Raw genomic sequence first — 72089 nt, 5'->3', positions numbered from 1 at the left:
GGGGGGGAGACGTCTGCCCTTCCCCACTGTGCCCATAGCTCTCTCTCTTCTCTGCGCTGTTCCCCTCCTGCTGGCTGCACGGGCACGCAGCCAGGGGGGGGGGGCAGCGGGCGGCCAGGCTCGGGCAGATGCCCAGTTTTGCCATATGTGCGGACGCCCATGATCCATATCCCTCTCAGTTTAGGTTACCTTTAAAGGAGTCAAAAGATTTTCAGTTTCAAAGGGTTAAGGGAACCCTGCTGTTTTGCTACAGGTTTACTGAATATTTACAAAGAACCAACTTAAAAACAGTTCGTAACACAGGAAAATTTGAAAGCTTAAACATGCGAGTGATATTAGAAAAAGAGAGTTGAAAAGAGATATTTGGTGTTGCTGTGGCTCAAATCTGACCAAATGCAAATAGTGGTTGACCAAGCATTATAAGTTCTGGTTTGGCTCATACCCATAACAAAATGTTGTCTAACAATTCAACTCTGTTTTAAAAGTCAGTGGTTTAGTTATTTATGAAAACCACCAACGTTCACCTCTTCAATTCTGCTTAGAAATATCTACTGGATATTAAATGAGTTAACGATCTACAACATATAAAATTATATTTATAGAAATTAACCACTTAAGTCTATCTGAATGACTATAGTCATCCAGGTAGACAGCACTGTGGGCTATCTGGATGTGCATTTCTCGTCCAGTGTTATAAAAGTGGGGCTGCACGACCTCTATTTTTACCCAGCAGCTCTTCCGTAGCGGTGATTGGGGAACGGAATCGTGGGTTCCCTGAACCAATCGCAGTGCCTGGAGTGAATGGACTCGACTCCGATCAGGGGCCATGTCCATTGATAAAGACACAACATAAGTAAAAAAAAAAAAATGAAATACTTCCTGGAAAATTGCATACACCAAGCATTTTTAATAATAAAAATAATACAATGGGCCTGATTCACAAAGCGGTGATAACTCAGTTATTACGCCTAAAAGACTTTAGGTGTGATAACCTTTGCACTAGCAGAGTTATCACCGCTTTGTGCTGCTGATCGCACGAAGCTCCCGCGCACAAAGTTTTGCGCTGGCAAACGCGCAGGCACGCGCGCAAAGTCCCATAGGGCTTAATGAACGCTGCGCGATTGCGGGCGCAAAACTTTTTCTTTTAGAGATCACACCTAAACTAAGTTTAGGCGTGATAAAGGGCTTTTCACAGGCGTGCAAAGTGTTTGCACCGCTTTGTAAATCAGGCCCAATGAATCCTCTCCAAAGACCCCTTTCCCCATTACCAAACAATCACATCACATTTAAAAAAAAAAATAATAGTTGCCCCAGGGACTAATTTTGTCATGAGGGTATATTACTGGTATTTTAGTCCATAAGGCCTTGCAATTGACCGGACACAAAAAAAACAAAAACCCAAAACAGAAAAATACACCTTTATTTCCAAATATTTTACTGCCACAATACATTTTACACGTAACATACTTTAACCACTTGCCGACCAGGGGATTTTACACTGATCGGTGCTGCGTGGGCTCTACAGCCCGCAGCACCGATCAGGAGTGCAGCAGGGCGATCAGACTACCCCCCTTTTTTCCCCACTAGGGGGATGTCCTGCTGGGGGGGTCTGATCGCCGCCGGCTGCAGTTGCTTAGCGGGGGGGGCTCTTCAAAGCCCCCCTCCGCAGCGCTTTCCGCCCTCTCGCCAGCTCCCTCCCTCTCCCTTCCCCTGTGTGCTGCGCAGGACGGATTTCCGCCCTGCGCATTGAAGGATAGGCTTCAGCCTATCATATGCCGGCGATCCCCGGCCAATCAGAGGCCGAGGATCGCCGATCTGCCTTACGACGCTGCTGCGCAGCAGCGCCGTATGATGTAAACAGCGGGGATTTCTTCCCCGCCTGTTTACATTTTGCCGGCGAGCCGCCATCGGCGGCTCTCCGGCTGTTCACGGAGACACCCTCCGTGAACTGACATGGAAAGGCCGCTCGATCGAGCGGCCGTTTCCATGGTAACCCGCAGACGACCAGTTTACGCCAATCGGCGTTAGCTGGTCGTCAAGAGGTTAAATGATGTTAAAGCTGGGACAAATGGAAAAATAAAATGGGTGGGTTTCTTTATAGTAGCATTGCTTATTTTAAAACTATAGAGAATGTAATTGGAGAAAGTGTATTTTTTTCTTCTCGATTTGCCTATAAAATGCATACGTATATGTAAGCAGTTGGTGACTTAGGCACAGGGCGAAGCAGAATGACGGTTCTACTTCCTGGTGGTATTAAATACTATTCCCCCTCTGAGTTGAAGCAACTCAGAGGGAGATGTAATTCGGGGTCTGGGGATTGCCGGATCCCCAAATTACTCTTGCGCTTTGAGGGCGCTTGTCGCTGAGCATCGTAGTTACCTGCTTCACTTCATAGAGTAAGAAGCAGGACGACTTGTGATCAGGCCAGCTCAGCTATAGCGCAGGACAGCCAGATGCATTGCTGAATTCGTAGTCAGACAAGAGCTTAGTAGATTATCTGGTTCAAGAAAGGGTTCCCATTCATCACCTATATGAGAAAGTCAGAGAGGAACGATAAAGAGGTACAACAACTAATTTTGCCATTAATATAGGTCATTAGAGATGGCTCGAACCTCCGATTTTCGGTTCGCGAACCTCGAATGCGAACTTTCCGCAAAAAGTTTGGTTTGCGCAAACTTTTCAAACCACAATAGATTTCAATGGGGAGGCCAACTTTGAAAACTAGAAACATTTATGCTGGCCACAAAAGTGATGGAAAATATGTTTCAAGGGGTCTAACATCTGAGTTTTTGCATGGCGGAGTGGGATCCACGCCAAAAGTCCCAGGGGAAAATCTGGATATGACGCACAGCAGCGTTTTAAGGGCAAAAATCACATTGCATGCTAAATTAGAGGTCTGAAGTGCTTTAAACATCTTGCATGTCTATACATCACTCAGGTAGTGTAATTAGTGTACTGCTTCACACTGACAGACCAAACTCACTGTGTAACGCACTGCAAACAGCTGTTTGTGTAGTGACAGCCATGCTGGACTGGTGCGCACCATGGTGAGATTGCTCTTCCTCAGTGATATCAGGTAATGTCTGACTGCCTTATCAACTTTCAATGGTTCTTTCTCTACCATTGTTAAAGCTTACATCTATTTTTTAAAATTACTTTTTCTGCTGGCTGTTCAGTACCTTTAATGAGAATCTGTTATGGAGGGCAAGTCTACCATTCATTCAACTGTGTGACTGATAAACAAGTTTCCATATTACTTTCTCAGTACCATGGTGACCACGGGTAATGGCCAGGGAATCAGAGTTCGATTCCGGTCCAGAGTGGGAGCTTGAGAAACGGCTACCACCACCACACATCCAAGGAATGCAGCAGGCACACTGTGGTCAAAGGAGCAGGACCGGCTACCACCACACATCCAAGGAAGGCAGCAGGCATGGCATGCAAGTCCCGACTCAGGGAGGTAGTGACGAAAAATAACAATACAGAAGGACTTTCGAGGCCCTGCTGTATATGAGACGAATCAACTTTAAATCCTTTAACGAGAATCTGTTATGGAGGGCAAGTCTGCCATCCATTTAAGTGAAAGGTATGCACTGACTGCCAGGTATAATACAATGTGCAGTCACAGATGGAGTGAAAGGTATGTAGTGACTGCAAACAGCTGTTTGTGTAGTAACGGCCGTGCTGGACTTGTGCGCACCATGACGAGAAGGCAGGTGATGGCGGCTTTCAAGCCCATATGGTCGCCAGGCTGAGGTAGCTCAATTACAGAACAGTGACTGTCCAGCTGATCAAATTTGGTGTGTGCACAATGAAGCAACAACCTTATTATCTTGAGTGTGCCCCCCTGAGAGACACTCATATAGCCGTCGGTTATTGCTTCATTGTGATACGCAAGCCCCTTCACCGCGGCAAGGTAACAATCACGAAGGGTGATTGACACATGTACATGCCTTTTGTTTTGTTGTTGCAGCTGCAGTGCAGCCAGAAAAATTAGGCAGGCATGTACACGCAACAGAAAAATTATTATAGCGGCCGCTGCTAAAAATTCAGTAATCTGCCTGGAGTCCTGGACCCTGTTGGTGGTGATCGAGAAGGCAGTCAAGCGGCCTGCAGGCAGAGATGCTGTGTGGGGAGTGACTTAGTCTTGGGGAAGGCAGAGATGCTGTGTGTGGGGACTGACTTAGTCTTCAGGCAGGCCTGACCATGCTTTGCAGACCATGTGGTCAGATGGACCCTTGGCCCAACGCTGTGTGCCAGAGATGACACCACTTGTCTTTCAACATCATGGTACAGTTTGGGTATCACCTTTTTTAAGAAATAATTGCGGCCTGGTATCTTCCACTGCGGTGTGTGGCTTTGCTTTTGTGTGCTGATTTTCCTCAGGTGGTCATCCCATTGCAGTTTGTGCTTTGTCATCATGTGCCTTCATAAGGAAGTTGTCCCTACGCGAGTCTTTCCACGGCTCATTTTTTGGTGGCAGAGAGTACAGATAGTATTGCAGAGGCGTAGCTAGGGCTTTCAGCGCCCGGGGACAAAAACAGTTTATGCGCCCCCCCCCCTCACCCATGGTGGCAAACAGCAAAAAGGGGCGTGGCCCCGCATCCGAATGTGAGCGTGGTCATCGGTGCTGCTTTGCAAATACAAAATAATATAGTAGAAAATTACACTATGACTATGGTAGGATTAGAGTGTGAGCTCCTCTGAGGACAGTCTGTGACATGGCTATGTACTCTGTAAAGTGCTGCAGAAGACGTCAGTGCTATATAAATACATAATAATATGGTAGGACATTAGACTATGACTATGGTGGGATTAGATTGTGAGCTCCTCTGAGGACAGTCAGTGACATGACTATGTACTCTGTAAAGTGCTGCAGAAGACGTCAGTGCTATATAAATACATAATAATATGGTAGGACATTAGACTATGACTATGGTGGGATTAGATTGTGAGCTCCTCTGAGGACAGTCAGTGACATGACTATGTACTCTGTAAAGTGCTGCAGAAGACGTCAGTGCTATAGATACAGAGAGATGACAGAGAACATTTATAATCACGCTCTTGTCCTGTCGGACTCAAAGCGTCAGAGCTGCAGCCACTGGGACGCGTTCTATAGGTCTCCTACTTAACAGGTGCAGGCTTACTGAACAGGAGGAGCGAAGATTTATTTGAACCCAGGTCTCCTATGTTAGAGGCAGAGTCCCAAGTACTGTATCCAGCCACTTGACAGGGCTTTTCCCCTTCCCTATCGCCCCCCCCCCCCCCCCCCCAAAAAAAAAAATACTGTGATAATGGCTTGCTGAATGTGCAATAAAATGCTAAAAGCTTTAAGCCTGAAGAGTCAGTCAAAGAAAGGGAATGTATGTACAGTATGTGTATATGATATACATACATTCTGTGATTCCTTCCCTGACCCCTGTCCCCGACCCTGCAGGCTTCTTCAAGCATTTAGCAATTTATCACACAAGTACAGTATTTTATGGACCATGAGACCCTCCCAGCTACAGTAATTCCCCCCCCCCCCAATAACAGAATAACAGTAACCCTCCCAGCTACAGTAATCCCCCCCATAACAGTAACCCTCCCAGCTACAGTAACCCCCCATAACAGTAACCCTCCCAGCTACAGTAACCCCCCATAACAGTAACCCTCCCAGCTACAGTAACCCACCATAACAGTAACCCTCCCAGCTACAGTAACCCACCATAACAGTAACCGTCCCAGCTACAGTAACCCCCCATAACAGTAACCCTCCCAGCTACAGTACCCCCCCCCCCCCCCATAACAGCAACCCTCCCAGCTACAGTAACCCCCCATAACAGTAACCCTCCCAGCTACAGTACCCCCCCCCCCCATAACAGTAACCCTCCCAGCTACAGTAACCCCCCCCCCCCCCACAACAGTAACCCTCCCAGCTACAGTAATCATCCCCCCCCCCATAACCCTCCCAATAACAGTAATTTGCCCCCCCCCCAATAACAGTAATCCCCTCCAATAACAGTAACCCTCCCAATAACAGTAATCCCCTGCCCCCACCACCAGTAACACACCTGCTCCACCATAAACACAGAGTAATATACAGTGCAAATATCCTAACTCCTTACCAGCAGTGAAGGAGTTAATGAAGAAAGCCTGGGCTGAAGTAAGAGGTGAATCTCTGCGGAGTCATGAGGAGGAAACAGAACACCAGAGCAGCACGGCTTCCACAAAGGAATGCCTGGCATGTGTACAGAGAGAGTCCCTGTCCTGTTCTGGCTGCAGTGGCATTCCTATTCAAGCCACCCGCGCTAGGCAGCATGTGACAGCAGCATCACCATGATTGCTACTGGGGAAGAGAGAAGAGGCAGCATAGAGGCGGAAGAGGAAAGAGAGAGACTCTTGGGGAGAGATGGGAGTCGGCTCTCCACCAATCAGGCACCTGTATGCTCGTGCCAGTCCGATCTTCAGCACTCCAGCCCCAGCGTGATCCATTCCAGCCAGACCTCCAGCACTGACTCAAACTTCCTGGGGCTCCAGTGACCTCATCCTGCATCCTGCGTGCACAGACAGCACTAATGACGTGCGCTGGCACCGCACGCAGACTCTCAGGCAGAGAGAAGATTTAAAAAAACAAAACAATGCGGCAGGGCGCCCTTAGGGAGGCAGCGCCCGGGGGCACATGTCCTACCCCGCCCCCACCAAGCTACGCCCCTGGAGTTCTGGTATGGCCACAAAGACTCCAAGGGGGAAGATGGACATGAAGCAGTTGTTATTGCATATAGAAGAAGAGGCTGCAAGTAGAAAAAGTGGGTTGCAAATGGGGAGGAAAATATGGAAGAGGAGAGCTGCTACTAGTGATGGTGTATGAACTTGGCATACCAAATTGAGAACACCCAAATACTGCCTGAAGACCACACTTTAGAAACAAACAAGTAGACAGGGTCAGGGGGAGTTCACTACCTGCACTTCACGGCTCGTTTCAAATGACTCCGATGCTTCTTCCTTTCAAAGATGGAAGAAGGAAGCATCAAAATCAGGTGAAACATGTCATGAAGTGCAGGTGGTGAACTTCCCCTGACCCGGTCTGTTAGTTCAGTAATGAATTGGAAGTTTGGTATTCAGGAAGTATTTGGATGTTCCAAATTCATTAACCACTTCCCGACCGCCTAACGCACAGAGGCGGCCGGGAAGTGGACCCCACAAGGACCAGCTCATGCCCAAAGGCGGCGGTCCTTGTAGGGGCATGGGCGGAGCGATCGCGTCATCCGTGACGCGATCCTCCGCCTCCGCCTGGTGCCGCTCACCCGCCGCAACATCCCGCCGGCCATACGGAAGCGCCGGCGGGATGTTAAGTCCGCGATCGCCGCATACAAAGTGTATAATACACTTTGTAATGTTTACAAAGTGTATAATACACTTTGTAATGTTTACAAAGTGTATTATACAGGCTGCCTCCTGCCCTGGTGGTCCCAGTTAGTGTTGGGCGAACAGTGTTCGCCACTGTTCGGGTTCTGCAGAACATCACCCTGTTCGGGTGATGTTCGAGTTCGGCCGAACACCTGACGGTGCTCGGCCAAACCGTTCGGCCATATGGCCGAACTAAGAGCGCATGGCCGAACGTTCCCCGAACGTTCGGCTAGCGCTGTGATTGGCCGAACGGGTCACGTGGTTCGGACCCGAACGCGCTCTGATTGGCCGAACTGTCACGTGGTTCGGGTAAATAAATACCCGAACCACGTCATATCTCCGCCATTTGTCTGTGGGTTTAGCTTTGGGTAGGCAGGCAGGGTAGTTCGCGCTCCAGCCACGCTAGCCAGGGTCCCCCCCAGTCATTGTGTGTCGCTGCTGGGAATAGTAGTACACCGCTCGCTCAGCATTCTGTTTACTGCCACTCTGTGTACCTCGCTCAGCCACACTATATAGCATTCTGTTTACTGCCACTCTGTGTCTGCTGGGAATAGTAGTACACCGCTTGCACAGCCACACTATATAGCATTCTGTTTACTGCCACTCTGTGTACCTCGCTCAGCCACACTATATAGCATTCTGTTTACTGCCACTCTGTGTCTGCTGGGAATAGTGGTACACCGCTCGCTCAGCCACACTATATAGCATTCTGTTCACTGTTCTGTGTCTGCTTGGAATAGTGGTACACCGCTCGTTCAGCCACACTATATAGCATTCTGTGTACTGTTCTGTGTCTGCTGGGAACAGTAGTACACCGCTCGTTCAGCCACACTATATAGCATTCTGTGTACTGTTCTGTGTCTGCTGGGAACAGTAGTACACCGCTCGCTCAGCCACACTATATAGCATTCTGTTCACTGTTCTGTGTCTGCTGGGAATAGTGGTACACCGCTCGCTCAGCCACACTATATAGCATTCTGTTCACTGTTCTGTGTCTGCTGGGAATAGTGGTACACCGCTCGCTCAGCCACACTATATAGCATTCTGTTCACTGTTCTGTGTCTGCTGGGAATAGTGGTACACCGCTCGCTCAGCCACACTATATAGCATTCTGTTCACTGTTCTGTGTCTGCTGGGAATAGTGGTACACCGCTCGCTCAGCCACACTATATAGCATTCTGTTTACTGTTCTGTGTCTGCTGGGAATAGTGGTACACCGCTCGCTCAGCCACACTATATAGCATTCTGTTCACTGTTCTGTGTCTGCTGGGAATAGTGGTACACCGCTCGCTCAGCCACACTATATAGCATTCTGTTCACTGTTCTGTGTCTGCTGGGAACAGTAGTACACCGCTCGTTCAGCCACACTATATAGCATTCTGTGTACTGTTCTGTGTCTGCTGGGAACAGTAGTACACCGCTCGTTCAGCCACACTATATAGCATTCTGTGTACTGTTCTGTGTCTGCTGGGAACAGTAGTACACCGCTCGTTCAGCCACACTATATAGCATTCTGTTCACTGTTCTGTGTCTGCTGGGAATAGTGGTACACCGCTCGCTCAGCCACACTATATAGCATTCTGTTCACTGTTCTGTGTCTGCTGGGAATAGTGGTACACCGCTCACCCGTCACTGTATAGCATTGTGCTCTGTGTCGCTGCTGGGAATAGTGGTACTGTATAGCATTTCTGTACTGCCACTGTACTGCTGCCAGTCAGCGTGTACTGTAAGGATAAGTGAAATGAGGAAGAAATCCGGTGAAAGAGGGAGGGGCAAGGGAAGAGGTGTTTCCCCTGACGGTTCACGTACAGGCCACAGGGGAGCACCCAAGAAAACCCACTCAATACCACCCATGTTGTCCAGGACAACAACCCTCACAAATCCAAAAGAACAGGACCAGATAATTACTTGGATGACCTCTCAAGCGTCCAGCAGTGGGTTAAGCAGCACCAGCACATCACGCACGAGGTCCGAGTCCTCAGCCAGTTACAAGGAGCCAGTGGGCACAAAGCTGACACAACCGGCAGCGACACCACGCACACAACTGCCAGATAACCAGTCCGATGAATTACCTCAGGACACAATGGGGTATTCGCAGGAGCTATTCCCAGCCCAACAAACTTCCACCTTTCAAAGGTCAATGGAGGAACAGCCAGAAATGTTGTGCCTGGATTCACAACCGTTAACTGTGGGAAATGTACCGCGCACTGAAATACGAGGCGAGTCCGAAGAGGACTCGGAAACCCAAATCCCAGAGCAATTTGGGCAGGAGGGGTTGCAATTGCAGGAGGTCGGCCGACAAGATCTGGAAGACGACGTTGGAGTGTGCTGCGCAGAGGTTGTTGTGGGGAGCTCTACTCCACGGCGGTGGCCCACAATGACATATGACGAGTTTGAGGAGATGGAAGAGGAGGGTATGGACAATGTGGACAGAGACCCAGATTTTGTTTGTGAACGAGAACATCGCCGTCGTAGCAGCAGCACAGATGAGTCTGTTGAAGAACACACTGCTGCACGAGTTCGCCTTGTGCCACAAGGTAGGCGGCGCGCAATTTCAGGCACCACAAGCGTGGAAGTTCAAGTGAGAGGCAAAAGAGGAGCAAACAGAAATCGCCAGCAAGGAGGCAGGTGCTCCAAAGTCTGGGCTTTCTTTGAAGACTGCACTGAGGATGTTACCATGGCGATTTGCAAGGTGTGCAAGACCCGCCTGAGCAGGGGGAAAAATATTAACAACCTCTCCACCACCAGCATGAGCCGTCACATGCTATCCAAACATCCCACTCTTTGGGCAAACGCGTCAGGACAGGGTACCAGAAACAACACTGCCTCCCTTGGGTTCACCAGACCCGCCTCAGCAGCAGCAGTAGCCCAGCCATTGCGTGGTTCACAACATTCACAAACATCAGACGACGCTGACACTGTCACTTTCCGGAGTAGTGCTCTTGAGGTCTCCCAGTGTTCATCAAACACAACAACCAACAGCCCTTCCGTGTGCAGCGCTACGGTTCAGTTGTCTGTGTCGGAGATGTTTGAGCGCAAGAGGAAATTGCCAGCAAATGACCCCCGGGCCGTGGCAGTAACAGCCAGCATAGCCAAGCTTCTGGCCTGCGAAATGCTGCCATATCGATTGGTGGAGACAAACAGCTTCAAGGGCATGATGTCAGTGGCCATCCCACGTTACGTGGTTCCCAGCCGCTACCACTTTGCACGCTCTGCAGTGCCTGAGTTGCATGAGCACGTGGTCAGCAAAATAACCCGAAGCTTGAAGAATGCCGTTGCCTGCAAGGTTCACCTCACCACTGACACCTGGACGAGTGCGTTCGGCCAGGGTCGATACATCTCCCTTACCGCGCACTGGGGTGAACCTTGTGGAGCCTGGCAGCGATTCCTCACCTGCTACGGCACGGGTGTTGCCCACGCCACAAACAGCTGCACCGCCGTCCCTCCCACTGGATAACAGCAGCACCTACCTCTCTGACTCCTTCTCCTCCAACGCATCTCAAAGCTGTACCTCATCCGGAAACGCTAACCCAGCAGCAGTAGGATCGTGGAAGCAGTGCAGCACAGCTGTTGGCATGCGTCAGCAAGCGTTGCTGAAGCTAATCTGCCTTGGGGATAAGCAGCACACAGGGGAGGAAATTTGGAGGGGAATAAAGGAACAGACGGATTTGTGGCTGGCACCGCTGGACCTGAAACCGGGCATGGTTGTGTGTGATAATGGGAGTAATCTCATTCGCGCTTTAAGGTTGGCTAAGCTGACACACATCCCTTGCCTGGCGCACGTGATGAACCTAGTAGTTCAGCGGTTCCTGAGGACATACCCAGGCGTGCCCGATCTGCTGTTGAAGGTGCGTCGAGTGTCCAAACATTGTAGAAATTCCAGTACTGCTTCGGGGGCACTCGCCAAGATGCAGGAGCGCTTCAATCTCCCCCACCATCGCTTGCTGTGTGATGTCCCTACGCGCTGGAATTCTACGCTGCACATGCTAGCCCGCTTTTGCGAGCAGAAGAGTGCAGTGGTCCAGTACATGACGGCGCAGTACCGAGGCGCATCCGGCCAGCTGCCAAGCTTCTGTGGATCCGATTGGGCCAACATGTTGGACCTCTGCCAAGTCCTCCAAAATTTTGAGCAATCCACGTTGCTTGTGAGCAGTGACAACTCTTCAGTCAGCATTACCATACCACTGCTGTGTTTACTGAAGAGGTCGATGTTAAAAATCAAGGAAACAGCTGTCATGATGCAACTGGGGGAATCTGAAGGAGAAAACGATCAGCGTGATGGTACCAACATCAGGCCATCCGCCTCAGGGAACGCTGGCCCCAGCAGCTATGACGAAGAAGAGGAGGAGGAACAGCTGGAGTTGGAGCAGGAATTTCATGCCACCACTGACGAGGGCCAGAGCGGTGCACGTTGGACTTCCACAATTCAACGCGAATGGTCAGCAGAAGCAGACCAGGAGGAAGGTGACGACTATGATGCATCACAACAACTATCACAACGCTCACAAGAGGATGATGAGGATTCTGGTAGGACTCTGGCACACATGGCTCAATTCATGCTAGACTGCATTGAACGTGACCCACGCATTGTGCGCATTCTGGACAACACCAATTACTGGGTTTATACCCTTCTGGATCCACGGTACAAACACAATGTTCCAAAACTGCTTGAAGAAAGAGTCAGACAGGTCAAAATGGAAGAATACCAGCAGGCCCTTGTGGAGACTTTAGAGAGGAGATTGACATCCTCCCCCTCCTCTAGCCAGTTGTACGCAGACAGACTGACTTCCGCAAACCCAGGACGACCAGGAGGGCAGCAAACAACGCAAGCCGCAGCTAGTACCCAAAAGGGAATGGTATCGGCAGTGTCCTTGGAGTGGGAAAATTTTCTGACACCCATGCAGCCGCAGCCCACTGAACAGCAAGCGTGCAGATCCACCTCCAACACCGATCGCCTGGAGAAGATGGTCAAGGACTACATGTCAGATGGCGTAGCTGTGTCGAACCATCCATCTGCACCCTTCAACTATTGGGTATCGAAGCTAGACACCTGGCACGAACTGGCAATGTACGCAATAGAGGTGCTGGCTTGCCCGGCAGCCAGCGTTATGTCGGAACGCTGTTTCAGTGCTGCCGGAGGCATCGTCACAGATCGGCGTATCCGCCTCTCTACAGACAATGCAGACCGTCTGACTCAAATTAAAATGAATCAATCCTGGATTGGAAATGACTACGCAACACTCCAGGACCCCAACCAAGTAACATGACCAATGAACATCTGGGATGGTGTTGCGTTTCCGGGCCCTGTTTATTGAACCTCTCATCTGTATTACATTTATGACTGCATGGCGGCAAAAAGCATTGCTGCTATATCCGCACGCTTTTTGTCCACATGCAAGGCCTGGGTTGTTGTGTCTCACAAAGCGTGGCCTTCTCCTCCTGCGCCTGCTCCTGTTCCATCACGTCTGCTGCTGCTGGGTTAGCGTTGCCGCGTGGTCCCTGTTTATTGAACCACTTATCTTTATTACATTTATGACTGCATGGCGGTACAAAGCATGCTATCCGCACGCTTCTTGCCCTCATGCAAGGCCTGGGTTGTTGTGTCTCACAAAGCGTGGCCTTCTCCTCCTGCGCCTCCTCCTGTTCCATCACGTCTGCTGCTGCTGGGTTAGCGTTGCCGCGTGGTCCCTGTTTATTGAACCACTTATCTTTATTACATTTATGACTGCATGGCCGTACAAAGCCTGCTATCCGCACGCTTCTTGCCCTCATGCAAGGCCTGGGTTGTTGTGTCTCACAAAGCGTGGCCTTCTCCTCCTGCGCCTGCTCCTGTTCCATCACGTCTGCTGCTGCTGGGTTAGCGTTGCCGCGTGGTCCCTGTTTATTGAACCACTTATCTTTATTACATTTATGACTGCATGGCGGTACAAAGCCTGCTATCCGCACGCTTCTTGCCCTCATGCAAGGCCTGGGTTGTTGTGTCTCACAAAGCGTGGCCTTCTCCTCCTGCGCCTGCTCCTGTTCCATCACGTCTGCTGCTGCTGGGTTAGCGTTGCCGCGTGGTCCCTGTTTATTGAACCACTTATCTTTATTACATTTATGACTGCATGGCGGTACAAAGCCTGCTATCCGCACGCTTCTTGCCCTCATGCAAGGCCGGGGTTGTTGTGTCTCACAAAGCGTGGCCTTCTTCTCCTCCTGCGCCACCCTCCTCCTGTTCCATCACGTGTGCTGCTGCTGGGTTAGCGTTACCGGTCCCTTTTCCTGGAACCTCTTATATGTATTACATTTATGACTGCATGCCGACAAAAAACATGTTACCTGTGCAAAGAAAACAGACATTTCCCGCATTTAAAAGACAGTTTTCCCTTTGAAACTTTAAAATCGATTTTCTCAAAAACTATAAGCTCTTTTTGCTAATTTTTTTTTCCTCTTGTACCCACTCCCAAGGTGCACATACCCTGCAAATTTGGGGTATGTAGCATGTAAGGAGGCTTTACAAACCACAAAAGTTTGGGTCCCCATTGACTTCCATTATGTTCGGAGTTCGGGTCGAACACCCGAACATCGCGGCCATGTTCGGCCTGTTCGGCCCGAACCCGAACATCTAGATGTTCGCCCAACACTAGTCCCAGTGTCCGAGGGACCACCAGGGCAGGCTGCAGCCACCCTAGTCTGCACCCAAGCACACTGATTTCCCCCCTCCCCGCCCCAGATCGCCCACAGCACCCAACAGGACCCCCCCTGCCCACCCCCAGACCCCTGTTTGCACCCAATCACCCCCCTAATCACCCATCAATCACTCCCTGTCACTATCTGTCAACGCCTCAGATTCTCCCCAGACCCCCCCCCCCCCCCCCAGACCCCCCCCTTCCCCTGTGTACTGTATGCATCTATCCCCCTGATCACCTGTTAATCACCCGTCAATCACCCGTCAATCACCCATCAATCACCCCCTGTCACTGTCACCCATCAATCAGCCCCTAACCTGCCCCTTGCGGGCAATCTGATCACCCACCCAAACCAATAAATCGCCCGCAGATCCAACATCAGATCACCACCCAAGCGCAGTGTTTACATCTATTCTCTACCCTAAACACCCACTAATTACCCATCAATCACCGCCTATCACCATCTGTCACTGTTACCCATCAGATTAGACCCTAATCTGCCCCTTGCGCGCACCCAATCACCCGCCCACACGCTCAGATTGCACTCAGACCCCCCCCTTATCAATTTGCCAGCGCATTACTTACATCTGTTCTTCCCTGTAATAACCCACTGATCACCTGTCAATCACCTGTCAATCACCCCCTGTCACTGCCACCCATCAATCACCCCCTGTCACTGCCACCCATCAATCAGCCTCTAACCTGCCCCTTGCGGGCAATCTGATCACCCACCCACACCAATAGATCGCCCGCAGATCCGACGTCCGATCACCTCCCAAGTGCAGTGTTTACATCTATTCTCTACCCTAAACACCCACTAATTACCCATCAATCACCCCCTATCACCACCTGTCACTGTTACCCATCAGATCAGACCCTAATCTGCCTCTTGCGGGCACCCAATCACCCGCCTACACGCTCAGATTGCCCTTAGACCCCCCCTTATCAATTCGCCAGTGCAATATTTACATCTGTTCTCCCCTGTAATAACCCACAAATTACCTGTCAATCACCTGTCAATCACCTATCAATCACCCATCAATCACCCCCTGTCACTGCCACCCATCAATCACCCCATCACTGCCACCCATCAATCAGCCCCTAACCTGCCCCTTGCGGGCAATCTGATCACCCACCCACACCAATAGATCGCCCGCAGATCCGACGTCCGATCACCTCCCAAGTGCAGTGTTTACATATATTCTCTACCCTAAACACCCACTAATTACCCATCAATCACCCCCTATCACCACCTGTCACTGTTACTCATCAGATCAGACCCTAATCTGCCTCTTGCGGGCACCCAATCACCCGCCTACACGCTCAGATTGCCCTTAGACCCCCCCTTATCAATTCGCCAGTGCAATATTTACATCTGTTCTCCCCTGTAATAACCCACTAATTACCTGTCAATCACCTATCAATCACCCATCAATCACCCCCTGTCACTGCCACCCATCAATCACCCCCTGTCACTGCCACCCATCAATCAGCCCCTAACCTGCCCCTTGCGGGTAATCTGATCACCCACCCACACCAATAGATCGCCCGCAGATCCGACTACCGATCACCTCCCAAGTGCAGTGTTTACATCTGTTCTCCACCCTAAACACATACTAATTACCTATCAATCACCCATCAATCACCCCCTATCACCACCTGTCACCGTTACCCATCAGATCAGACCCTAATCTGCCCCTTGCGGGCACCCAATCACCCGCCTACACGCTCAGATTGCCCTCAGACCCCCCCTTATCAATTCGCCAGTGCAATATTTACATCGGTGCTTCCCTGTAATAACCCACTGATCACCTGTCAATCACCTGTCAATCACCCATCAATCACCCCCTGTCACTGCCACCCATCAATCACCCCCTGTCACTGCCACCCATCAATCAGCCCCTAACCTGCCCCTTGCGGGCAATCTGATCACCCACCCACACCAATAGATCGCCCGCAGATCCGACGTCCGATCACCTCCCAAGTGCAGTGTTTACATCTGTTCTCCACCCTAAACACCCACTAATTACCTATCAATCACCCCCTGTCACTAATTACTTATACACACTGCACCACAGTTCCAAAAGAAACGTAAAGTCAAATGTTCACCAATCCCTGGGATCGCTGCAGAGAGTCCAATTAGGGGTATAAATTTGTATAGTTACTGCTGCGCTCTCCAGACCTGCAAAGAAATCAGACTCCTCACAGGGTAATACTATTCAGTATTCAGTGCGGAGCTAACGTCTGACGTCGTTGCGTGCACCAGGAAGCGAAAGGACCGGCTGGTCGTGAGCATCTAGCGCGGACGAGGATTAGACCCTGCGGCTGAGAGGGGGACCAGGAGCGGAACACCGCGGAAGCCCTCCCTCGAGTGCATAGACCCAGCGGATGGGCAGTGGCAAGAATCTTTGTATATGCCGATTACACTCCGGGACGCGTAAGTGCAATTTTTATATGCGCCCAGAGGCTGATTGTACAGGATCACGCTATGTACCTTTTTATGTTTTTCTATTGAGATTACTTCATTGGATTAAAAGAAGATTCGTTTTTAAACAACAGTTCGTGGTTCTGATTGGCAACTAACCCTAAGTGTTTTATCCACCTGCAAGCGGAGGTGGGCAGCATCTGGTGAGCCTTTAGGCATATACCTCTTTGGGGATTCACATTGAGTAAACACGGAGTGAGATTGCTGGCACAGAGGTTTTTTTCCTATGCACTGGTCTTCTGCTGAAGTAGTCACTAGGATTGGAACTTTTTACATTGTCTGAATAGTATTACCCTATGTGGAGTCTGATTTCTTTGCAGGTCTGGAGAGCGCAGCAGTAACTATACAAATGTACACCCCCTGTCACTGCTACCTATCAGATTAGACCCCTATCTGCCCCTAGGGCACTCAATCACCCGCCCACACCCTCAGAATGCCCTCAGACCCCAGTCCTGATCACCTCGCCAGTGCATTGCTTGCATCTATTCCCCCCTCTAATCACACCTTGAGACACCCATCAATCACCTCCTGTCACCCCCTAGCACACCTACCCATCAGATCAGGCCCTAATTTGCCCCGTGTGGGCTCCTGATCACTCGGCCAAACCCTCAGATCCCCCTCAGACCCCCTTCCGATCACCTCCCCAGTGCATTGATTGCATCTATTTTTCCCTCTAACCACCCCCTGAGACACCCATCAATCACCTCCTGTCACCCCCCTAGCACTCCTATCCATCAGATCAGGCCCAATACAACCTGTCATCTAAAAGGCCACCCTGCTTATGACCGGTTCCACAAAATTCGCCCCCTCATAGACCACCTGTCATCAAAATTTGCAGATGCTTATACCCCTGAACAGTCATTTTGAGACATTTGGTTTCCAGACTACTCACAGTTTTGGGCCCGTAAAATGCCAGGGCGGTATAGGAACCCCACAAGTGACCCCATTTTAGAAAAAAAGACACCCCAAGGTATTCTGTTAGGTGTATGACGAGTTCATAGAAGATTTTATTTTTTGTCAAAAGTTAGCGGAAATTGATTTTTATTGTTTTTTTTTTCACAAAGTGTCATTTTTCACTAACTTGTGACAAAAAATAAAATCTTCTATGAACTCGCCATACACCAAACGGAATACCTTGGGGTGTCTTCTTTCTAAAATGGGGTCACTTGTGGGGTTCCTATACTGCCCTGGCATTTTAGGGGCCCTAAACCGCGAGGAGTAGTCTAGAAAACAAATGCCTCAAAATGACCTGTGAATAGGACGTTGGGCCCCTTAGCGCACCTAGGCTGCAAAAAAGTGTCACATGTGGTACCGCCGTACTCATTCTCTCTGTAAATGGACAATTGTGTGTAAAAAAACAAACAAAACAATTGTCATTTACAGAGATATTTCTCCCACTCAGCATGGGTATGTGTAAAAATACACCCCAAACACATTATACTACTTCTCCTGAGTACGGTGGTACCACATGTGTGGCACTTTTTTACACCCTAAGTATGCTAAGGGGCCCAAAGTCCAATGAGTACCTTTAGGATTTCACAGGTCATTTTGCGACATTTGGTTTCAAGACTACTCCTCACGGTTTAGGGCCCCTAAAATGCCAGGGCAGTATAGGAACCCCACAAATGACCCCATTCTAGAGAGAAGACACCCAAAGGTATTCCGTTAGGAGTATGGCGAGTTCATAGAAGATTTTATTTTTTGTCACAAGTTAGCGGAAAATGACACTTTGTGAAAAAAAACAATTAAAATCAATTTCTGCTAACTTGTGACAAAAAAATAAAAACTTCTATGAACTCACCATACTCCTAACGGAATACCTTGGGGTGTCTTCTTTCTAAAATGGGGTCATTTGTGGGGTTCCTATACTGCCCTGGCATTTTAGGGGCCCTAAACCGTGAGGAGTAGTCTTGAAACAAAAATGACCTGTGAAATCCTAAAGGTACTCATTGGACTTTGGGCCCCTTAGCGCAGTTAGGGTGCAAAAAAGTGCCACACATGTGGTATTGCCGTACTCAGGAGAAGTAATGTGTTTTGAGGTGTATTTTTACACATACCCATGCTGGGTGGGAGAAATACCTCTGTAAATGATAATCTTTTGATTTTTTTTACACACAATTGTCCATTTACAGAGTTATTTCTCCCACCCAGCATGGGTATGTGTAAAAATGCACCCCAAAACACATTGTACTACTTCTCCCGAGTACGGCGATTCCACATGTGTGGCCCAAAGTCCAATGAGTACCTTTAGGATTTCACAGGTCATTTTGAGAAATTTTGTTTCAAGACTACGCCTCACGGTTTAGGGCCCCTAAAATGCCAGGACAGTATAGGAACCCCACAAATGAATCCATTTTAGAAAGAAGACACCCCAAGGTATTCTGTTAGTAGTACGGTGAGTTCATAGAAGATTTTATTTTTTGTCACAAGTTAGCGGAAATTGATTTTTATTGGTTTTTTTCACAAAGTGTCATTTTCCGCTAACTTGTGACAAAAAATAAAATCTTCTATGAACTCACCGTACTACTAACGGAATACCTTGGGGTGTCTTCTTTCTAAAATGGGGTCATTTGTGGGGTTCCTATACTGTCCTGGCATTTTAGGGGCCCTAAACCGTGAGGAGTAGTCTTGAAAACAAATGTCTGAAAATGACCTGTGAAATCCTAAAGGTACTCATTGGACTTTGGGCCCCTGAGCGCAGTTAGGGTGCAAAAAAGTGCCACACATGTGGTATCGCCGTACTCAGGAGAAGTAGTATAATGTGTTTTGGGGTGTATTTTTACACATACCCATGCTGAGTGGGAGAAAGATCTCTGTAAATGGACAATTGTGTGTAAAAAAAATTAAAAAATTGTCATTTACAGAGATATTTCTCCCACCCAGCATCGGTATGTGTAAAAATACACCCCAAAACCCATTATACTACTTCTACTGAGTACGGCAATACCACATGTGTGGCACTTTTTTGCACCCTTACTGCGCTAAGTGGCCCAAAGTCCAATGAGCACCTTTAGGCTTTACAGGGGTGCTTACAAATTAGCACCCCCAAAATGTGAGGACAGTAAACACACCCCACAAATGACCCCATTTTGGAAAGTAGACACTTCAAGGTATTCAGAGAGGGGCATGGTGAGTCCATGGCAGATTTCATTTTTTTTTTGGTGCAAGTTAGAAGAAATGGAAACTTTTTTTTTTTTTTTTTGTCACAAAGTGTCATTTTCCGCTTACTTGTGACAAAAAATAATATCTTCTATGAACTCACTATGCCTCTCAGTGAATACTTTGGGATGTCTTCTTTCCAAAATGGGGTCATTTGGGGGGTATTTATACTATCCTGGAATTCTAGCCCCTCATGAAACATGACAGGCAGTCAGAAAAGTCATAGATGCTTGAAAACGGGAAAATTCACTTTTTGCACCACAGTTTGTAAACGCTATAACTTTTACCCAAACCAATAAATATAGGCTGAATGGGTTTTTTTTTTATCAAAAACATGTTTGTCCACATTTTTCGCGCTGCATGTATACAGAAATTTTACTTTATTTGAAAAATGTCAGCACAAAAAGTTAAAAAAATCATTTTTTTGCCAAAATTCATGTCTTTTTTGATGAATATAATAAAAAGTAAACATCGCAGGAGCAATCAAATAGCACCAAAAGAAAGCTTTATTAGTGACAAGAAAAGGAGCTAAAATTCATTTAGGTGGTAGGTTGTATGAGCGAGCAATAAACCGTGAAAGCTGCAGTGGTCTGAATGGAAAAAAAGTGGCCGGTCCTTAAGGGGGGTAAAGCCCTAGGTCCTCAAGTGGTTAAAGGACTTACGAGGCGAAACGCCGAAAAAAGTTAATCACTTGCCTCATCTGTTAAGGCACGGAGGACGCCGTGCCGATCCGCCGGGTCCCCCCGCTTATTAGCCCCCCGGGCCGGCTGCCGACACCACGGCCCGGGTCGGGCTCTCTCGCCTCTCCCAAGATGGCAGCATCCTTTGCCCGCGGCTGTGCAGTCCGCATAGCCGCGAGTGCGGCTGCGCAGCTCTAGGGCCAACCCCTCCGTTCCACGCTCCGTTCCACGCCATGAAAAGATTAGCATAACAGGGGGCCACGTTCGAGCCCATCGCCGTCCCACGGACCTGTTCAAAGAAAACATCCTCAAAAAGAAAATAATTTTTGGTTAGAACAATATGTAGCAGAGACATCAAAAATTTACATTGACAATCATCATAATCAGAGCGAGTCTGGAGGATATGTTGTATTACCTCCATCCCCTCTTGATGGGGGATAGAGGTATACAAACTCTCCACGTCCATAGTTACCATCAGTGGATTACTACCCAAAGATGATTGTTCTTTCAACAGATCCAGAAACATTCCTGTATCTCTTACATATGAGATTTTTTCGAAACATTAGATTGAAAAGTTTTTTTGCCCAACTTCCATCTCGGGAAAATCCTGCTCCTACTGAGCTCCCTCATTCTGTTATGCTAATCTTTTCATGGAGGCGTATGAGGAGGCCTTCGTATACACACATCCGCTTTTTCAAAATTATGCGAAGATGTGGATAAGGTATATTGACGACATATTTTTGTTGTGGGGGGGGGGCACGTTCGAGCCTAGATGCCTTCATTTCGGACCTACATTCCAGGTACCCGATAATTAAATTAACATCACACTGTAGCTATGAATGTATAGATTTTCTTGATGTGAGGGTTAGATGGGAGGATGGTGTATTTCAGACTGACCTTTTTAGAAAATCCACAGATAGGAATTCTATTTTGCATTTTGATTCCTTCCATCCTTTATCTTTAAAAAGTGCGATCCCAAAATCCCAGATTTTGAGGGTAGAAAGAATTGTATCAGCATCTACCACCTGTGAGGTACGTGTGGAAGAATTGAGGGATAGATTTAGGAGTAGGGGGTATCCAGAAGGAGTATTAAAAATAAAGAACAAAAGTCAGAAAGATAGGGTAAAGAAAAATGTAACAGGTAGAGTCCCGTTTGTTTCTAGGTTCAATACAGCGTCTAATCACATTAAAAGGATTATACAACAAAGGTGGTCCATCTTAAGAGAAGGCTTACCAAGAGTCCCTGAATTTAGGGACCCCCCCTGTTTTCTTTCAAAAGAGCACCCTCATTGAGGGATAGATTAGTAAGATCTGATATAGGCCCGCCCAAAGATAAGATCATAAGTAGAGGCAGAAGGGGGACTTTCCCATGTAGGGATTGTGTTCAGTGTGGTCATGTTCAGGGAGGGGATTCTGTTCTGCATCCTCTGAGTGGTAAGAGGTTCCCTTTAAAAGGTTTTTTTGATTGCAATTCAAGATATGTAGTTTATTGTATAAAATGTCCCTGTGGATTGTTATATGTGGGCCAGACCACTCAGAGGATAAAGGACAGGATCTCGGCCCATAAGTCTGCAATCAGAGGAAGGAAAATGGATCAGGCGGTGTCTGCACACTTTACAGAAAGATCACATGGGGTATCTACACTGAGATTTCAGGTTCTACAACAGATTCATCGCCCTAGAAGGGGTGGGGATAGAGTTAAATTATTGTTAAAGGCAAAGGCCTGGTGGATTAGGCATCTGGAAACAATGCACCCTAAAGGGTTAAATAGGGAATATGACCTTCTTCCTATTCTATAAATATGAATGTTTTCCTTGGAGGGATGTGTGGTTGATGGAGATGTTACCCCATCAGTGGCCATGTCTGCCAATTTTTTACCAAATAATTTTTATTGTCATATAGAATTTTACTTTTTCCTTTTTTTTGTAATTTTTTAGTAAAAACTTTTTCTTTTTATCCTTAGGTGGAACTGTAGGAGTTTCCTCACACCGGTATGCAGCAGGTTTGGGCAAGTGCGATTCTATTTTTTCCTTCTCCTCCCCATAGTTTGCCTAAATTGACTGTTATACATCTGGTCTGGTATAGATTTCTGTGATTATGTACCCAGATGACAGTATTTTCGAAGTACATATGATACTGTTGTTGTAAGAATTTTTTCCTTCAAAGAGTATCTTTTTTGACCACTAGATGGCGCCAAACGCGGAAGTGGCGCTGGAACGCATTATGTATCCATTGACGCGGCATGCCCGCGCCGATGGTTCAGATGACGTAGGAGGGAAGGACGGAGAGTCGGAGGTTAGGCCTTGGAGCCGGAAGTCCGTGTTGAGCGGTGATATGCGCCGCTCGCATAGGCATGGCGTGTGAGACTGATGTTATATTCTTGCCCATCCAGGTATGTCATACTATGTGTGGGGATAGCTTGCAGTTCCCCATCAGGTCCACCAGTTTGGTGATTGGTAGAGAGGTGAGGGGAGGAGTATAAATAAGGTGCTTTTTGGGATAGTTTGGTATGCTATTCACTTGACAAAGAACGGTGTTCCCGTTCGAAACGGTGTCCGTTGTGTGGGCGGACCTGGCTGCAAGGGGGACATCTCCTACTGCCATGTAGGACCCCTTCCCTCTGCATGCATCTAAGAGCTTACTATACTAGAGCTATAATTACATCTTGAATATCACTGGATGTCTGGAGCTATGTTTTTTCACGGATGTCTGGAGTGAATAAAATCCTGCTTTCTTAAGAAACAGCCGGTGCTGGTCATCTTTCATTGGATTGCACAAAGATACACATGTAATGAGAAAGACATTGCTACACATGGAAGTGGAGCAACAAGAAAGTTGGCCCAGGAGTAGAAAAGTAATGCGGTCTTTGTATCTCTACTCACATGACAGACATTTGCAAAGAAAAATTATTTATAATGACGACATCACGTATTACAGTTGTGCAAGTAATGGCATAATCAACTTTTTTCAGCTTTATGAACAAACACAAAAGGAGTTTGGATCAGCACCCATCAAAATAGAGAGAAACGTGTGCCCAAGCTTGTAGCATTCCACACCACAGGAGCCGTTACTTCAGTAAATCCACTTGGAGCAGGCATGAACGATGAAAACAATCGTCTCTTTATTGATCACATCAGTTTAAAAGCAGCAGTATAACAACAACAGACCGCTGTTTCGAGCCACCATGCTCTTTATCAAGTTGTAAAAACTGCATTACACATAATCACCTACCACCACTCCTTATATACAATATCAGCACCAATCAGTGGTCAGCGTTTAAATATCCAATCACAGTGTACCAACAGTGAGGAGGACCTGATGGGGAACTGTGTAATACACCATGAATCACACCCCTCAGGCAAAAACCACTCCCACTCTTCACATATATTAGGAATAAAGATCCTTTAAAATCTCACCTGATATAAATGAGCAGTTGTCTCATCTCCCTAACATCTCCGTTGTGCATAGGAGAGACCTCAACCCTGCTGTGTAGCCAAAACGGACAAAAAACACTCACGCCGCCACCAGCCAATCAGCTGCCTTAGCTGCCCGCCTATAGTAGGTCTCCGTCTATTCAGACAGCGACCAATCCGCATTGCCCTGCATCTCAGCCAATGAATGATGCGTGCATCATGACACATCCAGACGCTGGCCAATGAGCGGCACATCAGTGCCCAAATTCAACTGGCCAATCGCGGGTCTCTATCTCCGCATAATGGACAAGCGCTCCAGAGGAGGACCACGCCTCCTCAAGACAAGCGCCAATGCGCAGGAAATAGGCGTGCTGGAGCGTCCTATTCGGAAGCTCAAACTCGGAAGCAATGTCCTATCTGCACGTAGGACAGCACCTCCTCTATCGGTTGCCCAAGCAACCATACACAACAATAATAAAGGCTCTCCACATGCACAGTATTGCCCAAGTAATCCGATGTGCTGTTCCGCCAGCATGTTAAATGCTGGTGGAGGTACATCGATGACATTTTCTGTTTGTGGGCGGGACCGCGTTCGACCCTTGATGAGTTTTTGGGTTCCCTCTCTGAATGATGTCCTACAATACGCCTCACTGCACATGTTGATGTGCAGAGTGTCTCCTTTTTGGACACAGTAGTTTACAAAGATGGATCGAAGTTGAATACTGATCTATACATTAAGATCACTGACAGGAACTCGAGTTTCCATCCTACCCAGATTAAAAATACCATTCCGGGAAGTCAATTAAAGAGAGTAGCTAGGATTATACCAGAGGGAGCTAACAGGGAAGCACAGTTAGTGAAAATGAGACAAACGTTTAAGAATAGAGGATACCCTGTTCATACTTTCAATACTACCCACAGGAATAGAAAATCAAGAGATAACTCATTCCGTATTCCCTTTGTCTCCACTTTCAATACATGTAGTACACAGATCACTAGTGTGATTAGGAAACATTGGCACTTACTAAGGGAGGCTTTTCCCAGGGTCCCAGAATTTCGCTATCCCCCTTTGACATCATTCAAGAGAGCCCCCACAATTAGGGACAAATTGGTACATACAAGGGCCATGACATACAAACCCAGAGAAGGGAGAAAGGGTACATATCCTTGCCTTAGCTGCCACCTTTGTAGCTCTATAATTAAGGGGATGTATTTAGACACCCTTCTAAAGGTACACCATTTACCATTAGAGAACATTATGATTGTAACTCCACATATGTCGTTTATTTACTAAAATGCCCCTGTGGACGGGCTTATGTGGGCCAAACGACTAAAGCCCTTAAAGTAAGACTTTCATCACACAAATCAGCTATCAGAACCGAGATAACACACAGGTTGTAGCTAGGCACTTTTCTGAGGCGGGCCATAATGTCTCCCAGTTGAGGGTTCAAATAATTGATGGGGTCCCTATTGGGTGGGGAGGAGGGCGCAATCGAGATAAGGAATTATCCAGACGTGAAGCTTTCTGGATTAAAAAATTGGGAGTTCTGGGTAATGGAGGTCTAAATTTAGACTATGATCTGTCATTCTGCATTTGAAAAACGCTAGTATCCAAGAGGCATGTTTGTCTCTTTCTTGGTTGTATGGTTTTGTATTTTAAATGGTCAGTGTGAAGCGTTTAAATCTCTTCTATCATTGCAGTGTAACATTTATGCAAAATGTAATTTTGATCAGGGGTGTCAATTAATGCTACCTATGATATTTTTCATCTTAGATTACTTGGGCAATACTGTGCATGTGGAGAGCCTTTATTATTGTTGTGTATGGTTGCTTGGGCAACCGATAGAGGAGGTGCTGTCCTACGTGCAGATAGGACATTGCTTCCGAGTTTGAGCTTCCGAATAGGACGCTCCAGCACGCCTATTTCCTGCGCATTGGCGCTTGTCTTGAGGAGGTGTGGTCCTCCTCTGGAGCGCTTGTTCATTATGCGGAGATAGAGACGCGCAATTGGCCAGTTGAATTTGGGCACTGATGTGCCGCTCATTGGCCAGCGTCCGGATGCCTCATGATGCACGCATCATTCATTGGCTGAGACGCAGGACAATGCAGATTGGTCGCTGTCTGAATAGACGGAGACCTACTATAGGCGGGCAGCTAAGGCAGCTGATTGGCTGGCGGCGGCGTGAGTGTTTTTTGTCCGTTTTGGCTACACAGCAGGGTTGAGGTCTCTCCTATGCACAACGGAGATGTTAGGGAGATGAGACAACTGCTCATTTATATCAGGTGAGATTTTAAAGGATCTTTATTCCTAATATATGTGAAGAGTGGGAGTGGTTTTTGCCTAGGGGGTGTGATTCATGGTGTATTACACAGTTCCCCATCAGGTCCTCCTCACTGTTGGTACACTGTGATTGGATGATTTAAACGCTGACCACTGATTGGTGCTGATATTGTATATACGGAGTGGTGGTAGGTGATTATGTGTAATGCAGTTTTTACAACTTGATAAAGAGCATGGTGGCTCAAAACAGCGGTCTGTTGTTGTTATACTGCTGCTTTTAAACTGATGTGATCAATAAAGAGACGATTGTTTTCATCGTTAGTGCCTGCTCCAAGTGGATTTACTTCAGCTTTATGAAGAATGAAAAAAATCTTAAGGCTTTACAGTAGTCACTACTTGAAACATTTCACAGACCCACATTACCAGTGATGGGCTCAAGAGTAGTCATGAGTACCCAAGGACTCAAATTCTTGATTTAAATGAGGCTTAATTGCCTCAGCTGTGCGGCTGTGTGCCAAGGGGTTAGTTACCTATAAGTCCGTCGTCCTCCCTTTACTCCAAACATCTTGCACGCGTCCTATTGGACGCATTGCGAGCCTCACTACGTGCACTTCCTCCATCAAGGTAGGAGGAGAAAGTGTGCGGTGGTGAGGCTTGCAACTAGTCCAATAGGACACGTGGAAGCTGTTGGAGCGCAGGGAGGTAGATGGACTCATGGGTAACTAACCCCCTGTCATTAAGCCACACAGCTGAGGCAATTACGCCTCATTTAAATCACAAATTTGAGTCTTTAGGGACTCGTGACTACTTGTGAGCTCATCACTGCACATTACTAACAGCAATTCTCTCTCTCACTCTCTCTAATATTATATATATATATATATATATATATATATATATATATATTCACACATATATACATGTACACACATATACACACAGTATATATTCCCTTTTCTTCTAACAAGTTACTATGTAGCAAGGCAAGAAGTTACCCAACTGCTGCATGATTAAAAGCAAGTGGGGCATACACTCTGCTATCAACAATCAGCTCTATACTGAAGTTGTACTGTAATTCTTTCCACTAATTACTCTACAGCCTTCCGGTTGGAAACACTTAACATGAATCTTTTCACAGAGTCTAAGGCCCCATTTGAAGCAACAATAACACATTCAAAGAGACTTTTTCTTCATCCCCTACGGTGACTCATGCTGGGAATCAACATGTTAGTTGGTATAAAGTATAATGTATTACCTAAATAGATTGACTCGTTTCAGCAATGCAATGCAGCCATTGTATGTGAAATCAACAACAACAAAAGTACTACAGCAGCCCACAGTACTATTCATAGATATCATACCATCAAACATAAATGGTCATCACTCAGAGCATTAATAATAACTAAAAACAAATTATTATTGATTTACAGTGGAGGAAATAATTATTTGACCCCTCACTGATTTTGTAAGTTTGTCCAATGACAAAGATATGAAAAGTCTCAGAACAGTATCATTTCAATGGTAGGTTTATTTTAACAGTGGCAGATAGCACATCAAAAGGAAAATCGAAAAAATAACCTTAAATAAAAGATAGCAACTGATTTGCATTTCCTTGAGTGAAATAAGTTTTTGAACCCCTACCAACCATTAAGAGTTCTGTCTCCCACAGAGTGGTTAGACACTTCTACTCAATTAGTCACCCTCATTAAGGACACCTGTCTTAACAAGTCACCTGTATAAAAGACACCTGTCCACAGAATCAATCAATCAAGCAGACTCCAAACTCTCCAACATGGGAAAGACCAAAGAGCTGTCCAAGGATGTCAGAGACAAAATTGTAGACCTGCACAAGGCTGGAATGGGCTACAAAACCATTAGCAAGAAGCTGGAAGAGAAGGTGACAACTGTTGGTGCGATTGTTCGAAAATGGAAGGAGCACAAAATGACCATCAATCGACCTCGCTCTGGGGCTCCACGCAAGATCTCACCTCGTGGGGTGTCAATGGTTCTGAGAAAGGTGAAAAAGCATCCTAGAACTACACGGGAGGAGTTAGTGAATGACCTCAAATTAGCAGGGACCACAGTCACCAAGAAAACCATTGGAAACACATTACACCGCAATGGATTAAAATCCTGCAGGGCTCGCAAGGTCCCCCTGCTCAAGAAGGCACATGTGCAGGCCTGTCTGAAGTTTGCCAATGAACACCTGAATGATTCTGTGAGTGACTGGGAGAAGGTGCTGTGGTCTGATGAGACCAAAATAGAGCTCTTTGGCATTACCTCAACTCGCTGTGTTTGGAGGAAGAAAAATGCTGCCTATGACCCCCAAAACACCGTCCCCACCGTCAAGCATGGGGGTGGAAACATTTTGCTTTGGGGGTGTTTTTCTGCTAAGGGCACAGGACAACTTAATCGCATTAACGGGAAAATGGACGGAGCCATGTATCGTGAAATCCTGAACGACAACCTCCTTCCCTCTGCCAGGAAACTGAAAATGGGTCGTGGATGGGTGTTCCAGCACGACAATGACCCAAAACATACAGCAAAGGCAACAAAGGAGTGGCTCAAGAAGAAGCACATTAAGGTCATGGAGTGGCCTAGTCAGTCTCCGGACCTTAATCCAATAGAAAACCTATGGAGGGAGCTCAAGCTCAGAGTTGCACAGAGACAGCCTCGAAACCTTAGGGATTTAGAGATGATCTGCAAAGAGGAGTGGACCAACATTCCTCCTAAAATGTGTGCAAACTTGATCATCAATTACAAGAAACGTTTGACCTCTGTGCTTGCAAACAAGAGTTTTTCCACTAAGTACTAAGTCTTTTATTGTTAGAGGGTTCAAAAACTTATTTCACTCAAGGAAATGCAAATCAGTTGCTATCTTTTATTTAAGGTTATTTTTTCGATTTTCCTTTTGATGTGCTATCTGCCACTGTTAAAATAAACCTACCATTGAAATGATACTGTTCTGAGACTTTTCATTTCTTTGTCATTGGACAAACTTACAAAATCAGTGAGGGGTCAAATAATTATTTCCTCCACTGTAAGTGCCAATATTCTGAGGCACTGTACAGAGTAAGAACCAAACACGGGGTACATTATAATGCAATGGCATAAACCAAATATAGATGCTGGTACAAAATACAGAATTAGTAGACATAGTAATTACAGTGCCAAATGTAACATGATGAATAAAATCTGTAACAAATTTCAATACACAAAAGGGTTAGAGAGCCCTGCCCTTGTGAGCTCACAATATAAAGGTATAGGGAGGAAACAAGAGGTGGGGGTAGTATATACTATGTGTAACTAGTGTGTATTTAGGTTATCTAGTAAGGAGTACAACTTGGCCAGAGGTTGAAGGGGAAATATCCTAAATTAGAGAGTATGCTGGTCAGAAAAAAAGTGAATTTTGAGAGAGCACTAAAAGATTTAAAAGAACGGAGAGTGACGGATGTGTTTTGGAGGGGGGCGAGGTATGTGAGAAATCTTGTAAACATGATTGTGAGGAGGACAGAATAAGGTCCTGTACAGATCTGAGATTGTGGTTGGGTTGGTATCTGGAAACTAGTGAGTAGAAATGTCCCGAATGGTTCGCCGGCGATCGGTTCCCGGCGAACTTCGGTGGTTCGCTTTCCTGGAAGTTCGATTCGCCCCATAATGCTCTATTGAGCAGAACTTTGACCCTCTACATCACAGTCAGCAGGCACATTGTTGCCAATCAGACTGCACTCACTCCTGGAGCCCCCCCCCCCCCTTATAAAAGGCAAGGTCCTTGAGCCATTTGACTCACTCGTCTGCCTATACTAATTAGTTAAGGGACAGCTGCTACACACACTCTGCTAGGGTGAGTTTAATTAGCCTCTTGTAGGCTTATCCTCCCTCCTCCCTTCTACTCTTCCACCTATTCCCTCCTCCCTCCTACCGGAGGTAGTGTTGGGCGAACAGTGTTCGCCACTGTTCGGGTTCTGCAGAACATCACCCTGTTCGGGTGATGTTCGAGTTCGGCCGAACACCTGACGGTGCTCGGCCAAACCGTTCGGCCACATGGCCGAACTAAGAGCGCATGGCCGAACGTTCCCCGAACGTTCGGCTAGCGCTGTGATTGGCCGAACGGGTCACGTGGTTCGGGCCCGAACGCGCTCTGATTGGCCGAACGGTCACGTGGTTCGGGTAAATAAATACCCGAACCACGTCATATCTCCGCCATTTGTCTGTGGTTTTAGCTTTGGGTAGGCAGGCAGGGTAGTTCGCTCTCCAGCCACGCTAGCCAGGGTCCCCCCCAGTCATTGTGTGTCGCTGCTGGGAACAGTAGTACACCGCTCGCTCAGCCACACTATATATAGCATTGTTTACTGCCACTGTGTACCTCGCTCAGCCACGCTATATATATAGCATTGTGTTTTCTGACACTCTGTGTACACGGCTTAGCCTGACTAATATAGCATTGTGTGTACTGCCACTGTGCACCTCGCTCAGCCACGCTATATATAGCATTGTGTGTACTGCCACTGTGCACCTCGCTCAGCCACGCTATATATAGCATTGTGTGTACTGCCACTGTGCACCTCGCTCAGCCACGCTATATATATAGCATTGTGTTTTCTGACACTCTGTGTACACGGCTTAGCCTGACTAATATAGCATTGTGTGTACTGCCACTGTGCACCTCGCTCAGCCACGCTATATATAGCATTGTGTGTACTGCCACTGTGCACCTCGCTCAGCCACGCTATATATAGCATTGTGTTTACTGCCACTGTGCACCTCGCTCAGCCACGCTATATATAGCATTGTGTGTACTGCCACTGTGCACCTCGCTCAGCCACGCTATATATATAGCATTGTGTTTTCTGACACTCTGTGTACACGGCTTAGCCTGACTAATATAGCATTGTGTGTACTGCCACTGTGCACCTCGCTCAGCCACGCTATATATAGCATTGTGTGTACTGCCACTGTGCACCTCGCTCAGCCACGCTATATATAGCATTGTGTGTACTGCCACTGTGCACCTCGCTCAGCCACGCTATATATATAGCATTGTGTTTTCTGACACTCTGTGTACACGGCTTAGCCTGACTAATATAGCATTGTGTGTACTGCCACTGTGCACCTCGCTCAGCCACGCTATATATAGCATTGTGTGTACTGCCACTGTGCACCTCGCTCAGCCACGCTATATATAGCATTGTGTGTACTGCCACTGTGCACCTCGCTCAGCCACGCTATATATATAGCATTGTGTTTTCTGACACTCTGTGTACACGGCTTAGCCTGACTAATATAGCATTGTGTGTACTGCCACTGTGCACCTCGCTCAGCCACGCTATATATAGCATTGTGTGTACTGCCACTGTGCACCTCGCTCAGCCACGCTATATATAGCATTGTGTGTACTGCCACTGTGCACCTCGCTCAGCCACGCTATATATAGCATTGTGTTTTCTGACACTCTGTGTACACGGCTTAGCCAGACTATATAGCATTGTGTGTACTGCCACTCTGTGTACACCGCTCAGCCAGACTATATAGCATTGTGTTTACTTCCACTCTGTGTCTGCTGGGCCTGGGAACAGTAGTACACCGCTCACCCGCCACTGTATAGCATTGTGCTCTGTGTCGCTGCTGGGAATAGTGGTACTGTATAGCATTTCTGTACTGCCACTGTACTGCTGCCAGTCAGCGTGTACTGTAAGGATAAGTGAAATGAGGAAGAAATCCGGTGAAAGAGGAAGGGGCAAGGGAAGAGGTGTTTCCCCTGACGGTTCACGTACAGGCCACAGGGGAGCACCCAAGAAAACCCACTCAATACCGCCCATGTTGTCCAGGACAACAACCCTCACAAATCCAAAAGAACAGGACCAGATAATTACTTGGATGACCTCTCAAGCGTCCAGCAGTGGGTTAAGCAGCACCAGCACATCACGCACGAGGTCCGAGTCCTCAGCCAGTTACAAGGAGCCAGTGGGCACAAAGCTGACACAACCGGCAGCGACACCACGCACACAACTGCCAGATAACCAGTCCTATGAATTACCTCAGGACACAATGGGGTATTCGCAGGAGCTATTCCCAGCCCAACAAACTTCCACCTATGAAAGGTCAATGGAGGAACAGCCAGAAATGTTGTGCCCGGATTCACAACCATTAACTGTGGGAAATGCACCGCGCACTGAAATACAAGGCGAGTCCGAGGAGGACTCGGAAACCCAAATCCCAGAGCAAGTTGGGCAGGAGGGGTTGCAATTGCAGGAGGTCGGCCGAAAAGATCTGGAAGACGACGTTGGAGTGAGCTGCGCAGAGGTTGTTCTGGGGAGCTCTACTCCACGGCGGCGGCCCCCCACAATGACATATGACGAGTTTGAGGAGATGGAAGAGGAGGGTATGGACAATGTGGACAGAGACCCAGATTTTATTTGTGAACGAGAACATCGCCGTCGTAGCAGCAGCACAGATGAGTCTGTTGAAGAACCCACTGCTGCACGAGTTCGCCTTGTGCCACAAGGTAGGCGGCGCGCAATTTCAGGCACCACAAGCGTGGAAGTTAGAGTGAGAGGCAAAAGAGGAGGAAACAGAAATCGCCAGCAAGGAGGCAGGTGCTCCAAAGTCTGGGCTTTCTTTGAAGACTGCACTGAGGATGTTACCATGGCGATTTGCAAGGTGTGCAAGACTCGCCTGAGCAGGGGGAAAAGTATTAACAACCTCTCCACCACCAGCATGAGCCGCCACATGCTATCCAAACATCCCACTCTGTGGGCAAACGAGGCAGGACAGGGTACCAGCAACACTGCCTCCCTTGGGTTCACCAGACTCACCACCAGACCCGCCTCAGCAGCAGCAGTAGCCCAGCCATTGCGTGGTTCACAACATTCACAAACATCAGACGACGCTGACACTGTCACTTTCCGGAGTAGTGCTCTTGAGGTCTCCCAGTGTTCATCAAACACAACAACCAACAGCCCTTCCGTGTGCAGCGCTACGGTTCAGTTGTCTGTGTCGGAGATGTTTGAGCGCAAGAGGAAATTGCCAGCAAATGACCCCCGGGCCGTGGCAGTAACAGCCAGCATAGCCAAGCTTCTGGCCTGCGAAATGCTGCCATATCGAGTGGTGGAGACAAACAGCTTCAAGGGCATGATGTCAGTGGCCATCCCACGTTACGTGGTTCCCAGCCGCTACCACTTTGCGCGCTCTGCAGTGCCTGAGTTGCATGAGCACGTGGTCAGCAAAATAACCCGAAGCTTGAAGAATGCCGTTCCCTGCAAGGTTCACCTCACCACTGACACTTGGACGAGTGCGTTCGGCCAGGGTCGATACATCTCCCTTACCGCGCACTGGGTGAACCTTGTGGAGCCTGGCAGCGATTCCTCACCTGCTACGGCACGGGTGTTGCCCACGCCGCAAACAGCTGCACCGCCGTCCCTCCCACTGGATAACAACAGCAGCACCTACCTCTCTGAATCCTTCTCCTCCAACGCATCTCAAAGCTGTACCTCATCCGGAAACGCTAACCCAGCAGCAGTAGGATCGTGGAAGCAGTGCAGCACAGCTGTTGGCATGCGTCAGCAAGCGTTGCTGAAGCTGATCTGCCTTGGGGATAAGCAGCACACAGGGGAGGAAATTTGGAAGGGAATAAAGGAACAGACGGATTTGTGGCTGGCACCGCTGGACTTGAAACCGGGCATGGTTGTGTGTGATAATGGGAGTAATCTCATTCGCGCTTTAAGGTTGGCTAAGCTGACACACATCCCTTGCCTGGCGCACGTGATGAACCTAGTAGTTCAGCGGTTCCTGAGGACATACCCAGGCGTGGCCGATCTTCTGTTGAAGGTGCGTCGAGTGGCCAAACATTGTAGAAATTCCAGTACTGCTTCGGGGGCACTCGCCAAGATGCAGGAGCGCTTCAATCTCCCCCACCATCGCTTGCTGTGTGATGTCCCTACGCGCTGGAATTCTACGCTGCACATGCTAGCACGCTTTTGTGAGCAGAAGAGTGCAGTGGTCCAGTACATGACGGCGCAGTACCGAGGCGCATCCGGACAGCTGCCAAGCTTCTGTGGATCCGATTGGGCCAACATGTTGGACCTCTGCCAAGTCCTCCAAAATTTTGAGCAATCCACGTTGCTTGTGAGCAATGACAACTCTTCAGTCAGCATTACCATACCACTGCTGTGTTTACTGAAGAGGTCAATGTTGAAAATCAAGGAAACAGCTGTCATGATGCAACTGGGGGAATCTGAAGGAGAAAACGATCAGCGTGATGGTACCAACATCAGGCCATCCGCCTCAGGGAACGCTGGCCCCAGCAGCTATGACGAAGAAGAGGAGGAGGAACAGCTGGAGTTGGAGCAGGAATTTCATGCCACCACTGACGAGGGCCAGAGCGGTGCACGTTGGACTTCCACAATTCAGCGCGAATGGTCAGCAGAAGCAGACCAGGAGGAAGGTGACGACTATGATGCATCACAACAACTATCACAACGCTCACAAGAGGATGATGAGGATTCTGGTAGGACTCTTGCACACATGGCTCAATTCATGCTAGACTGCATTGAATGCGACCCACGCATTGTGCGCATTCTGGACAACACCAATTACTGGGTTTATACCCTTCTGGATCCACGGTACAAACACAATGTTCCAAAACTGCTTGAAGAAAGAGTCAGACAGGTCAAAATGGAAGAATACCAGCAGGCCCTTGTGGAGACTTTAGAGAGGAGATTGACATCCTCCCCCTCCTCTAGCCAGTTGTACGCCGACAGACTGACTTCCGCAAACCCAGGGCGACCAGGAGGGCAGCAAACAACGCAAGCCGCAGCTAGTGCCCAAAAGGGAACGGTATCGGCAGTGTCCTTGGAGTGGGAAAATTTTCTGACACCCATGCAGCAGCAGCCCACTGAACAGGAAGCGTGCAGATCCACCTCCAACACCGATCGCCTGGAGAAGATGGTCAAGGACTACATGTCAGATGACGTAGCTGTGTCGAACAATCCATCTGCACCCTTCAACTATTGGGTATCGAAGCTAGACACCTGGCACGAACTGGCAATGTACGCAATAGAGGTGCTGGCTTGCCCGGCAGCCAGCGTTATGTTGGAACGCTGTTTCAGTGCTGCCGGAGGCATCGTCACAGATCGGCGTATCCGCCTCTCCACAGAAAATGCAGACCGTCTGACTCAAATTAAAATGAATCAATCCTGGATTGGAAACGACTACGCAACACTCCAGGACCCCAACCAAGTAACATGACCAATGAACATCTGGGATGGTGTAGCGTTACCGGTCCCTGTTTATTGAACCTCTCATCTGTATTACATTTATGACTGCATGGCGGCAAAAAGCATTGCTGCTATATCCGCACGCTTTTTGTCCTCATGCAAGGCCTGGGTTGTTGTGTCTCAAAAAGCATGGCCTTCTCCTCCTGCGCCTGCTCCTGTTCCATCACGTGTGCTGCTGCTGCTGCTGAGTTAGCGTTGCCGGTCCCTGTTTATTGAACCACTTATCTTTATTACATTTATGACTGCATGGCGGTACAAAGCATGCTATCCGCACGCTTCTTGTCCTCATGCAAGGCCTGGGTTGTTGTGTCTCACAAAGCGTGGCCTTCTCCTCCTGCGCCTCCTCCTGTTCCATCACGTCTGCTGCTGCTGGGTTAGCGTTGCCGCGTGGTCCCTGTTTATTGAACCACTTATCTTTATTACATTTATGACTGCATGGCGGTACAAAGCATGCTATCCGCACCCTTCTTGTCCTCATGCAAGGCCTGGGTTGTTGTGTCTCACAAAGCGTGGCCTTCTCCTCCTGCGCCTCCTCCTGTTCCATCATGTCTGCTGCTGCTGGGTTAGCGTTGCCGCGTGGTCCCTGTTTATTGAACCACTTATCTTTATTACATTTATGACTGCATGGCGGTACCTCATGCAAGGCCTGGGTTGTTGTGTCTCACAAAGCGTGGCCTTCTCCTCCTGCGCCTCCTCCTGTTCCATCACGTCTGCTGCTGCTGGGTTAGCGTTGCCGCGTGGTCCCTGTTTATTGAACCACTTATCTTTATTACATTTATGACTGCATGGCGGTACCTCATGCAAGGCCTGGGTTGTTGTGTCTCACAAAGCGTGGCCTTCTCCTCCTGCGCCTCCTCCTGTTCCATCACATCTGCTGCTGCTGGGTTAGCGTTGCCGCGTGGTCCCTGTTTATTGAACCACTTATCTTTATTACATTTATGACTGCATGGCGGTACCTCATGCAAGGCCTGGGTTGTTGTGTCTCACAAAGCGTGGCCTTCTCCTCCTGCGCCTGCTCCTGTTCCATCACGTGTGCTGCTGCTGCTGCTGGGTTAGCGTTGCCGGTCCCTGTTTATGGAACCTCTTATCTTTATTACATTTATGACTGCATGGCGGTACAAAGCATGCTATCCGCACGCTTCTTGTCCTCATGCAAGGCCTGGGTTGTTGTGTCTCACAAAGCGTGGCCTTCTCCTCCTGCGCCTCCTCCTGTTCCATCACGTCTGCTGCTGCTGGGTTAGCGTTGCCGCGTGGTCCCTGTTTATTGAACCACTTATCTTTATTACATTTATGACTGCATGGCGGTACAAAGCATGCTATCCGCACGCTTCTTGTCCTCATGCAAGGCCTGGGTTGTTGTGTCTCACAAAGCGTGGCCTTCTCCTCCTGCGCCACCCTCCTCCAGTTCCATCACGTGTGCTGCTGCTGGGTTAGCGTTACCGGTCCTTTTTCCTGGAACCTCTTATATGTATTACATTTATGACTGCATGCCGACAAAAAGCATGTTACCTGTGCAAAGAAAACAGACATTTCCCGCATTTAAAAGACAGTTTTCCCTTTGAAACTTTAAAATCGATTTTCTCAAAAACTATAACCTCTTTTTCCTCTTGTACCCACTCCCAAGGTGCACATACCCTGTAAATTTGGGGTATGTAGCATGTAAGGAGGCTTTACAAAGCACAAAAGTTCGGGTCCCCATTGACTTCCATTATGTTCGGAGTTCGGGTCGAACACCCGAACATCGCGGCCATGTTCGGCCTGTTCGGCCCGAACCCGAACATCTAGATGTTCGCCCAACACTAACCGGAGGGAGGAGGGTCTCATCTGCCAGGGAGTTCCAGTATTTCAAAAGCCAGCTTACATACCGGGTCTCAGTGTATGGTAGGTAACTAACATATCCATTATACCACCAACACTACTAGCTGAAGCTAGCCTAGCATGTACCATTTATGCTCAATCCAAAAGAAAAATTAGACAAGACAAATAACATTTATATCACGCTTTTCTCCTGGCAGACTCAAAGTGCCAGAGCTGCAGCCACTAGGGCATGCTCTATAGGCAGTAGCAGTGTTAGGAAAACTTGCCTAAGGTCTCCTACTAAATAGGTGCTGGCTTACTGAACAGACAGAGCCGAGATCCGAACCCTGGTCTCCTCTGTCAGAGGCAGAGCCCTTAACCATTACACCTTCCAGCCACTGCTTAAGGATTTGTAGCCAGGCATGGCCTTGCCTTTTGTGTTCAACAGTTGTCCAAAGAGAACAGGAGATAGCCAGGTAGATTCATCTCTCTCTCTCTCTCTCTCTCTCTCTCTCTCTCTCTCTCTAGTAGGGATGGTCACCGCTTTCTGCGGAATTGTATTTTTGAGCATAAATGGATTGAGCATAAATGGTACATGCTAGGCTGGCTTCAGCATGTAGTATTGGTGGTACAGTGCCCTAGTGGCTGCAGCTCTGGCGCTTTGAGTCCGCCAGGAGAAAAACGCTATATAAATTATTAAGGGCTGTGCTTCTGACACAGGGGACCAGGGTTCGAATCTCGTCTCTGTCTGTTCAGTAATCCAGCACCTATTCAGTAGGAGACCTTAGGCAAGTCTTCCTAACACTGCTACTGCCTATAGAGCGTGCCCTAGTGGCTGCAGCTCTGGCGCTTTGAGTCCGCCAGGAGAAAAGCGCGATATAAATGTTATTTGTCTTGTCTAATTTTTCTCTTGACAACTGTTGAACACAAAAGGCAAGGCCATGCCTGGCTACAAATCCCGAAGCAATGGCTGGATGGTGTAATGGTTAAGGGCTCTGCCTCTGACAGAGGAGACCAGAGTTCAAACCTCGGCTCTGTCTGTTCAGTAAGCCAGCACCTATTCAGTAGGAGACCTTAGGCAAGTCTTCCTGCTACTGCTTATGGAGCGTGCCCTAGTGGCTGCAGCTCGGGTGCTTTGAGTCCGCCAGGAGAAAAGATGCTAGGTTAGCTTCAGCTAGTAGTGTTGGTGGTATAATGGATATGTTAGTTACCTACCATACACTGAGACCTGGGTTCATTTCCCATCCACGGTGTGTAAGCTGGCTTTTGAAATACTTTAATTCCCTGGCAGATGAGACCCTCCTCCCTCCGGTAGATCTCTTGAAATATGTTTTATATCATTTTTCCAGCCAGTAGAAATTTTTCTAAATTTTTAAGTTCGCCTCCCCATTGAAGTCTATTGCGGTTCGCGAACCGAACTTTCCGCGGAGGTTCGCGAACAGGTTTCACGAACCGAAAATCGGAGGTTCGCGACATCACTACTAGTGAGAAGCTGTACAGGGGAACAAGATTGTGGAGACCTTTGTAGGTTAGGGTTATGAGTTTGAAATTGGTAAATTGGCAGCCAATGAAGAACTAGACAGAGAGCAGCAGCAGAGGAGAAGCAAGAAGAAAGATGAATGAGATGAGCAGCCAAGTTCAGTACAGATTGCAGAGGTGCCAGTCTGTTAGTTGGTAGCCCACAAACAAAGGATATGGAGAGGATATTTGATCTGCGTAATGCTGGGTACACACTATGAGATTTTCTGGCCGATTTACTGTCAGATCAATTATTTCCAACATGTTCGATTTGCTTTCCGATTAATTTCCAAACATTTTCTGATCGACTTCCTATTAACGTGAACAGAAATCGATCGGAAAATGCTCGGAAATCGATCGGAAAGCAAATCAGACATGTTGGAAATAATCTATCTGACAGTAAATCGGCCAGAAAATCTCAAAGTGTGTACCCAGCATTAGAGACTGTGAACAAACTTTCAGGGAGATAGGAAGATAACCAGGACAGAGCAATGCCCTTTATTCCTACGGTTGAAAGCATCTGTAGGAGTAACGGGTGGTCAACAGTATCAAATGCTGATGACATGTCAAGGAGGATTAGTATGGAATAATGGCCTCTGGATTTAGCTGTTGGGAGTAAGCAGATAAATAATTACTTAATTCACTATAGATATGGTGTTCAAATAATTCAGCTGCAAGTGGTAGAAGTGACACAGGGCAGTAGCTGGGGAGTATGGTGGAATCTACAGATTTTTTTTTTTGTAAGTAGTGGTGTCACATCTATCTTTTTGAGTGCGTATGGAAGGATGCCAGTGGGCATGCATCAAAAAAGGGTGCCTGGAAAAAAGGGCGCGGGATATAGCCGAAATTAAAAGTTGTAATGTAAAACAATATTTTTCATTCATAGCTTATAAACGAAAATCGAGTGCGGAATAGGTTGTATAAATGGAAATTAAACGGCAAAATACTATCTATAACAACAAACTATATCAGAAATAAAATGTCAAATAGCGTCTATAACAAAAAACGATATTTACACTTGTTGTATTAAGCATAGTAATACAATGGTAGTGTAATGATCTGCTCTGCTGTCTGCACAGACAGACAGCTGTATGACCATTTTTTAGGTCTGAATGCTGCAGGTCTCTGGAAAAGAGACCTGTCTTCACTCTGCGAGTTGCAGAGCTGCTGTTGTGGTGAGGAATTTGCATCCACTTGTCATGCAAATTGCTTAGCTGCTTCCTTTGATGGCTTGCAGTATAAATACCATTTCCTCCCAGAGTGCCTTGCTGGTCATGATGGTTTGTTCCTGTTAACTTGCCTGGAAGTCTCAGCCCTCTGCTCATAGTAGGCTATTATTGCTAGCTTAGAGTAGTTTCCCTTTAGGAGTGCTCCTTGCACTCCTGTTTAGCGTAGTCAGATTGTATTATCTGTTTTGCCTTGTGTTGTCTATCTGTAGCAATTGTCTTGCCGCCAGTCCACAGGAAATCGTTCTGTCTGTTGGGATCGCATTCGCCCTAGCGGTAGTGGCGGTGGTTCCTTCTGCACTCTGTCTTAGGGGTGCAAGCCAGAGCAGCGGTTGCTACTGGTTGCTCCATCTGTCTGACTGGATCGCGTCCGCCCTAGTGGTAGTGGCGGTGGTTCCTTCTGTACTCGGTCTGGGAGTGTACAGACCCTTTGATAAACTTCCTGTAGTAGTTGGCGAAACCCAGAAACCTTTGGAGTGCCTTCAATCCCACGGGTTGAGGCCACTTCAATACAGCAGAGACTTTTTCAGGGTTCATGGAGAGACCCGAAGTGGAAATAATATATCCCAAAAAAGGGACCTTAGTGACTTCGAAGAGGCACTTCTCTAATTTGTCATACAAGGAGTTCTGCCTCAATTTTCTTAACACAACCTTCACGTGCTTCCGATGTTCAGTCAGATTGGGTGAGAAAATCAGTATATCGTCCAGATATACTAACACAAATCTTCCCAGAACTTCTCTGAAAACCTTGTTGATCAACTCTTGGAAGACGGCAGGGGCATTACACAACCCGAAGGGCATGACCAGGTACTCGTAGTGCCCGTCGGGCATGTTGAAGGCCGTCTTCCATTCATCAACATCCCTAATGCGTACAAGGTTGTATGCTCCTCGTAAGTCCAACTTAGAAAAAATACTGGCATTGGTAACTTGGGCAAACAAATCGTCATTCAACGGTAGTGGATAACAATTCTTTACTGTGATCTTATTCAACCCCCCAATAGTCAATACAGGGTCGAAGCCCACCGCCATTTTTCTGTACAAAAAAAGAACACAGCCCCAGCAGGTGACCGGGAAGGACGGATAAAGCCCTTGGCCAAGTTTTCCTTAATGTAATTCCTGCATTGCCAGCTTCTCTGGCTCTGACAGATTATAGAGGTGACCTCTAGGGGGCATACAACCTTATCTCAGCTCTATGGGACAGTCAAAACTCCGGTGTGGCGGGAGTTTATCTGCTGATTTGGGGCAAAACACATCAAAAAATTCTGCATACTGCACTGGCACTCCTTTCACCTGAACCTTGGTGGCACAAACAGTAAATTTCTCCAAACAGTGATGATGACAATGGGCTGACCAGCTCTGTAGTTGACCTGAGGCCCAGTCAATCTGAGGAGAGTGAAATTGCAACCAAGGCATTCCGAGGATTATGGTGGAAGTTGCCATTTGCAGGACAAAGAACTGTAGTCTCTCCTTATGTAGAGCCCATATTTCACACAATAACATGGGTGTCTGAGAAAGAGACTGTCTACATTGCAGCGGAGAGTCATCTACTGCCGTGATCAGAATCTGACGGTCTAATGGGAGCAAGGGAATCCCCAATTTTTTCACGAAGTCATAATCTATAAAATTGGCTGCAGAACCTGAATAGAGATGTCGCAAACGGTTCGCCGGCGAACGGTTCCAGGCGAACATTGGTGGTTCGCGTTCGCCTGGACCAAGCAAACTTTTGCGGAAGTTCGATTCGCCCCATAATGCACTATGAGGGTCAACTTTGACCCTCTGCATCACAGTCAGCAGGCACATTGTAGCCATTCAGGCTACACTAAGCCCTGGAGCCCCCCCCCCCCCCCCTTATATAAGGCAGGCTTGCCGGCCATTACACTCACTCGTGTGCCTGCTAGAGACAGACTAGGGACAGTTGCTGCAGACTTGTTCTCCTAGGGAAATATTAGTTAGGCTCTCTGCTTGCTCCTGGCTGATTGTTATTGCTAAAATAGCACCCCTCAACAGCTTTTTTGAGAGCTAATGTTTTCCTGATGTGTTTTTTTTGTGTGTGTTGCTCACTGACACTGACATTATACAGCCCTATCTGTTGCAGCTGGACCTTGGTAATTGTTATTACTGTGCCAGTCAGGCCCTGCCTAACTATCTATACACCTACCTATGCCTACCTAACTACTGGGGTACGTACTTACCTATACGGGGACACCTACCTACCTACCTTTATTTGGACTCCTACCTATGCCTAGCTAAGTACTGGGACACCTACCTATGCCTACCTACCTATACTGGGTCTCCTACCTATGCCTAGCTAACTACTGAGGCACCTACCTACCTATACTGGGACTCCTACCTATGCTTACCTACCTATACTGGGTCTCCTACCTATGCCTAGCTAACTACTGAGGCACCTACCTATGCCTATCTACCTATACTGGGACTCCTACCTATGCCTACCTACCTATACTGGGTCTCCTACCTATGCCTAGCTAACTACTGAGGCACCTACCTACCTATACTGGGACTCCTACTTATGCTTACCTACCTATACTGGGTCTCCTACCTATGCCTAATTAACTACTGGGACACCTACCTATGCCTACCTACCTATACTGGGTCTCCTACCTATGCCTAGCTAACTACTGAGGCACCTACCTATGCCTACCTACCTATACTGGAAATCCTACCTATGCCTACCTACATACAAGAAGATAATAAGGTCGTTGCTTCATTGTGGACAGACCAAATTTGATCAGCTGGACAGTCACTGTTGTTCTATCATTGAGCTACCACAGCCCGGCGACCATATGGGCTGGAAAACTGCCACGGCCTGCACTCTGGCCATGGTGCGCACCACTCCAGCGCAGCCGTCACTACACAAACAGCTGTTTGCGGTGCGTTACACAGTGAGTTTAGTGTGTCAGTGTGAAGCAGTACTCTAATTACACTCCCTGATTGATGTATACACATGCAAGATGTTTGAAAGCACTTTAGGCCTGCAATTTAACATTCAATGTGATTTCTGCCCTTAAAACGCTGCTTTGCGTCAAATCCAGATTTTTCCCCGGGACTTTTGGTGTTTATCCCACTCCGCCAGGCCCCTCCAGGTGTTAGACCCCTTGAAACATCTTTTCCATCACTTTTGTGGCCAGCATAATTTTTTCTATTTTTGAAAGTTCGCATCCCCATTGAAGTCTATTGCGGTGCGCGAACTTTTACGCGAACCGTACCTTCCGCGGAGGTTCGCGAACCGAAAATCGGAGGTTCGCGACATCTCTAAACCTGAATCCACAAATGCCTCTGTGGGCGTGATCCGACCCTCCCAAGTAATGGAGCAGGGAAGGAGCAAGCGATTATTGTTTAGAGGTACAGACGGCTCGTCTAGGGCATTACCTCTGACTACACCTAGGCGGCAGCGTTTCCCGACTTTTTAGGACAATTCTGGACAATGTGACCCTCCTCAGCACAATATAGACAGAGTCTCTCTGACCTTCTGCGATTCTTTTCCACTTGAGTTAACCTAGAATGACCGATTTGCATCGGCTCATCTTGTGATGACGGAGGTGGAAAAAAGGCAAAGGAAATGGATCTTAACCTATTTTGGTTCCTGGACGTAGAAACTACGTCCAGGAATCATGCGCGCTCTCGCGGCCGATCGCGCGCGTGCACGCGCGCTTCCGGCCCCCGGTTCGTTAGCCAAGCAATCAGTGAATCGGGCTATGGTGCCGATCACTGATTCCTCTCCCCTGCTGAAAAAGCGACAGCTTCTCTCGGAAGCTGCGCCTTTTCTGGCTGTTTCCTCCCCCATGCATCGCTCTAAGCGTATGTTACGCTTAGAGTGACATCATGTAAACAAACTCATGGCCGCCATCTTGTGGCCAAAAATTAATACTACAACTAAAAGTAAAAAAAATAAAAATCAACACACATTTACATTATAAACCTATTGTTTACATCCCACCCTCCCAAAACTACCCAAATAAAATGTTTAATATAAAAAAAAAACATTACAATAAAAAAAAATGTAAGTATTTACCTAAGGGTCTAAACTTTTTAATATCAATGTAAAGATGATATATTTCTATATTTTTTTTATTTTAAACTTGTAAATAGTGATAGATGCAAAACGGAAAAAAATGCACCTTTATTTCCAAATAAAATATTGTCGCCATACATTGTGATAGGGACATCATTTTAACGGTGTAATAACCGGGACATATGGGCAAATACAATACGTGAGTTTTAATTATGGAGGCATGTATTATTTTACTATAATGGCTGAAAACTGAGAAATAATGTTTTTTTCCGTTTTTTTCTTATTCTTCCTGTTAAAATGCATTTACAGTAAAGTGGCTCTTAGCAAAATGTACCCCCCAAAGAAAGCCTAATTGGTGGTGGAAAAAACAAGATATAGATCAGTTCATTGCGATAAGTAGTGATAAAGTTATAGGCTAATGAATGGGAGGTGAACATTTCTCAAGTGGAAACGACGGAACGCGAATGGGTTAAAGCATTTTTTCCACGGGTTAGTTTTGGATAGCGAATGCGGCGATCAATCCGCACTGCCAACGAAATTGCCTCATCCAGGGATTTAGGCTCAGGATGCCCTAGCATCAAATCAGAGACTGCATCAGACAACCCTGACAGAAAACAATCTAATAAAGCATACGTTCCCCATCTAGCTGACACAGCCCACCTCCTAAATTCTGCGGCATAACTCTCCACCGGATTATGACCTTGCCTAAGAGTTTTTAGCTTCCTCTCAGCTGTAATAGCCACGTCCGGATCATCGTAAATAACGGCCTTAACTCAAAGTAAGATAACACACGATTTCTAAAATTCTGAAAATCAGATCTCTGTCCAGAAAACTTCTCTGGTACGGGCATGCGAAGGTCTGTTACTGGAGGGGCTCGCACTGCATCGATAGTCGTTTGAAGTACCTGAATTGTCCCAGACATTTGGGTGATCTGAGTCTGTTGGGTACCAATAACTCCAGTAAGATCGTTTACCGTAGAGATCAGGGCTTCAACTTGACTACGCAGTGCGTCCATATTGTTTGGTCTGCTGTTCTGTAACGATCGGTGTCAGCCAGAACAGATTTTCTGATTATTGGTGATCTGCAGTATCACCAATAATACAGATGTTATACCTGATTATGTGGTGATCTGCAGAATCACCAATAATACAAGTATAGCAAGACACACAGGATACAAGGATGTAAAATGGTGTTTGGTGCAATAGTAAATATAGATGGAGATACCCACTGTCCAGAGGAGCTGGTGAAGGGGGTATCTCTAATCAACACAGTATCAGTATTCCAGCAAGCTGGAGACTCAGAGGAGTAATGATAGGTATACCCAAGGAGTGGGTGATGCACAGTAAGACAATGTAGCGAGATCACTCGAGGAGCGAGAGATTCAGACTGTACTGCAACAGGTGATCCCCTGAGGGGCAGGGAAAGCAGACAGCATATAATGATAGCTAGTCACCTGAAGAGCAGCTGATTAAGACTGTACTGCAGCTATCAACCTGAGGAGCAGGTGATTCAGACTATACTGCAGCTATCTACCTAAGGAGCAGGTGATTCAGACTATACTGCAGCTATCTACCTGAGGAGCAGGTGGTACAGACTATACTGCAGCTATCAACCTGAGGAGCAGGTGATAACTAAACTGAGAACCCCTCACCAGGACTAGCTCCCTGGTGAGGGCAGAAGAGTCAGACAAGCAGGTCCGGCAACACACGGACAGATACAGTACAGAGGTGGAAGACAGAATCAGAGTGAGGGATAGCAAAGTCGGCAACTGGATCAGGTAGGCAAAGGCACAGAATAACAAGACATAAGAGTAGTCAAGGCTAGCAGAGGGTCATAACAAATAATACAATTCAATTAGTACTTTAAGCTATCAACAGAATCTGGCTAAGTGTGGATCCCCAGATCCTGCTGGTTCTAGCACACTTTCGGATCTGACTATGGGTCTGACCGCTAACTCGTAGCATAAGCAACAGCAGACGAGGAACAACTGACAGGCCTGTTCTATATATACTGGGAGCGCTCCTAAACACCGCCCCAGTCGCTCAGCCAATCAGGATCAGTGCTGGAGTCAGCTCCCCTTCTGCTTGCATAAAGATCCTGTCTGTGCGCGCGAGCGCGTAGACCTCAGTCTATGTGCGACTGAAGGAGCAGGCAAAGTTCCACTATGCGACCATGCGGCGAAAGCCGCTGGCTGAGATGCGGAGACAGCCGCCATGCCACTCTGCACTGCGGCGGCTTCTTCCTCATTCCCCACAATCTCAGGCATATTTCCATCATGTATCCGCGCGGCGGAAACCGCCGGCTGAGACACGGAGATAGCCGCCATGCCACTCTCTGATGCGGCGGCATCTCCGCAATCCCTTACACAATTAATGCCTATGGGCAGGTTTCCACTAAACGCAATTTTTCTGATGCAGATTTTCCCATAGGCATTCATTGGAGTCAGTTTTTCTGCATCCAATCTGCGTGTAGTGGAAACGGGCCTTAAATCTTCCCTGGTGGTGCCTAACCCTAACCACCCACCTGGTGGTGCCTAAACTTAACCATCCCCCTGGTGGTGCCTAACCCTAACCATCTCCACTGCACAAACACCCTTACACACATATAAACAATAATATATTTAATCCTTAAAATAAAATACTTCACTATAAATAACATGAAGAGAATAATTTATATATTTGTAATAGAATAAATATAGCCTTAAAATCACGTACTCATTGATAATATTATAAATAGAATGTATATATATATATATATATATATATATATATATATATATATATATATATATATATATATATATATTAGAATAAATAGCCTTACAATCACGTACTCATTCAAAATCTTAAAATAATGGTAATATGAAAAGCGATACATTAGTAAGTTAATAAATCTGAAAACTATAATCTACGCATTATAAGTGTAAAAAACAAAGTTAATACCAAAAGCGATGCATTTCCAATAGAATAAGGTTGAAAACGATATTTAAGCATTATACGTATGAAAACAAATTTTAAAATGATAATATAAGTGTAAACGAAAATTTACTTGTTACAGTCCTAAAAGCGAAATTTAAAAAGAAAAAATAAGTAAAACCTCCTATAAGCGAAATTTAAAAACGAAAAAATAAGTATAACACAAAGTCAAAATGAATTTGTAAACAATATTTGTAATAAACCTTATTCTGTTAATGAAAACTTTTGTTAGCACGATCCCTGCAATCGCTATTTCTTGGGTGTCCAAATTTCCTGTCGGGCACCCAATAGCCAATATTTTGCATTGCAGTCTATGGCAGCGCCCTTTTTGTCCATTAGCCATTTGCGCCCTTTTTTACTGCTTCCGCCAGTGGAGAGAGTTATGCTGGTACACAAGGTTTCCTTTTGTGCATCGAATGCGCCGCTCGATTTGAGTATTTCCGCGCATTTCCGAGCGCATTTCGATTATTTGTAGGTCGAATGCCATGTAAAGTATGGCAAATCGACCTAACGATCCATGAAGACGTGAATCGGACATGTCGGAAATAATCGAATTGACGCGAATCGAGCGGCACATTGAACGCAGTAACGCATTGTGTATACCCAGCATTAAAGAGTAAAGAGAGAATGTTCAGAGACTGGAGAAAAGGCAGATAGAGGGAAGTTAAAGGGGAACTGAAGAGAGAGGTATATGGAGGCTGTCATGTTTATTTCCTTTTAATCAATACCAGTTGCCTGGCAGCCCTGCTGGTCTATTTCTCTGCAGTAGTATCTGATTAAAACCAGAAACAAGCATGCAGCTAGTCTTGTCAGATCAGGCTTATAAGTCTGAACCACTGAAACACCTGATCTGCTGCATGCTTGTTCAGGGGCTATGGCTAATAGTATTAGAGGCAGAGGATCAGAAGGGCTGCCAGGCAACTGGTATTGTCTAAAAGAAAATAAACATGACAGCCTCCATATACATCTCTCTTCAGTTCCCCTTTAAGAAAAGAGGTGTTGCTGGCGTTTAAAGGCTGCATGGAAAAATCGCTTCGGATTTGGTCAATTTTATATGTAAAGTAAATTGCAAATTCTTCAACTAATAAGCATGGATAAGGAGGCCCCCTCCTCCTTATCCATGCTTATTAGTTGAAGAATTTGCAATTTACTTTACAAGGGAGAAGGGAGGGAGTTAAAAGGGCTGAACTAGTGCTTTGAATTGTGGCAGTGGGAGGATATTAGGGAAAATATTAGGGAAAAGAATTATATATATCTCAAGCCATACCTACTGTGTTGCTCACCTGCCCCACACATATGACATAGTTTTCTAACAGTCCTAAGAAACTTTTTCAGGAGCGGGCATAGTTAACCAATACAATATTATTTTTGGCATATGAGGTTAGTTTTAAAACATTTATTCAAGCTCCTCTGTAATACTCTCTGCTGACACTAATGTTCAGTTATAACACTCACCCCATGCCTTTTTTCAACATAAACAATTTGATCAAATTTGCAGATTATTTGGGAACCAAAGTGAATTCTGCTGCAGATAGACAAAACTATTTGAATAATTGTTGGGCAATAGGACATACTGGTAAATGCTGTTTGAATGCACACATGGTTCATACCTGTACTCTCTAACATGCATCCCAACAGGTCAGGTTATCATTCCCTGCTCAATATGGCCGCCACAGCTTGCTGCGGCTGCGCAGTCCGCATAGACGCTATTGTGGCAGTGCAGCTCTAGGGCCTCCTTCTGCCACGTCATTACTCCCTAATGTCTCCTGTATGTACATCGGGTGCATCGGGGGGAGGCCCTAGAGCTGCGCAGCCACACTCACGTCTATGCGAACTGCGCATCCGAAGCAAGCTGTGGCAGCCATGTTGAGCAGGGAATGATAACCCGACCCGTTGGGAAAGGTTGGGACCCGACTGGGTCCAGTAACAGAGTGGGAGACAAGGCGGAATAAAACGGAGGGCGCAGATGGTGTCCTCCGTAGATACAGAATGTAAACAGGTAATTAACTTTTCCACTTATTTGACCTCAGAAGTCCTTTAGAAATAACTATTATCTTTATTATGATCTGTAGGGATGATTAATGAGTAGAGATGCCCCGAACGGTTCGCCGGCGAACTTCGGTGGACTGCGTTCGCGGAGAACCGCAAACTTTTCCGGAAGTTCGGTTCACCCCCATAGTGCATCATGAGGGTCAATTTTGACCCTCTACATCACAGTCTGCAGGCACATTGGAGCAAATCAGGCTACACTCCCTCCTGGAGCCCCACCCCCCCTTATAAATGGCAGGCAGCGTCAGGCTTTTCACTCACTCGTGTGCCTGCAGTAATAGAGAAGGGAGAGCTGCTGTGCAGAGAGAGCTATAGGGAAAGTTTAGGTAGACTCTTGTAGGCTTCTTCGCGTGCTCTTTGCTGATTCTTATTGCTAAAAAAGCACCCCTCAACAGCTCTTTGAGAGCATATCTTGTTCTTGTGATCTATTTTTTTTTGTGTGGCCCTCTTGCATTTTATACAGCTCTGTCAGTCAGTCGTAGCTGGTATAATTACTACTGTGCCAGATGCACATCGTAATACCCATCACCACATATACCTACCTGTTGTTCACTTCAGTGCACTCACCTACCCATGTGAGCGCACGTAGTGTCACTGTGCCTGTCCGGTGCCTGTGTGTGTGTGACAGGTGCACATTGTAATACCCATCACTGCATATACCTACCTGTTGTTCACTTCAGTGCACCCACCTACCTACATGAGCGCACGCAGTGTCACTGTGCCTGTCCGGTACCTATCTGTGTGTGACAGGTGCACATTATAATACCCATCACTGCATATACCTACCTGTTGTTCACAGTGCACCCACCTACGTACGTGAGCACACGCAGTGTCACTGTGCCTGTCCAGTAGCTGTCTGTATGTGACAGGTGCACATTGTAATACCCATCACTGCATACACCTACCTGTTGTTCACAGTGCACCCACCTACCTACGTGAGCGCACACAGTGTCACTGTGCCTGTCCGGTACCTGTCTGTGTGTGACAGGTGCACATTATCATACCCATCACTGCATATACCTACCTGTTGTTCACAGTGCACCCACCTACCTACGTGAGCGCACACAGTGTCACTGTTCCTGTCCAGTACCTGTCTGTGTGTGACAGGTGCACATTGTAATACCCATCACTGCTGCATATACCTACCTGTTGTTCACTTCAGTGCACCCACCTATCTACGTGAGCGCATGCAGTGTCACTGTTCCTGTCCAGTACCTGTCTGTGTGTGACAGGTGCACATTGTAATACCCATCACTGCTGCATATACCTACATGTTGTTCACTTCAGTGCACCCACCTACCTACGTGAGCGCACACAGTGTCACTGTGCCTGTCCGGTACCTGTCTGTGTGTGACAGGTGCACATTGTAATACCCATCATTCCTGCGTATACCTACCTGTTCACTTCAGTGCACCCACCTACCTACGTGAGCGTAGAGATGAGCGTAATGACGTAATTACGATTTCGTGAAATTTTGCGTAATTAGTGTAATTACGATTATGGCCGTAAGTACATAATCGTAATGAAGAAGGATTTTGCAAAATTTCGCGTAAGCGTAATTTTCGCATTACAATGGGTATTTGTTCATGCCGTAATTTCGCATTAAACCCTACCGTAATTTCGCGTTAAACCGCAACGCTCCGTATAATATAAAAAAGCCGCTGACTTTAAGGGTTAATAGCAAAGCCCCCTTAAATGCTAAGAGCCTCAAATTTGGAGAATATATTAAGGAGATCAGAAGGAATAAGAGGAGAAAAATTTTTTTCAAAAAGACCTTATAGTTTTTGAGAAAATCGATGTTAAAGTTTCAAAGTAAAAATGTATACATTTAAAAACCCGCCGACTTTAACGGTTAATAGCAAAGCCTGCTTAAAGTTTAGGAACACCAAATTCCTAGGGTATATTAAGGGGATCAGTGGGAAAAGGAGGAAAATTTTTTTTTCAAAAAGACCTTATAGTTTTTGAGAAAATCGATTTTTAAGTTTGTTTTTTAAATGCGGATAATGTCAGTTTTTTTTGCACAGGTAACAATAGTGTATTATTTTCATAGATTCCCCCAAGTGGGAAGAGTTTTACTTACTTCGTTCTGAGTGTGGGAAATATAAAAAAAACCGACGTGGGGTCCCCCCTCCCAGACCTCTTTAACCCCTTGTCCCCCATGCAGGCTGGGATAGCCAGAATGCAGAGCACCGACCGCGTGGGGCTCCGCACCCTGACTATACCAGCCCGCATGGTCCATGGATTGGGGGGTCTTGGAAGGGGAGGGGCAGCCAAGCTTTCCCCTCCCCCTCCGAGCCCTTGTCCAATCCAAGGACAAGGGGCTCTTCTCCACCTCCGATGGGCGGTGGAGGTGGAGGCCGCGATTTCCTGGGGGGGGGGGGGGGGGGTTCATGGTGGAATCTGGGAGTCCCCTTTAAAAAGGGGTCCCCCAGATGCCCACCCCCCCTCCCAGGAGAAATGAGTATAGAGGTACTTGTACCCCTTACCCATTTCCTTTAAGAGTTAAAAGTAAATAAACACACAAACACTTAGAAAAAGTATTTTAATTGAACAAAAAAACATAACCACGAAAAAAGTCCTTTAATATTCTTAATTAACCATTAATACTTACCTGTCCCTTTAAATAAATGATCCCTCGAAATAGCCTCGGAAATGTTCTATCAGTTACAATGTAACAAAGTTATTACAATGTAACAACTTTGTTACATTGTAACTACGCCGCACCCGACGTCACTCGCCGCTCAGCCGCCGCATACCCGTCTGCGCTGCATGGATCCGACAGAGCTCTGAGCTATATAGCTCAGAGCTCTCGAAAGCATCTTTGTATTTGGGCTCCAAGGAGCCCCATTGGTCCTTAGCAGACCAATGGGGTTCCTTCAAATCAGAAGGAACCCTATTGGTCTGCTAAGGACCAATGGGGCTCCTTGGAGCCCAAATTTAAAGATGCTTAGAGACCATTTAAAATCACCATTTGCGGAGCATTCACAGCTATATGCCTGTGAACTAAAAAGCAGTGCACTTATATGTACTGTAAACTTATCCTGGCCAGGAAATAACGTTAGAACAGCATCACATGCATCCGCGCATACTCACTTCTCACATACTTGTGCCATAGGTGGTGCAACGTTGGGGGGCCCCCTGTATAATAATGCAAAGCGTGGAATCACTATAGAAAAGCCGGATACAGTTTCATCAGCTGTATGCAAGATCATCTTCCGCTGCATATAGTCAGGCAGTATTGGTTGATCTCACCCATCCTGCTGCATCACTTGTTCACTTCGGTAAGTCCCTGGGTTTAAATGATATGGCCTCTTTGATCCTGCTCAGAGGTGCCCTGGGGCCATCCGCCTCTGCCCACAGCAGCCAGGTGTCCATGAAGGAAATCTTTGAGCAGAAGAAGCCAATTTCTGCCAGTCAGCCCCTTGCCCGCTGTCTGACAGCTGGCTTGGCAGAACTGTTAGCTCACCAGCTGTTACCATACCAGCTCGTGGACTCTGAGGCCTTCCAAAAATTTGTGGCCATTGGGACGCCGCAGTGAAAGATACCAGGCCGCAATTATTTCTCTAAAAAGGCGATACCCAAACTGTACCGTGAAGTTGAGAGGCAAGTGGAGCGTTCGGAGCGTACTGCGCAGATGCAGTAGTGAGATCACTGGAGCGTCCTGACTCCTGTCCTTTCCTGCATGGACATGGGAGGAGGATTACTGGCAGTGGTACCTTTATTGCGTTGTGCTGTGACATCACCCTTAAGTGCATTGTAAAGCATAGTTGCCAGCTTGTTCTGCAAGTGCTGCATCCTTTCTGCCTTCTGGTGATTTGGAAACATGTCCGCCACTTTGTGCCTATACCGAGGGTCTAGTAGCGTGGCCACCCAGTAATTGTCATTCACCTTGAGTTTTTTTATACGGAGGTCCCTCAACAGGCTGGACGTCATGAAAGACACCATCTGCACAAAGTTGGATCCAGACGTACTATCCATCTCCTAATGCTCTTCCTCACTGACGTCAGCTAAGTCCTCCTCCTCCCCCAGTCATGAGCAATACCATGGGAACGTTGAGCAGCACAAGCCCCCTGCGACGCCTGCTGCGGTTGTTCTTCTGCCGCTACCTCCTCCTTTTCCAAAGAAACACCTTCCTCATCATCCAAGTCTGACTCCTCTTGCACACACGACTCTTCCTCCTCCTCCTCCCCCCTCTGTGCTGCCGCAGGTGTTTAGGAAACTGGTTCTGATGAGAATTTATCCCACAATGCTTCCACCCATAAGTGTTCCTGTTCATGCTCCTCTACAGCTTGATCCACCACTCTACACACGTCATGCTCCAGGAAGTAAGCGTACGGGATCAAGTCGCTGATGGTGCCTTCACTGCAACTCACCAGGTTGCTCACCTCCTCAAATGGCCGCATGAGCCTGCATGCATTTCGCATGAGTGTCCAGTTGTTGGGCCAGAACATCCCCATCTCCCCAGACTGTGTCCTTCTACTGTAGTTGTAGAGGTACTGGGTGACGGCTTTCTCCTGGTCTAGCAGGCAAGAGAACATAAGGAGGGTCGGATTTCAGCGAGTCAGGCTATCGCAAATCAGGCGTCTCACTGGCAACTTGTTTCTCTGCTGAATATCGGCAAAGCGTGCCATGGCCATGTAAGACCGCCTGAAATGCCCACTCAACTTCCTGGCCTGCTTCAGGACATCCTCTAAGCCTGGGTACTTTGACACAAATCTTTGAATGACTAGATTCAACAAATGTGCCATGCAGGGTACTGTGGGGATATATTGCAGTGCTGATGCTGTTAAGGATAATACAGTAATATATTTTCAGTTTCCCATTTTTATATCTGCTGTGTTATGTCAAAGGTGTAGATATGCCAGGCTAGATTCATGGACTGTTCATGTGATTGTGTGTGTGGGTCAATAGACCTACATTTGCATCTAAGAGGACTTCAGTGAATAGAGCTGGGGTAATCAGACAATGGCAGAAGTGAAGTGTTGAAGTCACTGACACTTGAAACATCTACACTTCTGTTGATGAAGGCTGTTAAAGCATTGTGAAGAACTCTAGACTAGTCAGGAAGAGTCTCTTCATCAAAAGTTGACATGTGTGTTAAAGAGACACTGAAGCGAGAATAATTCTTGCTTCAGAGCTCATAGTTAGCAGGGGCATGTCCCTTCACCCCCCCCCCCCCCCGCAAAATCAACGACCTAATTGGTCGTAGATTTTGCTGCTCCTAGAGGCAGGGCTAATGGCTGCAGCCCTGCCTCTAGTCGTGTCTATCAGCGGCGCATCGCCGCCTCTCCCCCGCCCCTCTCAGCGAAGGAAGACAGAGGGGCGGGGGAAAGGCGGAGATACGCGCTGACAGACGCGCGTGGGGCAGGGCTGCGACGGTTAGCCCTGCCTCAACCAGGAAGAGATCCCCGGCTGCACGGAGGGGATTTGTGAGGTAAGGGACGCCCGTTTAGCTGCGTGATAGCGGCGTTTTAGTAGGGGCACACATGCCCCTGCTAACTATGAGCTCTGAAGCAAGATTTATTCTCGCTTCAGAGTCTCTTTAAACACTATTTCATTGTGAGGAAATTGAATTATTGGTGGAGGTGCAAACTATACCCTGTAAATTACATCTATGGGAAGGGGTTGGAAATCTCTGCAGACTTTAAAAACGAAGACAAGAAAAAAAAGCCTTAATCAAGTTTTCACCTGGAGTTGAAAAGCCTCACTTCACAATCTTTTGATGTATAGACTTTTACCTGGAAATGGAATTATGTCTAAGAGTTAATTAAAAACTAGTTCCTCCCCTCCCCAAGGAAGTTGCAGCCTCCAGGCATATCTCACAGTATAGAACAGCAGCTAGGATAGCCACAACTTGTAGTTCTTGGAGATAGCACACACGGCTAGAACTAACTTGGTTCCTGACCAGAAAGTGCGTACTCCCGCAACAACGCCAGATCGATACGCTGGTACGTTTATTTCCCCGTTTATTTTGGTAAGCAAATCGCTTTGTGTGTATTGTTGTAACTTTTATCTTTGTAACTTTTTACTTTGTTTTTTTAATCTTTTGTATATATTCTGGTCTGCATTGTTCCACTTTTTTCCCTGGAATATTAAATTATTATTTAATAAGCTTGACTTTTGCTGTACTAAACTAACACTCATAGCCTAGAAGAGATTGAAGTGTGAAGTCCGTGCCTGATTGTATGATTGAGCCACACTACCGTATAAGATTGTAATTGCATTGTGTGTGGGGCGTTTGTCATACGTTGGCCTAAAGCGCACAGCTGACCCAACGTATGAAAATGCCAGTGCGAGTAGCTCAACAGCTGATTGTCAAACAGTATCGTTCGGAACGAATGTTAGTGGTTTTGCTTCACTACAGTGTAAGATTGCAACTGTGTGTGTGTGTGGGTGCGTGGCGTTCCCGTATTCGGCCTAAGCACAAAGCTGACCCGAATACGAAAACGTGGATTGCGCGCTGAAGACTCAACAGCAGAGTGGAAGTGTCTAGCGAACCGCTAGTGGTGGCAGTGAGAGGTGTTCTGAGGGGTCCCAGCCTTGTTTTAGCTCGAATAAGGCTGCTCCCCGCTTGATCTGGTCAAACCCGCAGTCGGGAACCGTATACGCAGGCGTGCCGCGGGCCGGTTCCTGACAGGTACATGTGTCAGCTTTCCCAAATTCAAAGCGGAAAGGAGATTGCTGCCGTTTTCACACACCACGTTGCCGATCTAAAGCTGGTGCGGGATCAGCCACTGATCCACCTGTTTGTTAAGAGCAGCCAGAAGAGCTGCTCCAGTGTGACTCTCCGCATAGAGGCAAGACATGTCTAAGATGGCGTGACACCGTCGTACCTGGCATGCAGCATAGGCCCTGGGGAGCTGGGGCTGTGTAGCTGGAGAGGAGATTGCAGCACCAGTAGAGTTAAACTGCCACTCAGCCAAGGAGGAGCAGGATGACGACAGTGAAGAGGATGTAGCAGGAGGAGAGGAGGTGGTAGGAGGCCTGCCTGCAAGCCGTGGAGGTGTCACAAGTTGGTTCGCTGCACAGCCACGTACTCCCTGCTTGCCATTGGTCACCAGGTTGACCTAATGAGCTGTGTAAGTAATGTACCTGCCCTGAGCGTGCTTGGCAGACCAGGCATCCGTGGTCAGGTGGACCCTTGACCTAACGCTGTGTGCCAGAGATGACACCACTTGCCTCTGTGCATCAAAACCTATCTAGGGAATAGGAGCACATATCCATAACGTCCTCCCTGGGACAGATAGTGCATCTAACTAATCCTGCAAGGGAGCTGCTAGTACCTGAATATGTACCATGCAAACACACCAGCAAGCTGTGTGTTAAGATCACTAATAGGGGAAGAGGGAGAGCACTAGATAAAATGCTAGCCACAAAGGATCAAATACAATTTAAAAAACACAAACAGGACAGCATTGATTGCTGCATGATTTTTTAAGTGGATTCGCCTGAGGATTTGCATAAGTGTGCGGAAGTTCATTTTGAAGTTTTGCTGTTTTGCTTGCCACACCCCTTCCAGCACCTCCCCATTAAATCTACAAGTGTTTAAAGAGACTCCGTAACAAAAATTGCATCCTGTTTTTTATCATCCTACAAGTTCAAAAAGCTATTCTAATGTGTTCTAGCTTACTGCAGCACTTTATACTATCACTGTCTCTGTAATAAATCAACTTATCTCTCTCTTGTCAGACTTGTCAGCCTGTGTCTGGAAGGCTGCCAAGTTCTTCAGTGTTGTGGTTCTGCTATGAACTCCCCCTTCCAGGCCCCTGTATGCACACTGCCTGTGTGTTATTTAGGATTAGAGCAGCTTCTCTCTTCTCTCTTATCTTTTACAAGCTGGATAAATTGTCCTCTGAGCTGGCTGGGCTTTCACATACTTAGGAATTACAGACAAGGGCAAAGCTGTTTGCAGGAAGAAACAAGCAGCCTGAAACTTCAGTGCATGAGAACAGGGGGAAAGAAACACACACATAATCTCTTGAAATTCAAAAGGAAGGCTGTATACAGCCTGCTTGTGTATGAATGTATTTTCTATGTGTGGACATACTGTACATCAACCTACTTCCGGTTTTGGTGGCCATTTTGTTTGTTTATAAACAAACTTTTTAAAACTGTTTTTAACCACTTTTAATGCGGCGAGGAGCGGCGAAATTGTGTCAGAGGGTAATAGGAGATGTCCCCTAACGCACTGGTATGTTTACTTTTGTGGGATTTTAATAATACAGATTCTCTTTAACCTCCTTGCCGGTTATCCCAAAGCTCAGCTCGGGGTAACCCGCCGCGGAGCATTCCTCAGGCCCTAGTGGGCCGATTTGCATAATTTTTTTTTAATACACGCAGCTAGCACTTTGCTAGCTGTGTGTTACTTACAATCGCCGCTGCTCCGCACCGATTCGCCGCTACCCGCCGCATCAGAGGTTGCCCCCCCGAGACCCGTGCACTGCCTGGCCAATCAGTGCCAGGCAGCGCTAAGGGGTGGATCAGGACTCCCTCTGACATCACGACGTCGGAGACGTCATCGTGCCCGTCACCACGGCGATGGGGGAAGCCCTTAAGGAAATCCCGTTCAGAACAGGATTTCCGGATGGACATATGCGCCGGCGGCGATCGGAGCATACGGGGGACGCTGCAGGGAGGGGGGGAAGCATGTAGCTAGCGCTAGGCTAGCTACATGCTAAAAAGAAAAAAAATGCAAAAAAACACCCTCCCTGCCGTGCGCAGCACATTTTTAGAACGACAGGGAGGTTAAATGTCCTAGCTCAAGGTGAGGAGCCTGGATTTTGTGTTTTTTTTTTTATAAATGCACCGCCAGGGAAGTTAAACTGAATGGAAGAAGAAATGATTTGCATCTTATTGATCATCCTTAATGATCAGGTGTTAAAAAATATGGCAAAATCCAACAAAGCTCTGAATTTTTTGTGTCAAGTAGAATTATTTCAGAGAAACATTATTTCATAACATAACATTATTTCATCATAACGTGTACATATTGTAAAGAAAATCAGATTTTTAGTTCCTATAATTGCAAAACCTCCTGTATATTGTTAAACTATACATTTCCTACACTGTTTTCTCATATATCAGTCAGTATGCCGAGTTCTCACTGGTAAGAACAGATGTATTTTGCATTTACAATATTTAGTGACCCAGAGCTATTAGCATGAACATTTCAACTGCTGCTAAGCATAGTTCCTACTCATAAAAACATTACAAAGGTGTGGAAAAGCCAATTCACACTCACACATCAAACAACACTTTTAAATGGTGTGAATGGCTAAACAGAAAAAAACAAGATTTTATTTTGCTTATCCAATTCACTTGGTAATGGGCTCACGTTTGAATTGTCTCTACACTGGTGTGGTCTATGAAGGGAAAGGCTTGTTAGACCAGAGAGACACTTGTGTGGGTTGAACATTAAAACTACTTAAAGAAAATAGTCAACTGGAAACTTAATAACCTAAGGCCCTGTTCAGACTACGTGCGTTCCTAGCCGGTTTTCCAGAACGCGTACGGGCAGACTTTGCGCATAGAAACAGCTACTAATGTTGTCACATGTATGCATATGAGACGCATACGTTTCTCATCGCATTGCTTCACGCAGTTCTGTGCGTCATGCACAGAAACTGACACAATGAAAGTCTATAGACGCGTATCAAAAACGCGTACTACTGTGTTTTAGCGTACGTTTCACTCTGCGTTTCCCATTGTTTCCTGTGTGACGCACTTCCTTTCAACATGCAAAAACACAATAGAAACCGCAAGAAAAACGCATATAAACGCATGCGTTTTTCAACTTGCGTTTTCTTTGTTTTCTATGCGTTCTGCAAACGCTGACAGTATGAACAGGGCCTAAGTCTTAATTCCACCTTTATGTGTCTAACATTAATAAAAGGTTAGAAACACATTTTAGATTATACATTTTGATTTCCTCTTATTTTCCCACATATATATTAGGAGTTACATCTTCCTTCAGTAACTAGCTATGGAGACATCCATTAATTGGCCACATACAGTATCTAAGTGTACAAAGCAGAATCAGCAAGTGACAGATTATAATCGCTATGTAGCTTCAAAATAGCACTGCATCTAAACAAAATCTGCTGCCTGGGATGGAACTTCAGGTACAAAATATATCTATTGGCTACTTTGCAGATGACAAGGGCAGTAATTGGCCAAAAAGCTCTTACTACTGTTGATAAGCTCGTGGAACCAGCTATGTGGCCAATTGATGGATGTCAACTGTGTAAGTCTCTCCTACTGTCCATTAGGCTTGCCCCCTCCTCTGCACCTTCAAACAGGCCCTTAAAATTCACCTCTTTAAGAAGGCCTATCTCTGTCAAGAACATCTTGATGTAGCCCCTACCTATCGTGTCACTGCCCTCTCCCTTTAGTTTGTAAGCCTTTGGCAGCTTTGTGTATCCTGCCCGATTGTGCATCCGGCTCATAGAATAACTTGAACTTGAATTATTTAGACTACTACGCCAGTGTATGATCTAGCATTGTGTGTCTTACTGTTTATTACCTGTATTTTGTTGTCTGTCACCCATATTATTAGAGTTGCAGATTACCCAGCAAGCTCATGGCGAACCAGAACTCTTAGGATTGTGTAAGGGGCTACAAATGACCAAAAAGCCATCTTACTAAAATGCTATGCTAAACAGAAGTTTGCATTCTTAAAACAGATGGTATTTGTGATTATTCAGATTGGAGTGAGCATACAATGTCTCACACAATGTGTCACTGCTGAATATGCAAATCATCTTTTGTTTTCCATGCAAGCTAAACACATGTCCAGAACCGCTGGAATGCAATGATGTGTCAGCTTGTTATTGTACAGAGCCTCAATAATTCAACATGCATACAAACTTGTGGTTCTGGAGGTGTGTATAGTTTACAGGGACAACAAAGGATGAATTGCATATTCTGCAGTGATGCATTGTGGGAAACCTTATATGCTCACTCCAATCTGAATAATCGCAAACACCTTCTGTTTTAAGAAGGCAAACTTTTGTTTTCCATATTATCATTGTCTGTACCTTATTTTATGTCCAGCGCTGTATAATATGTTGGCGCTGTATAAATTCAATAATAGTGGATTTTATTCCACAATAGGAACAATCTATACAATATCAAGAGATTTTCCATGAAAACAGCTGTTATCTCTGTCATATAGTACATAGGTGAAAAGATTAGGGTTCAGCAGAAATACAGGTTAAAGCTACATTAAGATACACTCACCTAAAGGATTATTTGGAATACCTGTTCAATTCCTCATAATTGCAACCAATCACATGGCAGTTGCTTCAATGCCTTTAGGGGTGTGGTCCTCGTCAAGACAATCTCCTGAACTCCAAACTGATTGTATGTGAAAGAAAGGTGATTTAAGCAATTTTGAGCATGGCATGGTTGTTGGTGCCAGATGGACCGGTCTGAGTAATTCACAATCTGTTCAGTTACTGGGATTTTTACGCACACCTATTTCTAGGGTTTATAAAGAATTGTGTGAAAAGGGAAAAAAATCCAGTATGCGGCAGTCCTGTGGGCAAAAATGCCTTGTTGATGCTACAAGTCAGAGGAGAATGATAGAAGAGCAACGTTGACTGAAATAACCACTCGTTACAACCGAGGTATGCAGCAAAGCATTTGTGAAGCCACAACCTTGAGGCGGATGTGCTACAACAGCAGAAGACCCCAACGGGTACCACTCATCTCCACTACAAATAGGAAACAGAGGCTACAATTTGCACAAGCTCACCAAAATTGGACAGTTGAAGACTGGAAAAATGTTGCCTGGTCTGATGAGTCTCGATAGAGTCAGAATTTGGCGTAAACAGAATGAGAACATGGATCCATCATGCCTTGTTCCCACTGTGCAGGCTGGTGGTGTAATGGTGTGGGGGATGATTTCTTGGCACACTTTTGGCCCATTAGTGCCAATTGGGCATTGTTTAAATGCTACGGGCTACCTGAGCATTGTTTCTGACCATGTCCATCCCTTCATGACCACCATGTACCCATCCTCTGATGGCTACTTCCAGCAGGATAATGCACTATATCACAAAGCTCGAATCATTTCAAACTGGTTTCTTGAACATGACAATGAGTTCACTGTACTAAAATGGCCCCCACAATCACCTGATCTCAACCCAATAGAGCATCTTTGGGATATGATGGAACGGGAGCTTCGTGCCCTGGATGTGCATTCCACAAATCTCCATCAACTGCAAGATGCTATCCTATCAATATGGGCACACATTTTTAAAGAATGCTTTCAGCACCTTGTTGAACTAATGCCACATAGAATTAAGGCAGTTCTGAAGGCGAAAGGGGGTCAAACACCGTATTAGTATTGGTGTTCCTAATAATCTTTTAGGTGAGTGTATATAGCACTATTAAAATACAAGGTACAGGGAAGAAGAGAGGGCCCATAGTGACGGGACCCCATAAATATGTATCATTTTGCTGCTGTTGATGGGGGGAGGTGGTATAGTCAGACAGATTGGTAGCAGTCCCCAGTTACAGCAGTTATTTTAGCCACACTTGAGACTTTTTTCCCCTTTTACAGTATTCTAGCCCTTAGGATAGGCCTTAAAGGCAATCGCTGACAAGTTCATATTTTAGCAAAACAACGGTTTGGCCAGAGCTTTCTGTGGCTTACCTACGGGTGAGGTTGTCAATCAGAGAAGGCACACCCTTAAGTTTACAAAGGTATAAAAGAAGAATAATGTTTCACAAGATGCATCACTAAGGCCTAGTGCACACCAAAACCGCTAGCAGATCCACAAAACGCTAGCGGTTTTGGGTGCGGATGACAGAGTTTAGTCCCAGTGCAAACCGGGCGGATCTTGATGCAATCTGCCGAGTGTTCACCGGCCGCATCCGCATCAGCATCCGCATGGCTAATGTTTGTCTATGTGCAGCAAGAGGCACATTTGCGGCTTGCTAAAAACCTCAAACCGCCGGTATGCAACAGCCCATAGAGATACATTAGCCATGCGGATTTTCAGGTGGATTCGGCCGGCGGATCTGCCCGGTGTGCACTGGACCTAAGTCAGGTTCACATTGGGCATCCATGCAGCGAGTTAGAATAACATGATCAGCTACAATGCAGAGGTGTGAACTACACCATAGAATTGTATGGGTAGTGAGTTAACAGGCAGAATTATTCTGCAACGCAATTGAGGCATTGTGAAAAAAGCCTAATGGATCTTTCACATTCCCTTGTAATGTGTAGCCAACCAGCCAGGAGAGATGCTTTTTGTCCAGGGAAACAAGAAGATGCTAGGTAGTCTATTTAAATATGACAGGACAATAAACTCCACCCTCCTCCTTAGGTCAGTTATTTTAATTACAATCTAAGAGATCATTAATTATGCCCATCACTAGTAGAGTCCATTAGTAATAGGACTACAGTGATTACAAAGGATCCACAGCAATACTTTCCTACAGGCACTCCACTTCCCTTCCACTCGCAGAAACATTTTTTGCTAATCAGCATGTTTTATACAACAAAATATGAAGAGGTGAAACTTCTGAGGTAATCAAACCTCCATCATGATTACATTGAAAGTGCTGATCGGCTAGGACTCACTGGCCTATCAGTTCTTGAATCATCATCAGAGTGGCCAGTTAAATAAATATAGGTGAATGGCTCTTGACTGCATGGAAAGTTCATTAATTGGTGCAACTAGGCAGTTTTCTATGATAGAGGGAAGAACAGCTTTAGTGTTCACCACTGTGAATCACTAAGGTCAAGTACACTGTACCTAAAATGTACTGCTGTAAGAATCCCTTTGGGCTTACTTTATATTACTTTAATGGGATCCACTCAGAATGGCAATCTATACAGTTTCATGTTTAAAGCTGCTAATGCCCAACTCCCAGGACAATGGCGCCCCTGCAAGGATGAAGATGGGAACGCATGGAATGATGGAGGAGTGCAACAGCCAGGACAGGTGAATTGCAATGCTGCCAAAAACTCTGCAGGGTCCCTGGGAAACAAGATAAAGTTGAGTGGAGACCGGGGGGGGGGGGGGGGGGGGGGGAGGGGATTTCTCAGGAGTTCTCATGGGCCTTGGGGAAATTGCCCAGTTTCAACCTATCGAAGCACCGGCACTGATGACACAGCAAAGATAAGCAATGCTGAAAAAAGGAGTACTGTATGGAATACTATTTTTATTTTCACCAAGAATAGTTTCTTTAAATATCACCATTCTTTAATACTACAAGCATACAGACTCAACTTCCAAAATTTGACACAAGAATTCATCTGATTGCAAGGATACAAAAAAGGAATGGGAAGGGGGAAAACGTGTGACAGCTGCCTGGTCAAATTTCCTATAATTACAATCAAAATAAAATTAATCCAGGTTTTTAATTAAAAATAAAAATATACCAGAATGTAAAAATCTATTTTCTTCCGTTGCAGGTCAATTTGCACATCAATTATATGTCTGTCTGTGATCAAGTCTGGCCAAGTCAAATGGGAAATGGGTGGGAGATACTGCAAGTCATGTTCAGGACAATGAGGTCAAGGATGTCAAGAGTTACTTTAAAGAGATGTGTAGGTTTGGATGACCTTTAGAATGAGGGCTGTTTTCCCTCAGGACTACTAAGCCAAAGCTTGTTTGATGGAACAGTTATCTTTTGCAGAGAATGATTAATAGAAAATGGACAAAGAACGTCTGTCTTTTAACTTTAAAGTATTCCTACAAATTGTTTGTGTTTCCATCCAAAGGAAGGAAATGTTACATAAAACTCATCTGATGCATGGTATCGTATATACCATGGTGAAAACAAATAGGGGATGGCAGGAGCTGTCACTAGTGGAAATACATGAAGAAACAGCTATTTGTAGAGGTGAAAGTTTTAACAAGCAGTGTTCAAAGAATAGAAAACAGTACTGCAGAGAGTGACACGAAGCAGAGAAGCAACTTGAGAAAAAGGGCAGTTGCATAAACTGAGTTTTATCACGGAAAGAGAAACAAAAAAGAATAGCAATGCCTAACCTGAACATCTGTCAAGAATGTACAAAGTAGTACCTTGGTCACTTTGTACATCTGCTTTCTTTCTGCATAGATATTCATAATTAGTAAAGTGCAAATTAACAACTCTCCCACTTCACACCTCTCTGCTATTGAGAGCAACATTGTTCACCTTATTTAAAAAAAAAGACGAAAATAAGATTGCCTTTTCTTAAACAAACAATAAAAGAGCAGTAGCATTTAGAGGAAAGCATCAAGCGACACTTTCAGCCGCCAATATAAGGTGAGGAAGTCAGTGGTGTCACGTAGAGCTAGGAATGGTCACTGTGGGGGATCCACAGTAACCTGTGTGACAAGATGAGAGATCAGTGGTGACACCTTCAGGCAGAAAATGACCTTGCAGTGTTTTATAAGTTGCTGTAACAATGGTTAGTCAGTAACAACAGCAAGAAAAGACTGGAGATTAGGAGAGTTGTGATCAGGCATGTCATTAGGACAAGAGATTTGGGGTACTTCCTTGAATCTCTGTCCACTGCATCCCAGTTGTCAGGGCACAGAGTGCCCTTAATAGTGCTCCAAATGTTTATTAATCACCAGACGCCCACCCTGTGCCTTATGTCGTGCTGTCATCAGAGAGATGACCAGCATGGCTGAGCTGCAGCGTTGTGTTACTAGTCAACAGTGGGAAACCCGGGTTCTGCTCCAATGGAAGCACTACCGGTTTCCTACAGTTGCCAGAGGGCAGGTCCAATTTGCTTTATGTCTTCTGGCTGGACCCTGGTGAACGGTGACCATGATGGAAGACCTGCTTCTTTGTGCCCTGGCTGCAGTTAGTGCTGCTGACTCCTGGACTACATGGCCCTGGCATTCATTTTCAAGATGAAGGTATTGAGGAGGGGTTGCCAGAGGCTGAAAATTATTAGAAACTGATAGTACAGGGCAGGATAGCATAACAGGCACATCTGACTCCCATTCATAAGAGAAAAAACACACACATACATTGGATAGATAGATTTGCATAATTTAGTTAGAAAGTCTTTGTAGATTATTAATTCATTATGTCCAAAATGCAAACCATTTTGTATGTTTAAGGTCAGTAGGTCTGATGCACATGGCAATTTTACTGCTACTAGTGCAAGGGTAGCATAGGCAGTTTACCCTCAGCAACACATATTTTACTTAGTTATTATTATTATTGATTTATAAGGCATCAACATATTCCATGGCACTGTACAAAGTAAGAAACAAACATGGGGTACAAAATAATACAGACAATGGTAAACACCAAAATACAACATACCGGGTTGGTCCAAAATCCAGAATTGGTCATTACTGTGACAAATGAATATGAATATATGTAACAAATTCCAAAACACAAAAGGGTGAGAGCCCTGCCCTTGTGAACTTACAAGAGTTGCACACACAGGCGTTGCCATAGGTACATCCATGTTAGAGCATTAATGCATGTAACGCTAAGGGTTAATGGTCGGTGCTTCCCCTGCGCTAGTGAGGAAGGACCATGTGGTTCTTGCTGCTTTTCATATCTCTTTTTCATGTCAGAGGTATCTTTTTTTGTGTTTCACATCTGTGGTAACGGTTTCTGCATGTCACATATCTGGCATAACTTATCTGCATTTCACATCTGTGGTAAAGGTTTCTGTGTTTCACATATTTGGTGTAAAGTTTGTTGCATTTCACATCTGCTTTAATGGTTTCTGCATACCCTATATGTGGCTTAACATATCTGTGAAAAAGTTTTCTGCATTTCACATCTGTGGTAACTGTTTCTGTATTTCCAGTATGTGGCGTAACAGTTTTTAAATTTCACATGTGTGTTAACGGTTTCTGCAATTCATATCTGAAGTTTCTCCATTTGACATTTGGCCTAACAATGTCTGCATTTGACATTTGGAGTAATGGTTTCTGCATTTTATCTGTGGTATAGTGTGTTTTATTTTGTCCTGCTAGTACTGAGTTGGAACCCTTTTTGCTTTCAGAACTGCCTTCATTCTTCGTGCAATTCCTCAGGTTTTGGTAATTAATGGCACAATAACATCACACATTTTCTGCAAATTTATCACCTGTAACTGTGATGTGAGACCACCACCTCATAGGGGAAACAATGCCTTATTATATGTGTGTGTGGTTTTTTTTTTTGGGGGGGGGGGGGGACACGTTGTATAGTTCCTTTTAGGATCACTTTGCCTAAACTGGGCAAAAACTGGGCAAAACTCTAGGCCCTTTTGAGTTACACTTGTTACATTACAGTTGGCTACTCCCACATCATGTGTTCAGGAAGAAAAAAGAGAGAGGACATCCGGGCACCTTCCGTCCTTCGTTTTATTGCCAAAATGTACATCCATTCGGGTAACATACCACAGGTGTGTTCAACTGGTGGCTTAGTTAAGTGGTGGTGAGTGGGAGGTGGGGTAGCCGGGCATCAGTTGGGGCTTGCGACGGCCGTTTCGCGTCTTGCTAGACGCTTGGTCACGCTGTGCTCCAGTCGCAACTTACTGGAGCACAGCGTGACCAAGCGTCTAGCAAGACGCGAAACGGCCGTCGCAAGCCCCAACTGATGCCCGGCTACCCCACCTCCCACTCACCACCACCTAACTAAGCCACCAGTTGAACACACCTGTGGTATGTTACCCGAATGGATGTACATTTTGGCAATAAAACGAAGGACGGAAGGTGCCCGGATGTCCTCTCTCTTTTTTCTTCCTGAACACAAGATCAATTGTTTCTTTTTTCAACATGCCGATCCGATGTGCACACGTCTGAGCCTATAGCAACATCAGAGGGATATCGGAGGAAAGGTGAGAGTAACGTTCATTTGCCTGTTTACCACGACGCAATTTTGAATCTGCACAACAAGGGAGTGCCACTCTATACATACTATATCTACATATATGTACTCCCACATCATGGCCACACCCATTTTTCATGCACCACGCTCTACCTTTGTCCTTGGTGCCCCAGATATCTTAGGATCCTAGCAACACCCTGGTTGTGATCCTGTTTATAAAGAGAAAGAAGCAGTGATCATGAAATAGGAAAATATTCATACTAGACCATTCAATTTTAGCTCACCTGTTTGAAGCAGTGGCATAGCTATAATTTAATTATTTTGTCCATTTATTTACACTTGGTTAGAAAAGCAGACCATGGGGGCATATGTGTGGCACCAGCATGCTGTGAGCTCCACTCTGAGCCTTCGACTGATGCCTCAATAGCAACTTACTGGTGGGCTAAATTGTGTCAAAAACCAGATGGTCTGACACCCGAAATGACCAGCAATTCAAATAGAAAAAGCTGAGCAATGATTCATTGCAAGCTGCATCCACAAGCTACAATACTTGCCAGGCCTCCTACGCAGCACAAACTTCCAAAATGGCCAATGGAGCTCCCTCTATGAAGCCAGGCTGCTGGGACCTTTCCCTCTACTCCAGAAAGGCAACAATCATTTAGACCGTTAAACCTGGCCCTACAGCAGGCCTCAATTTAATATACAGTGGCTTGCAAAAGTATTCGGCCCCCCTGAAGTTTTTCCCATTTTGTCACATTACTGCCACAAACATGAATCAATTTTAATGGAATTCCACGTGAAAGACCAATACAAAGTGGTGTACATGTGAGAAGTGGAGCGAAAATCATACATGATTTCAAACATTTTTTACAAATCAATAACTGCAAAGTGGGGTGTGCGTAATTATTCAGCCCCCTGAGTCAATACTTTGTAGAACCACCTTTTGCTGCAATTACAGCTGCCAGTCTTTTAGGGTATGTCTCGACCAGCTTTGCACATCTAGAGACTGAAATCCTTGCCCATTCTTCTTTGCAAAACAGCTCCAGCTCAGTCAGATTAGATGGACAGCATTTGTGAACAGCAGTTTTCAGATCTTGCCACAGATTCTCGATTGGATTTAGATCTGGAATTTGACTGGGCCATTCTAACACAAGGATATGTTTTGTTTTAAACCATTCCATTGTTGCCCTGGCTTTATGTTTAGGGTCGTTGTCCTGCTGGAAGGTGAACCTCTGCCCCAGTCTCAAGTCTTTTGCAGACTCCAAGAGGTTTTCTTCCAAGATTGCCATTTGAATCAATCCATATTCCCATCAACTCTGACCAGCTTCCCTGTCCTTGCTGAAGAGAAGCAACCCCAGAGCATGATGCTGAGACCACCATATTTGACAGCGGGATGGTGTGTTCAGAGTGATGTGCAGTGTTCGTTTTCTGCCACACATAGCGTTTTGCATTTTGGCCAAAAAGTTCCATTTTGGTCTCATCCGACCAGAGCACCTTCTTCCACATGTTTGCTGTGTCCCCCACATGGCTCGTGGCAAACTGCAAACTGGACTTCTTATGCTTTTCTGTTAGCAATGGCTTTCTTCTCGTCACACCTCCATAAGAGCCACCTTTGTGCAGGGCACAACTAATAGTTGTCCTATGGATAGATTCCCCCACCTGAGCTGTAGATCACTGCAGCTCGTCCAGAGTCACTATGGGCCTCTTGACTGCATTTCTGATTAGCGCTCTCCTTGTTCAGCCTGTGCGTTTAGGTGGACGGCCTTGTCTTGGTAGGTTTACAGTTGTGCCATACTCCTTCCATTTCTGAATGATTGCTTGAACAGTGCTCCGTGGGATGTTCAAGGCTTTGGAAATCTTTTTGTAGCCTAAGTGTATGGAAACGCGGAAAAGCCGCCGCCAGTACTCAAAGAAGGGCGGCTGATTCCGCTTCAACATGGCAGCGGGCGCGCAGTCGGAGCGCGGAGAAACCACCGCATGCCCAGACAACAGGGCGGCGGATTCCGCGTCCGACGCGGCAGAAACATTACAACATATGTCTGGTGTGGCTGGGACTGATAGTCCACACTGGTTCAGGAGGACGCCTTTGTAACAGTCAGAGGGGAGTCAGCTCACCTAGCCGGTCAGCTGACAAATTCAGCAACTTCCATTGGTCCAGCACTTAGGGGAGGCGCTAGAGAGCGCTGGTGTATATATACTGGGTGCTGGTCATTTCTCTGGTGTCTGGCATTGCGAACACTACGTGGTAGCACTCTGACCTTGTCAGTATCTGTGTTATTAGACAGTTTCGTAGGTGTTGATGATCACGGAGCTCACACCTTAGTCTAGGAATTCTGTTATCTGTGTTATTATCTAGACCAGTTTCCAAGGTGTTGATAATCAAGGAACTCACACCTTAGTCTAGGAATTCTGTACCACCTGTATTATTATTGTTATCTAGTCTAGTTCCAGGAGTGTTGAGAATCTTGGAGCTCACACTCAAGCCTAGGCATTGTTGATTATCTGTTATGACACTCTGCTTTCCTGACCATTCTTCTGATCTCTGATTTTGTACCTTTGTCATTCTGATACTCTGTTGCTGAACTCGGCTAGTCTCTGAAATCTGCATCTGCCTCCTGTCTCTGTACCTGATCTGTCTGTCTGTTGCCGACCTGGCCTGTCCGACCTCGAGAACTATCTTCCCTGTTTGGAGATAGTTCACAGACCTGTCAGTGACACTTCACCATTGGTGTCACTCACGTTCTGTCCTTCCCACTCTCAGCCTTGCTCCGCCCCTTGGGGAGCTTCAGACCTGTGGAAGGAACCTGATCTCAAGCAGTATCTCTTACTGCTTAGCACCCTTCTTCCGGGTGCTCTCCTCAAAGTATATTGTTGCACCAAACACTCTCATCACTCAGGTGTCCAGAGGTAAGAGATATATCTGATTATCGGTGATACTGCAGATCATCAATAATCTGGTATATATCTGCATTCTCGGTGATACTGCAGATCACCGGTAATCAGACCCTCTCTGTGTTACACCGATCGTTACACTAAGCCAGCTTTAAAATTCTCAATAACTTTATCCCTGAGCTGTCTGGTGTGTTCTTTGGACTTCATGGTGGTGTTGCTCTAAATATTCTCTTAAACAAGCTCTGAGGCCCTCACAGAGCAGCTGTATTTGTACTGACATTAGATTACACACAGGTGCACTCTATTTAGTCATTCGCACTCATCAGGCAACGTCTATGGGCAACTGACTGCACTCAGACCAAAGGGGGCTAATTAATTAAGCACACCCCACTTTGCAGTTATTGATTTGTAAAAAAATGCTTGGAATCATGTATGATTTTTGTTTCACTTCTCACGTGTACACCACTTTGCATTGGTCTTTCACGTGAAATTCCAATTAAATTTATTCAAATTTGTGGCAGTAATGTGACAAAATGTGGAAAACTTCAAGGGGGCCGAATACTTTTGCAAGACACTGTAGGTAGGGTTTCTCTTTTATGATTCCATTCCAGCATAGTAGAAGGACATACACCTGCAAGACTCTGGAGGATGTTAGGAGAGCCCTGGTGCATGCAGGGATCCCTCATGATCTCTTCGTGTCCCAGGCCCAGCCAGTTTGGGCCATGGCCTCATCCTCTAGATGCCCTGCCCAGTGGGCTCACCCCTGGGTGTACTGTCCCGCCTCTCTTGATATATGTGCACTACCCTTCTTCCTCACTGGCTGCCTAACTGGAAGCTAACTTAATGAAGAGTAACACATGCTTCTCCTGAGCAGCTGATAGCTGCAGGATTACTATATCACTCTGTCCTCCACTCCAACTATGCTCTACCCATTTTCCCTCACTTGTTGGGTTGATTCGTTAATTAACGCTGCAGTAGCAGCGCAAGTTAAAATTCAGCAGCATGAGTTAAAAATCAGCGTGGTAGTGTTGCGTAGTGTGCTCTCCTAAGTTATGTACACGCCTTTCTAAGTTATGGACGCTCCTTTAATGTGCCACATGATGTAAAATAGTGGGCCTGCGATTATTCACTAGTGCATCTACTACTACACTAATTAAAGGACTCACGAGGCAACATTAAAAAGCAATATTTTCCTACCTGGGACTTCTTCCAGAACTTTATATCGTCTGAGTCCCTCACCGCAGCTCCGGTGGTCCTTTCTTTCCCACAGGCCGTCCATGAAGTTCACCAACCTGCCGGTGGGTCATCCCTTCTGTGCATGTTGCGGGCGCATCCGGCTGCCATCGCGCGACCGCACCCATATTGTTTGGCGCATATTGCATCTGCGCATGCCCACAAATGCACAGACGGTAGGACATGCCAACAGATTGGCGAGCTTCACGGCGGCCAGTAGGAACCACCAGAGTTGCGGCGAGGGACTCAGAAGTTATCTAAGGGCTGGAAGAAGCCCCAGGTAAGTAAATATTGCTTTTTAATGTCACCTCGTGAGTCCTTTAACTGTAGTTAGTTATTCTAATAACTAACTACAGTCCTGTTGGATTGACCCTTGCTATGTGAGGAAGGTTGATCTGTAAACCTCTATCTTAGCATCCTCCACAAATCCTTATATCATAGATTAAGTTCACTCAAAAATGTTAAAGGCCCTGGCCCCCAATGGCTTAATACAACAAAAAATGTACACACCCATTAGTTCCCATCCCTAGGAAATTTTATAACACAATCATGAAGGGACATAGCCCCCCACAGGAATTGCTCGAGTCAGTCACAGCAGTCATTCCCAAACCTCAAATAGATCTCCTTTCCCCTAAAAATTTCTGACCAATCTCTCTGCACAATGCAGACTGTAAAATCTTTACTTCTATCCTCGCCAGGAGAAGGAATCGAGTCCTTCCTTGTACACATGGACCAAGTGGGGTTTATACACTTTTGTCATTCTTCAGACAATATCAGAAAGATAAGCAGTGTTCAATTGGGATGCTTATTTGAATTCCATGGAATTAAAATTTCTACATTTCCGATCGGCATTTGGAAACCGGAATTCTGCTGAAATCCGATGTACTCTCTGTAGTTTTAGCACAATCACAAAACTCGGAAGCATTGGATCAATCACAGAATGCAGAAATCGGATTATCTTGGTCATTTTAGACCAATCTCCTGATTCCATTTTTTTTCATTTTTGGCATTCTCTGATGCAAAAAATTACAAATAAAATACTCCTCTGAAATTGGAAAATCGGAAAAACAGAAAATGGAAAATTGGAAATAGAAAAATCAGAAAAAATGGAAATAGGAACTTCTGGCAATCCCTAGAGTTCAACAGCGGGGTCCGCAGCTTGGGCAAGCCCATACAAGACTATCGGAGGGTGGCTTCGGCGAGGCCTTTTTTGCTAAACTAAA

The sequence above is a fragment of the Hyperolius riggenbachi genome, chromosome 10 (assembly GCF_040937935.1).
Source record: "Hyperolius riggenbachi isolate aHypRig1 chromosome 10, aHypRig1.pri, whole genome shotgun sequence".
Classification (NCBI taxonomy): domain Eukaryota; kingdom Metazoa; phylum Chordata; class Amphibia; order Anura; family Hyperoliidae; genus Hyperolius; species Hyperolius riggenbachi.
Note: the sequence above shows the minus strand (reverse complement) of the source record.